This window comes from Colletotrichum acutatum (assembly GCF_030867785.1).
Source record: "Colletotrichum acutatum strain CBS 112980 chromosome Unknown BDZ83scaffold_34, whole genome shotgun sequence".
NCBI lineage: Eukaryota > Fungi > Ascomycota > Sordariomycetes > Glomerellales > Glomerellaceae > Colletotrichum > Colletotrichum acutatum.
This window is the reverse complement of record NW_026849028.1, coordinates 1-66,375: the sequence shown is the minus strand read 5'-3', so window position 1 is coordinate 66,375 and position 66,375 is coordinate 1. Positions and strand designations below refer to the sequence as shown.

Genomic DNA, 66,375 nt, shown 5'->3' with positions numbered 1-66,375 from the left:
ATACCCTCCAAGGCCCCTCCAGTCAACCTTACACCGCCAGCCCCCTCGTCCATGAACTTCCATGTGGACTTCTAGAAAAGCTCGACTCGCGTGCGAACTCGCTTAAGGCCAGGAGAGAAAAAGGTGTGTGTGAGAGAGAGAGAGAGGGGGGGGGGGGGAAAGAGGCAATGGGACGGGTTTGCAGGTTTCAATGGAACATGTACATCGAAACTGGGGCTGCCGGCACAACGACGTTGGATTACCCAGAATGCCCGCCTTGTCCCTAGGGCAGCATGACTATCAAAGTTGCTTGCGCCAAAGAGTTCCAGCCCTTGGATGATGGCGATGGGCCAGCTCTCATTTCGTTGAGGTATCATCCACCACGGGAAACTGTCAAAGATGAGTTAGGACTTTCGTTATGAAGTTACCTGTCCTGGCTGTCCACGTCTAATCCCACCAAAAGCTCGTGATCATCATCACCATCATGTCCATCCTCAGGCCCGCTACTTTCTATCATCATCACATCAGCAAACTGATGCGAATAGTACAACTAATAGCCCAAGAGTACGGTTCAAGCACCATCCCCCATCAAGTAAAACCTACCCGTCAAACTCTCGTGGCAAGAGAAGAAATAATTGTCCGAGACGCGACGACTATCCTCATGGACCCTGTTGATCAAGCCCAGTCCATCAATCTCAAGTGCAACTTCTTGCAAGCCTGAACACACCCACTTGCCCCCGCCAGTCCATCAGCGAAACCTGGCAGAGCTTGAAAGCCTGGACCAGCGCAATATGGATCTTGAGCGGTATCAGAATTTTCACTCATTATCTCGCCATACGCAGTAGTCAATGATGGGAATGAGATGAGGAGACGAGCCCATCTAGGATTGTTCGAGCTCAGACCCCATCCTCCATGAAGCGGTGAGAGGAAACAATCACCCAGTCGTGCCAGTCTACGACTCTCGTCACATCTCGTCCCAGACTACACCGTCGCTTTGCCATCTTTTTTAATTTACTGTTCCATCGCACGGGGGGGACCAGTAAGATGAACAAGAGCCAATAGTCACCACCAACACGGATTTGCTATTTCACATCCGTGCCCCCATCCCATGTAAATGTGAAGTTTGCTCGAACTGCTCCGTGCACCTTGCGAGAGCCAAGGCAACCTAGTAAGAAGATCCAATATCGAATTTCGTCGATTCGAACCACAGACAGGGCCTGAAGGATGCAGCGCTTGCTGCGTGGTGTGAGGAATAAACGGAGCTAGTGGGTGGCTTGGCTACAGTCTGCGGCAAAGCGCAAGATTAACTTTCTGCTCTTCCCGCATCGTTTAGTCAGGTACACGAGCCACGTTGCATGGCCCCCAAAGACTCGATATTGGTACCAAAAAAAGTCAACTGAACCAACAGGTCCAATAGTGAACTTTACACTTTCCAACGAGCCGGGCACCCGGGCAGGCATGCAGGCAAGCAAAGCAGGTACGGATTACGGATAAGGCATCCGTAGATAAGCTGGCTCAGCCGGGGGAAAAGCTTGTAGTCAATGGTTGTATTTGATCAATTGTGTGACGGTGGTGGTGGTTCGTCCAGGATTTGAGTCGATGTTGGGCAAGCAATATCCGCATCGAACCAAAAAAAAACCGAACGAAAAGTCCAATAGCAATATCCCACTCCCGCCGCCTGGCCCCCAACCTCTCGTATCGGTACAGGCCAGCATGACAGACGTCTTTGGCAGCTCATTACTGTGTAGAGTATACGACCATGCAATGCATCGTTGCTGACAGAACAGGCTGACGTACGTCTCCTACGACTCGTGCCTCTCCTACACAGTAGTCAGTAACACGGTGAAATCAATTTGTTCAACCACCGATAGCTTTGTCTTGGTGCCGTCCCATCGAACCAGAATAAACAAGAAGCTTCAACCCTCCTCCCGCCGGATAGAACTGCCTTGGTTCTGAAGAAAGATCAACCCACCTTACGGTCCGACACCACATCACATCACCCCGCCATGCAAAAAGAAGAAAGCAAACCCCGAATGTGACAGAACTATAGAACTAGAGTAAAACTTCGTAATCCGAAATATATTTGCCGTCAATGGTACGATTGCGGTGAGGCATGCCGTGTGTACTCGGTTAGGTGTTTTCTTACTCACCTACCTCGGTACTTGCACCCGTAATGTGACTTCTTCATCACGTCCATCATGGCCTTCAGGAACCTGACTAGGGAAACGAAATCCGGACGGTCTTACCGAACCCGCCGGGAATCGCCCACGTCAAATGTCACCCAAGGAAAAAAAGGTGCACGACTTGGACTGCCTTGGTGAGAGAGAGAGAGAACTTGGCGAAGAGAATAAAAATAAAAAGTGGACAAAAAGTGAGACCGTTACAGCCGGACCTCAGTCCGCGACCGAAAATGGGGAATGGGCCCTGTCGAACAAACAAGGACGCGACCTACCTACCAGTCAGTCCCGCGGCAGGCTGACAAGTGTGATGACTCAAAACCCACGCACGCCTTACTCACAAGTCACTGCCAGAGCCGAGGCGTGCTGGGCGGGTTCCCAAGTTCCCAAGTCCCCCCCCCCCAAAAAAATGGTGAGACCAACACCCGTGACTCCAACAAAGAAAAGAAGAAACCACAAACGTCACTTCAAATGCCGTCCGCCGTTGAAGGGGGCGGCGCACTGGAATCGTTTCGGGTACCTAGTGCCACACTGCCAGGTGGACTCTTCTTTTTCTCCATCAGTCAAAAGAGGCTGCGGCGCTAAGGCAGGTGTGTAAGTCGGGCACGGCGGGGGGGTGTTGTGTTAGCTACTATAGTAAGCTGAGTTACATCCCGCTGGCGAGACAAGACAATGCCTAAGAAAAGACTTGCACGTCTGCAGGAAGAAAAGAATGGGAATCGGGAAAAGACCTCAGAGATTCAGAAAAAGAAACAATAAAACATCCGATTGGCGAATACAACGCATGACGACGGCATCCTTTCTGGGCTGGAACACCGGTTGATGTCTTGTCTTAGAATGGAAAAAGTCGAACCCATGTCGAAGGAATGTAAAAGTCAAGCCCCCATCGATCGATGAACTAAAACATTGTTCAACCCCGAGTCAGATCACACACGCGGGAAGCGAAAGGCACTTAGGGAGGCATTGATCTCAAGATGCGGGCTAGGTGGGAAAAAGTTTTTGGCAGCGCGTAAAAGTGTTCTCTTTTTTTTGTGGTGTGTTCAGAAATGTGTGTGTACAGGTTTACTACAAAGTTGTTTTTGCGGCGAAAAGAAAAGAAAATCCATCTTCTGTTTGTTCCGATGATGAGGTGACCTGCACTCCAAGCACCCCTCCTCAACCTCCGCCTCCGCCTCCTCTCTCTCACACTGAATTGGATCCGCGACCAACAAGATAAGAGCTCAAACGAGAAGAATCCCAACTCGATGGTGAAAAAAGTAAACACATGAAGGCGACGAACCCGAAGACGGTGAACCTCTCCAAGAAGAGGTGCCCGAGCGTCGGGTCGCCGCGCACAAGAAGAAATGTTCCCATGTTCCAAAACGCGATGCTGGCTGCCGGCCTCCGAACATGCTGGAGAGATTACAACGAGCGTAGAGAAAAGTACGCTTTGGCCGCTGCCAAAAAATTGGATGGATGTTGAGTCTTGGGTTGTGTCTCTGTGTCTTCCCTCTGCTCTGTCTCCGAAAAAATCCAAACGAATAAACAATCATGCTGCTGCTGTGTGTCTGTTTGAAACAAAGTCCGCCGTTACACGCCGTTGTCCTGGTTCCGGATTGCTCTTGCCTTTGCCCTTGCGTTCTTGAACTTTTGGTGGTGATCATCAATGCTGCCCTTGAAACAACGCATCCCTTCGACGCTGACCATTTTCCGAGACCTGTGGAGGAGTCGGCCAGTCCGGCGTCGTAAATACTGATACAGTGGAAGACAATGCGTTGGCGAGAAAATGCCCAAAACCCGCTTGCACTTTTCGCATGTGGCCCTTCCCGAGGTGGACCATCTTCTGGTGGTTCATGATGGTCCTCCTGTGGAAGGGCACCCTGTGTGACCCTAGTGACCTATCCGCGTAAAACATAGCGGGGCTGGCCTGAGAAGGAAAAAAATCAAAAAAGAAGTTGTCGTCATCAAAGTCGTGTCGGGCATGATCGAGAGCGACGGTTAGTCACTGCCAATGCTGAAATTGAATGCGAAAAAAACAAGTCACTCAGACTGTTTAGTCGGAGCGCTTGCGCTTCTTCTTGCTGTTCTCATCTTCCGAGGAGAGCTCGCTGGCGCTTCCGGGGATCTCAGAGGCAACCTGGAAAAGGACCTTGCCAAGAGTGTGATAGTCTTCTGGGTGACCCATCATGCTGTGGTCAAAGGAGTGAACGGCTGAGTCGTCGAGCTCCATGACAATGGCGCCGCTGCCGTGAGTTCTAGCGTGCTGGGACAGGTTGTCACTGCGGGAGAACTTCTTGCCGCATTCGTGGCACTCGAAGGGCTTCTCGCCGGTGTGGAGGGAGCGGTAGTGGCGCTTCAGGTGCTCCTGGCGGCGGAAGCGGCGGTTGCAGAGCTCACAGACAAAGGTCTTGGAGGGGTCCTCGGTGAGGGACTGCTTGCGACCGCGGCGGTTAACGGGAGCCGGGAGAGGCGCCGAGTTGGACTCGGAGTCGGAAGAGCTGTTCGCCTCGGAAGCGGGAGCCTGACTGTTGGAACGCTGCTCGCTGCTGGCAGCCTGGGAAGCTCCAGAGGCTGTGTTCATGCTGGGCGCAGGCTCGCTCGCGTCCTTCTTGACTACCTTGCGACGCTTGACCTGGTGGCAGTCGTTGTCGGAGCAGGAAGAGGAGGGGCTGGGAAGACAGGCAGGTGCAGAGAAATCCGCCTCGTCAAAGTTGAACTCCTCGCCAATGAAGCTAGCGTGGCCGAGAGAGACGACGCTGGAGCCGGTGCAGGCACGAGGACGACGGACCTCAGCAGAGTGAGCGTCGCCGAGGTTGACAAGACCGTTGACGAAGTCGTCCTCAGACTCCAAGTCACTCAGGTCCTCGAATGCGGGAAGGCCGTGAGGGAAAGCAGGGTTGAAGTCAAAGGTCGGTTGAGAAGGGGCTGAGGTAGGGGTCTTGGCAGAAACTTCACTCCTGAGCTCATCACCGAGGGTGAAAGCGGGGAACTCGGGCGCCAAAGTCGGGTTGGAGGTGTTGGGTGCAGCAGCGACAGTGAGATTGCGAGGATCGCAAAAGTCAAGATCTTGTTCAGACGCGACAGACCTGGCGTACGGTGAGGGAGAGGGAGAAAGTGAAGGGCAAGATGCGGTGGGCAGGAGGTCGCTAGTGTTGGTGTTAAGCGAGGGGACCTGGGCTGCTTGGTTTTGGAGGTAGACTGCCAAATTGAGTTAGCCTCTGAAAAACGTCCCTCAGTAAATCCCACGAAGTGCCCCGCCAAACTTGCTTCCGGCAACCACCACCACCCAGGCTGTTGGGAATGGGGGCAAAAAAACCGCCGAGGCCCATGCAGCGCAAAAGCATATGGATCGCATGTTGAAAGCACAAAGAACGGTACACAACGAGGAAGGAAGTGAACACAGTATGAGTTGCAACTTACCAGGTGTCATCGGGGGTGACCCGCAGCTGCTCCAGTCAACGGCGTGATTCTCAGGTACTTCTAGCGTCTCCTTGAAGCCCTCCAAGCCATCAATGCCCTCCAAACCGGAGAACATGGGGTTCATCGGTGTCTGGAGGAGATCGTAGCTGGCGTTAGGGCTGCTGATGGCACTGCCGCAGGTCGACAGGGGCGGTGTTGACGGGAAGTAGAGGCTATCGTCGCAAATCTCCGTCTCGAGCATGATGGCGGGCTTGTGGGTCATGGGTTGGGGAGATGCCATCGGCGTCATGTTCGCGGGTCCGTTGCTGTACAGCGTAGGGCCCATGGGCTGCGAGCAGGACGAGTTGGGGCGCGAGTAGATGGGCGTTGAAGGCAGAGTCGGGACCATGGGGTACATGGGCATGTGCTGGGACATGGTGGGCTGCTGCGAGAAGTGACCACGGTGCCTTGAGGTGTCGAGCTTCTGTTCGGGGCGGTAGTAGAGGAAGGGAGCTTGTCCCATTGCCTGGGCGGTCATCATGGTGGCGTCCATTGTGATGCGTCTACTTGATGATCAGTTCCTAGCTTCTTGCATCTGATGTTCTCTTATTGCTCATGCGGGACGCACCAGACAAGTTTGTCGTGTTAAGCTGTGAGTGTTAGTCGGCGGGTTGTTCGATTCCGTCTTTACTGATTAATCGTATAATGCGTGGTGTAGCGTGGTGATGTTGTACACTTGATTCAAAGTCCTTTCGAACTGAGTGATGGGCAGTTGGCCTAATGACGGTGGGTTTCGGTTTCTTCTGTGTGAAGGATAGGACGACGGGTCGTTGGTGGACAATGACCGTCAGGGTGTTGATGACTCGATGAGTGAAAGTGTGGGTTGTCTTAGTTGTACATGGAACTCGTCTGGAGTGTTTCTCTGTCTCTCTTCTGCTCTCGGAAGATGTCGTTGGAAGATCGAAAAGGTGTGATGGAGAGTTGACTGGCTTGGTGTATTATGTCCTCGAAGACGGTTGATGGATAGTGAGTTGTAGTTGTGTTTAAAGGAAGGACGGGATGGTTCGAGCAGGTCGAAGTGTTTCCCAAATGTCGAGTCTCAAAAGAAGGAAGAACCGAGAGGTCATAAGAAGAAAAGATCACAGCGCACTGTAGCCGAACGGAGTGTCGATCATGAAATAGCGAGAGTGAAATGAATGTGGGTGGTGAAGGGGGATAAGTAGAAAAGAGACCAAGATCAACCGACTGGCGCAAGATAAAAGTCGTCGATAGGCCGATGGTACAGGACACTGAGTACCAAGCCAAGTGGCAGACCCGACCAGACCATCCCAGACCCTAGCGTACCTTCGAGTAGACGGACCCTCGTCCTCGAACCCCCGTCCCCTCGTCTCCTCTCTCTCTCTTCCACTCTCACTCGTCTTCCCTCTCCACGCAGGCATGTCTCACCCACACAAGTCGACCGGGGCCAGGGGTAAATGTGTACGTATCTTGTGGATCCAAGTACGTAGACGACCCAACTAGGGTGTGCAGAGATACGTACCGGAATCCCTCCTCTATCGGTACATAGCTCTCGGTCGCTGGGATGGGCTTCCGTTCCTAGCGCGTGGACTCGGAAGAGGGGGGGGAGGTCAGAAGTGTGGGTGGACCGCCACACTCGTTGGATAGTGAGTGGATTCGAGAATATGGGTGGATGGATGAGAGACGGCGGCGACGGACCAGGAACAGGAACACCAGGCGAACGAGACGGTGTCATGAGTGGGTCCTGTCTGCCTGTATGCCCTCTGCATGTCTGGCTCTGGGGCCAAGCGGAAACATCAGATGGGTGATGCAGTTGTGCAAGTGGACTTTTGGGTGCTTTGGCCCTACCGCACCGGATGATGAGTTGTGTCGTTTTGTGGGTGGCATGCTGTGTGTGGGTGGGCTGGGAAGAGAGGATGGCGCAGCCACCAGGTCAATTCTAATTCTGGATGAGCAAAACGCAGGTACGGTACGGATGTTCGTATGGACACACCGTTCAGACAACCCACGAGCTCCCCTTCTCCGTTCTCTGTTCCTCACCCCGTCTTCTGCCCAGAAAGCGACGAAACGGACGAGACGAGACGAGACGAGACGAGACGGGCCATCAAGCATCACCCGGATGTACCGACCGCACTCTGAAGGATACTTGACAGCATCCCCGTTCGTATGTGTGCTGGGATAGTCTTTTGTTACTTTTGTTGCTGCTAGAGCCGGCCTGTTTGAAGTACCCGAGGAAGAGGACCCTCTGGCTGGCTGGCTGGCTGGACGGCTGCGTATCCGTACTGTAGGTAGTTTGCTGGATGCCAACAGACGCACACATACGACATCTTGCAGGAAAACGCCAGTCTTGATGCCGTCAGGGCTCTTGCATTCCCAGTCTTTCAGATGAAAAAAAAAAAAAGCCATACTTTCTGCAGGAAATATCAACCCCAACTCATTCGGTTCATGGCCGGAATTGCGGCTGACGTCTTCCTCGAGCAATTGCCACTTGCAAGCCGAAGTAGAGAGAGAGAAAGCCCCGACCAGGCGTCATGTTGCTCTCAGACAGCTACAGCAACCAAGCCAACGATGGCAGATGGCGTTGACGGCGGCCCTGAACGGGCGTCGTGGGAGCATCTGGACCTGAGCACAGAGCAAGCACTATACATGACTATTGTATGCCGCCGTCCATGAGAGTGTCATCAGCCGTTTGTTCGTGATTAAATGCCCAGCCCATAGTCCGTTATGCCTTCAATACGGAAAGGCAAGTATCTGGTCGCACGCAGTACCGACCAGGCCGAAGTACCTACAGCCAACCAGCCACAGCGGCTTCTCAGTCGTTGTACGTAGACAGGCACCGAGCAACACCGCCAGGATAGAGTACGCTGAAGGTAGTTTTAATCGGCCTGCCACCAACAGAGTATGCAAGATGAGACAGTTTCGAGATACCTCGTTCGCCAGTAGGCACTGGGCAAAGAGTATCCGTACGTCGAGGTAACCCAGCGAAGCTGCATAAACCCGAGGACCATGTACTCATTGATAGGACGGCAATTCGAGGCATAAGTGGATAGCGTCTGTCGATAGACACATCGCCGTCCACACAACTAGCACAAATGGCTGCCTCGATTGGCACTCGCCATTTCAGCCCAGTCTGGCGCGCGTCCGACCACACTCTTAGGCACCATCATTCGCTGGATGAACCCTCTGTCGACAGTCACACATGCAGACACGCTCATGCTGCACGCCAGTCGTATCGCTCGTTGTGCTAGCACACCCGCAGCGAAGCCTGGCCGAGGCGCGCATGCAAGGTACCAGCCCAGTGAACACTAGAGGGCGATGCGCCGCTTACTGTTGATCACTTGAGAAGTTGTGTCTAGTAGCCGTAGTTGCAACAGCGGCAATGGTGATGGTGAGGGAAACCAGCATGAGCGGCAACCAGGGAAAAATGCCAGCTTGTTTGCTTTGCAAGCGAAACGCCAACTGCCGTTCGTCTCCTTGATCACGGTGGCTCTGCTGATGCCCCAGCAAGTTTCGCGGTTCGTGGGAGCATTCGTAATCCATTTTCATGCTTCAGAGCGGCTGAGCAGAGCTGTGCTTTGTCTGTAATCCCCAGACAGGCGACTATGACTGCTCCGAGATGCTCGAAACGCGGAGCACCGCGGCAATTGCTGGGCTGCCCGAGCAGCATTGACATTGACAGCTAGGATAATCAGCGGGTCGCCGTCCATCATTCATGCCAGAGCCGCAGAGACGAACGGAGCCTGTCAATTGTCATTCAGCTGAGGAGACAGTGGGCTTGAGCAGTAGTATTGCAACCGCAGCTCTGGGAAAGCCGTGTGTGGCTCATCCATCCGATGTCGTCAGGCACATAATTGCTGCGTTATTGGAGTATATTCGAGGTCCCGGCTTTCTAAGAATAAAAGCCCACAGCTATCAAAATATTAATTCGTCCGAGTATTGGATTGATTGTGAAAATGACCCTGGCGGAGGCCGCACACCCACTTATCCCCGTTGTGCGCCGCGCCTCCTCTTTCGGAGGCCACCGTCTCCTTCTGAAGTTCTGTACGGGTAAGCCCTTGGATTCCTCGAGTGGGAACCAAAGCCAACGGTATGCGAGGGGGGCCACTTGTTGGTGGCCCCACCATTCGTAGCACAACTCGATTTCTTGGAAGCGGCGAACATGTGAGTGTACTCGAATAATGTCGATGCATACGGGCGTCGTATTCAGCTGGCCAGCGCGCCAGTGAGCCCTCTCGAGGCCAGCTATGCAAGCCTCTCGTTCGTGGGTACCGTAGTTGTGCAGGAACACGAAACGCACAAAGGATGTGTGATGGAGACGTGACCGGGCCATTCAGAACGCTGAGCAGGCGCATCTTCGGCGACCCCTGCAAAAACTCTAGAGTAACAGTCTAACGATAACCTCTGCCGTGAGTTGCCATCCACCACTAGGCGTCCGTTGAGTGCCGCTTGGCATATCAGTGGTCGATTTGGGCGTCCGTCACACGTTTGCTATCACCAGTCAACGACCCCGCGTCGCGCTTTGAGGATTTGGTAGTGGCTTTACGGCATCGCGTTGGCTAGCGATGACGCAGCCGCCACTAGCAAGAGTTTCTCGCGCGCCTGGACTCTCACGGATCCATATCGCTCGCGAGTCTTGGTTTGGCGGATATGTTGACGGGCGTTGTTTCTGGTTTCGACTTGTTCCCCATTCTTTCACGCGTCTGTCTGCTGAGTCGAGCCGGCGCGGGGGGGCGCTGGATTGCTGACTGCGTCACCCGACCACGACCCCGCCAAAGCCGAGTTGAGTTGTCTCGACAGATCTAGCATGCCAATTCTGGACTGGCCGTCCCGGTTGGTCCAGCAGCTTGGTGACGGCCAAGCATCAACCCTGACACCCCTGGCATTGTTGACGGATTGGCGGGAGTCTCTTCAGACTGTACGACTCTCGGTTGCCTCGACATGCTTGAATGTTGAAGAGTGGACAGTGAAGACAGGCCGTCCAAGGTTGCGATGGCTGGTACTAAGCAAGCCTCTTGAGTGGCCCGCGGCCCGCGGCTGATGATCATGACGGGACAGGGCAGTGAGCCGATATTGATGGTGAAGCAAACCAACGAAGCCAGTGGATTCATGATGCTGTCGAGTCTTGCACGGACGGTGGGCGACAAAGTGACATCCGATCTTTCAGGTCCGAGGTTGGCAATCCTACCCTAGGAGGATGAAAAGTATGATTGAAAAGAGCGAAAAGATTGTCGCCACCACGTCGCGGCGAGGAGGTCCATGCAGCAAGCAGTCTAGTTGAGGCAGTGCTCGGCGTGCATGCCGTCAAGTAAGGTGTGTAAGGCATGGGCTATTGAAGCACCACGGAACCACGGGCACGAAAGTACCTACGCAGCATCCATGGATCCGGAGCTGAGATGGGTTCGGTAGGGCAATGTTTAAATCCATGATAGTAATGGCTGCGGGCTAAGGCACAGGGCGGACGGGATGGCCTGTTCGGATGAAGTGGAAAGAACGGTGATGCTCTCTCTATACACCCGACTTCTCTGCAGACTAGGTAAGGTACTACGCTTGAAGTATCGAGTTGTCAACTCGAGGCAGGTACGAGTGCTCAGACTCAGGCAACACGCCACGTGACTACTTGATCTGATAGGATGGGATGGGAAGGGAAGGGAAGGAGGACTCGATGTCACCGTCCGCTCAAACACCAACCTGAATGTCACAGGCAACCTAACCTGGAAGGCCTCGCACGCCGCATGGTTGGAAAAGGAAGGCACCAGACCAAGGATGTGCCTGCAGATGCAGCAGGAGGAGCAGGAGCAGTAGTACCTTACCTTAGGTAGGTGCAGACGCAGATGCAGTTGCCAGCTGCGGCCAATCTGGAGAAGGCACAGTCGAGATGGAACCAACTTGCATGCCAGCCCGAAGACTCCCAAAAACCCAAGTACCAAGTTCTTTGCTGCCCACTTGCCTTCCATCTCTCCCCAAGTTTCCATCGAGTTTTCTTTGGTGAGGCGGCAGGGGGGCCAAGAAAAGCTGCTGCCGTTGGGAATTGGGGAACGGGAGCCCCGGCGCCCCGTTGGTCAGTCAGGTCCCGTCTGCATTGGATCCATGATGCGGGAAAAAGCAAATATTCGGCTGTGAGAAGGCGCTCCCGAGTCCCCGTTCTCCCACCTACCTCATGCAGCAGCCAGCAGCTACTTCCAAGACCTACGCAGTAAGTGACAACTGTGTCATAACTCACACAATATAGATTCTTATTCTGAAAGGTGCGTCAACACCAGTCAGGATTTTCCCTTCGTTTTTGTGGGCCGAGACTCCCGTATCCGCAGTCGATGCGGGTGATGATACCATCCGCCAGGCAAGTCCTTACCTCAGCGGTCGTCTTGCAGCTTGATGCCTGCGGAAGGCCCTCGACAAGAAACGCAACAACGTCTAGATTCTGATGGCCACCCTCAGTGACAGCTTACTTTACCCAGTTCCACTCTACGCCGCCCCTCGTCCAGCAGTGCCACCATCCACCATGACATCGAACGAACTCGTCTCGCATTAGACGCATGGAGCCCGCCTTACGTACGCACTCGTTTCTGAATAAGGCATCCTACTATGTTTCTCTGCTGCGTACCTTGCCTGCTTGAATGCCCATATAGCTCTGTGGTACGTGTGCGGCGTGCTCCAGCTCTGACCACCTCCATCTCCACCAAATGTTGAAAAAAAAGTTTTTCTCACAGAGAAGAAAAATGATTGCTGTACCTTACAGGAAACGCAGATGCAAGGAACACCGCGAGATGCAGCCTGTCTGCGCACGCGAGGCACGACCAGCGCCTTCACCCATCATTCGCTCTCGTCCTCCCCTTGCACCACCCCGCTTCATCCTCACCACACCCTCACGATACTCGGGTACGGATAGATGGTCGGACGGTATACCTACACCGTGGCACCCTAAACCGATGACCAAGAACTCCCCCGCGGCCTGTCACTACTGTTCGGATCCATGTCGCACCAATTTTTGCCTTATCGATAGATACCATCCTTGACGTTCATCTTACTTGCAAGCCTGCGAGAGACGACGCCACGATGCTTCAAATGAACGTTACCTTTGTGCCGGGACACCAGGTTCAGCCTGTCAGGTTATACGTATCGGCAGTATACCCCAAATCACCTTGAACCTGATGCTCGCAGGGACAGTGCTTTAAGAGAGGCTCGGGCTTAGCCAGGCTGGTGGAAGTCTGCGGCGCACCAGTTCCAGCCTCCAGGCACTCCCGTCAGGACTCGATCCCTGAACGCTGCGATACTGCGGATATGCCACACTCTATCCTACACCTCTGGGGACAAGGTGCATACGTCAACTCCACGGCCGTCTCGTCTCGTCCAGATCACAGATCAATCCGCCCAGACCTCGCAATCTGGGATGTCAGAGGCAACCGACGGGGACGCAGTTTGCATCGGTACAATTCAGCCTATGCGAAAGCTAGGTTGTGCAGTGATGGCAAACTGGTTGGTTTTCGACATTGCGGACCAACAGTAACTAGAACCAACCGCACAGTCATCGAGCATCCCGATCCACCAAAGTGTATCGAATATCGATTTGCCGATAACCATTGGCCTAAAGCCTCCAACAGGAAGCAAACAGATTCTGCTCCCTGTCCTGCTCCCAACACCTGCCTCTTCAATCAAGCCTTCTGGTTCCTTGAGAAGTGACCGGTCACTCGGGGAGCTGCGCCGCTTCGAGTCCTGGCTATAATGTGGCACAGAGTAGGGCGTTATTTGCAACGGTCCAACCAACTCAGCCAGACGGACTGTTTTCTTTCACATGTCTCCATCCAACCGTCTGTCTCAGAGTATCCGCATCTCTTTGTCCGCCGCCAATCCCACACGTTTTAACGGCTTGATCGATCCTCTGCGTTGCTTTCTACTTTCCTGCATTGGGCGGCCGGGTTGGGAGCAGGTTGAGTTGGCCGACGCCAGAGCTATCCCCAGATGACTTGTGGCAGCCGTATCGACTCCTCCGCTAGCCATGTTGGACATGGACAATGTCCCATTGGCTAGATAAAGGGCGACGGTGATGACTTCAGTCGGCAGCTCAAGTCGCGTAACAAGTCTGGTTTCCACAATGCTATCGGCTAGACCCGCAAAGTCAGGTTCCATCTCCAGGCGACCGACTCAGCCTTGGACACGAAAGACTCTGCAGGAAGAGACCTTTCCATCGTCATCGCCATTACCTTTTCAGCTTCAGGCAACTAGCAAGTCTCGACTATGGTACGGCCTTCTTCCCACTAGTCTTCTAGCTGAGACGTTAGCTCTCTGCATAAAATTGCACCAGAGCATCTCCGGCACCAATGGTGCATTAGTTCTGTGGTTCTGTTGTTTGCTCCATGATCCATCCAGCTGCCACTGAGCGATGGGTGGACGATGCACGCACAATGGGTCAAACAGCTGCGCCGCCGCAGCACAAAGCGGGCACAAACCGGCTCGATCCCGCGGCTTGCACCATTGACGACCGACTCGACTCGATTCTGGCCTTATCATCTTGTCATTATCGCTCTGGGTGGTCCAGGTCTTTACCCATGCAGCCATGCATAGAGCCCAGGTCTCTCTCGCAGCGGAGACAGCATACATTATCAGCATATCTTCCGGTGCACATCGGTGTCGAAGCGGGCTATGCTAGGCATTATGTTGCATAACTCGTATGCACCACCGGCGTTGTGTCCCTATTTGGGCATCTTATCATGATCGGTCTCGCACACGCAGATCATCTGCAATAGGTATTTGACCGTCGCACGCGTGGTTCTCACAGCTGGGAAAGTTCCGGTGAGTTTGTGCCAGGGTTCCATGCCCGGTCGAAACCCTGGCGATTACCCAATCACCAATTTGCCTCCGTTCATGCGAGCACAAAACCACGTCAGGGCTTCCATCCAAATGGTGTCTATCGGCCCCGGCCTCGCTGCGCGCACCCATGATTCGCCGGACGGTACGTCGGAAGAAACGGTACCACGTAGTGTACTCCGTCCTCACAGCTCAGCGTATCCGTACCTTGCATATTGCAAGCTTCGAGATGCTACAGGCCACTGATTGTCCCCAAGGTGCCAAGGTACGAGGTACAGTTCTCTTTCCATACATATGCAGGAACAGACGAACCGTTGCACAATCGCATGCAGGTACACTGGGCATCGCGGCATCCCACAACTTTTCAAGCTTCCCCTCACCAAAGCAACTTGTCCCCTCATTCAGGCACTCCAGTTTAGATCTTTTCAAATATTTTTGCAATGATTTCAAGATAGAGAATGGATATGCTCATGGCGTCGGCGGTCCAACAGCCCGAAACCGCCGGTGTTGCTCAACATTGCGAATAACATCAAGGCGCTCACAAGCACTTTCCGACGGTCGTCCCACCTAATACATAATCACTTGGGGCTAGCTGGCTTCCTGAGAAGAAGGTCTCGAGAACCAGCATCGAAGGCCCGAAATCCCTCGTAATAACTTCGAGAACAAGGTATTCTCGGTCGAACCATGGGTAGTAGTGGAGTCTGGCTGCAGCATCCCAGACTACGCGGAACCGGCAGCATGACGCTTGGGACCGTTCTAAAGCCCTACGAAGAAAAGTGGCTTTCGAATTGTGGACTTAGTAGTCGAATAGGAGCCCGGCCTCTGCGACCGACATGGGATGACATGGAGAACGATTGCCTGCTAATAACCTTTCTGGACTCGAGTCCTACTGAAGTTGATGGGACCAGGGCTCAACCATATGCCTGTCGACCTTTTCTGGATCAGGCCAGCGAAGTAGCCTAGGCTTGTCAACTGGCCGGGGCTCAAGGATAGCCGACCAGGTGCTATCTCAGCGGAGGCCACGGGGAGGAGCCAAGTGCCTGGCTCAGAATCCTTTCGCCACCGTCGGGGTGGTTGGGCCGTTCCTGGCTGCTGGATCAGACATGAGCAAACACTTGACACGATCCAATACACCGGAACACATTAAGCCCAAAACAGCCCGGGTCTTCCAACAACCCCGACCCAATGTGTGGGTTCGCCATGTAGGAGTATACTTCCGACTGCAAAATTTTCCTCCATTGACCCCGTTTTACGAAGATGCCCCAACACCGTGGTCGTGTTGGTCAACGCCTGGTCTCTTGCGTTGTGTGGTGTGAGCCAGATATGTTCGTACTACAAACGTCTTCGGAACAACAACCCACACTAGAATATCAGCTAACGGTCCATGGTAGATCAGCAGCCGACCATTGTCATCCGCTGGAACTCTCCGACCGCCGCTTTCTTGAAGCTCCCCACCAAGAGCCATTAAAAGCCACGGATGGCGCAATATCGATGTCCAAGGACGGAAGTTCAGCAGATCTATTCGCTGGTTGATCGAGGAGACCCCGGCGATCTGTCGTTTGATGCTCATGAAGTTCCCAATTGTACCCGCGGGCCCTTCTTTTCTCTCTGGGAAGTTCCCTTCTCCAACACTCCAATTCACCTCCGACGACTTGGGAGCCTGGCTGGTGGACATGGTACTTTGGGCGGCCCGGGTAGGAAGCCGTGGGGTCCCGGCCCAGCCAGTGGCACCGAGACCCCCAACGGCGACCAGGCCCAAAAACGGACCTTGTTCCGGTCTAGTTGCCCCGGATTTCTGGCAAATCTACATAGCAAATGCCTGCTTCAAATTTAAGCCAAGCGGCGGGCCACACCATCTGTCCATCTGTCTCCTGCTCGGCCACCAGGGTCCTCGCCGCAACCGGGCATGAGTCTGGAAGATCGCCAAAGGGACCTCCAACGGGCCCGAGGTGCTTTGGAGCCTGGGGCCGCCGTTTAGCCTGACGGTCCTGACCCGACTACCCCAAGATGTCGATGAGCATATTCACCGCTATCGCTATCGCCAACCAGTATTGTCCAGAGATAACTGCTGAGGCTAGCGGTCCGGTCACGGACGGGGCAGGGGCTTCACTTGGCGTGGAAGATCCTCCGGGATCGAATGAATCCTTAGCGTCACTGTCAGGCAAGGTACTTACTTATCAGTCTGCCAGCTAACGGCAATAAGCAATTTTTGACAATCAGTGACGTTCTCGGCCAAGTCAAGCCCGTGGGGTACAATATTGTTCGTGCGGTCTAACAATTACTATGAACTCACTTAATATCTGCCATTCCTACAGGGAAGGTTGAGTAGTTGAATCATTCATTGGGCTGATCCAAAAACAAATTGACTTGGCTAGAGCAGCCGGAGCGCTGAATAGCCGACAAGTTTTCCCTTATTACAGACTCTCTCTGCCGTCGCACGCGTGGATACATGGCGTTGCAGACCGGGCTCAATATCCTCTCCCGGCTGAACGAAGCCCACATACTGTGCAGTAGTTCTGAGAATTCGGTTAATATTGGGAGCTGTCATCCTGAGGCTTCTCGACGGGGCACTCAAACCCGTCTCGTCAGGGGTACCCCGTCACACCGGTCAATACAAGGGGTTCCTCCGCAGTAACCAATGGGCATTCCCGCGGTCGTTAGCCCATAGGCCTCCAGGCTCCAAGACCTTCGAGAAGGTTTCAGGGCCCACACACTCCGACGCCTGAGTCCCCATCGCGAAGCATCCCGCATAGCCTTGGGTATGAGGGACTTGCCTGTTTAGGGCACCATGATTATCATGACGCATCGCCTTGTGCCATTGGAAACAATGGGAAACGGAAGGCAGATGGAAGGGGTGCCAGCATGAAGCAGAGACCCCAGGTCACGATGGAGCCGTTTCTCATGTTGCATCCTTCCATTGTTCTAGAAGGCATAGCTCCGTCACCACGTATCAGACTGCCCCCGAGGCGATGACAATGGTCATATCATCCGGTCGATCTATATTAGCCACCGACAGAATACGGCAGTCTGGCCGTGGTTTCTCGACGCCAGCCAGTCGTGGGAACTTGAGAGGCGTTTCGAACATTCATCACCAAGAGCCACGAGGGATTTCAGTATACAGAAACGTCCGTCATTGATCGGTCCATCCCCATTCATTACGATGTCGATCGAACCGTATTCAAAACAGCATTTCAACCTCGGCAGAGGATTATCGAGAGGCCATCCGCCTTTACCCTGTCAAATGGTACACGACATTGTTAATACATTGCAGCTCGGTGCGGTGGAGTCCCCGGTGTCACGTTGCTTGAATGAATAGTATTTTGGTGCCCACGAAATTGACAAGCCCGGAGCTCGCCATCGGCACGACCCATTCACGAACTCCAAGATAGCAACGTGGAAGACGACCAGGCCAGGGTCTTAACAGGCCTCCCGCTCGTCCCGCCGATAGTTCATCAGTCGTTCACAGCCAAGCGCGATAGGCTCCAATATCTGCAGCAGAAAGGCGTCCACCTTCCGTGGGGTCCACGAACGGGAGATAAACTCATTTCCTTGTCTCTAACTACCGGCGTTGCTCAACCTTCTAGAAGTGATTAGCGTGGGGAATGGGAGATTGAGCGTCCCGGATTCCAACCTCAGCTTTTGTCCTCGGTGCGGTCTCTCAGTGTCCGCACGAAGTACCGCACACTGCACAGCCATCCCAATGCTGGAAACGGACAGGAAGCCGATGCATCTATCAAGACAACGAAAAAAATGGAAGTAGTCTCGGCCAACGGCTGGCCCATCGGGATACCTGACTAAACTAGTGACAGCTCCACGGTCAGTAGACCGAGAACCTCGTACCGCCAGGATAAGAAAAACTACGGCACGAGTCGATGAACGGGTGTGAGACGGCGGCCAGCAACGTATACTGAATGCTTTGTCCACCTGAATAAGAGAGCGACATGCGGGTGGTGGCTTGACGGGGAGCTAGCTCGCAATACTACGACTTTCACGTGGCGAGAGACAGCTGCGGTTTGCAGCCTCAAGTAAGCGGTCAATGGAATTTGCTGCACCAGGAACTTGGAAATCTTCAATGTCGGGAGCCAGTAAGAAGCCGAGACGCTTCCAAGATATCAATGTTTGCCAGATGGGTGATCGGCGGCAAACAGTCGTTTCCCAACACAGCATGCGCGAATATTGTCAGAAGTTGGTGTTTTCTGCCAGACTTTGGCATTTTGGAATTTGGATACGATGGGAGCTGAGGCACGCCAGCTTATGAGCACAGAAAACAAGCTACGACCCCACCACCAAAACGACTAGAGGCAACAGACACGAGAAAAACTTGGCATCCCGTTTACCTCGGACTCGGAAACTCATTGGTTCTCTCGAGTTTTGCGAGCCTGCAGAGCCCGACTTTCGAGGTCTTTGGCAGCCCTGAAACACGCTGTCTAAATGGTAGCTTCGGGGAGGGAAACTTGGAGGGAAACTTGACCTGCATTATGCCGAGTGATGAACGGCGAAGGAGTGCGTTGGTCACAACTTCTCGAACCTGCATTGCGTCCATGTGTGGTGACTGGTAAGCAGCCTTTCTGCGTGAAAAAAGACGACCGCATGGTCACAAATGCAGGTGGTGGAATCCCTATCTGGGAGCGGGTGTTTTACACTAAGGCGAGCATGCATATGGCAGCACTCACTCGGCCTATGCTGCAACTTGCACCCGAGAAAACGAACGGCGTGTTCCTGAAGCAGAGACGTGGTAGAGGGGTGAGTGGGCTCCAGCCTTCGTCCACCTCCAAGAAACCCATTGCTTTCCAGCAAACCGGCTGTCTCTCCGGGCCTCCGGGTACACCGGTGTCCTCTTTCCGGGGATTAGGGCGGGCTTGGGCCGAGTGGTGGGTTGCATTTTGCAGCTTGATGCAGGCAAAGGGCTCGCTCAGGCACACGGCGCACAAGGCCGCATTCAATTTCTTGTCCCGATTTTACTACATCAAAAGTTGGCCACAAGTGGTCAATGAGACATCGCGTAAAGACCAACATCGACGCAACCCAACGCTTGACATAACAGTCTCTCTAGTCGAGTCTCTCCCCTCACGATGCGTGTCGTCGCCACAAGTTCATGATGATCGGGGCGCCGGGAGGCATGATGTCGCGAAGCAGGGCCAGGTACTCTCGACAAAGTATCGAGACTTGTGCGGCGCTAGAACTCTCCATCGCTGGGTCTAATACCTCGGGGGTCGCGGCTGCGTGAAAATCGCATCCACCAGTCTCGCTCGAGACCCGGTCATGATGAAGCACTCACTCATAGTCACTATGATCACTCATGACTTATTCCCCGAAATCCTATCTTGAGATACGCCTCTGGCCCTCCAATGGACCCTGAACCTGACCACGTTGATGGCTTTCTGTGCCCGACTTAAGATCAGGGTAATTGGGCTGCTAGCGGCTTGCCTGTGATGGCATCTTCCTGGGTCAAAATTACGATCTTCGGTCTCTAGTTGAAGATCCGAATGGGGCTCTGTCCAACTCGAGCGGGGGCGCCATCTTCATGCGGAAGAGGACCTTGCGTTGCAACACTACCAGAAAGCCCCCGGCTCGCGGAATAGAGGAAAGAAGAGGGACACTGGGACAGAGAGTGAGAGAGAGAGAAACGAAAGACATCACCAGTGACGACCTATGCTTGAACTGGTGCTCACCGCTGAATATCAAAATTCGGAGCCGTCACGTCTGCCGAATAATTCCGCCGATCTTCACCCGTTTGTACCTGGGGAACGTCTTCCCTTCTACCGACAACGCAGAAACGTGTCTTTCAATGTGTCCGAGGTGGCTCGGATGGGACGTGGATCGCAGCAAGACGTACGAGAGTCACCTTTGACACTTGGAAAGCGAACACTATCCATCCGTACGGTTACATGGTATAGGAACTAACTACTACGAGGCCATGAGCATCCACTATTGCTGTCGGCAGTGGCCTAGACGCAGCAGGCATTGCTTCTTGTCGGGCCTCTGCCGCCAAAGGGAAAAAAAAATCATGCTCCCATAGTCAGACAGCGGTCGTGCTTCCTGCGTCCCCCGCCCGCTCGAGCAATCAACGAACCCCGCACAATCCGGTTTGGCCCTCTGTCGCCTTCAGGCGAACGGCAGAAAGTTTGTCTACGTGGTAAGAGATTTTTTTTGGTTATCAATCAATCAATCGTCGTTGCTTTTCTCGCTAAGAGATGTCTCGCAGATGCTTTGACCTTCTCTCTATCAGGAACCATACGGCGCGGCAGGCAAAAGGAAAAGCTGGGCAGGCGGAGCGCTGGAGGATCCGCGCGGTCCACGCCAGGCGGCGCTGCGGCTGCGCTGCTTGACTCGATGAAGCGTCCGTGTCACATGCTGAAAGCTTTTGGGACGACACTGACAAGCCAGGGGATCCTCGAGGGGGTAGGTGGTGATGGATGGATCATGGAGGGGGGAGGACCTGCGGATCGAGAGAGAGAGTGAGAGAGGTGCCACTGTGTCTGTTCGCCGGTCTAAAAGGTATGGGTTCTGACGTTTGGCTCGGTGGCTTGTCAGGTTCTGTTGGCTTTGTGGCTCGAGCCCTGATGCTGACACCTACGCTACATTGCCCGGCGGCGATGTGGTACGGGCGAGAGAAGCAGACGAGTCCGGCCAAGGTCTAGGGGATATGAGATGTCATGGGCCGCTGGCTCCGCGGTCCCGCGTCGTCGAGGGGATGCGTGAGGTGCGTTTCCCCGGAGAGGCGGCGCTGTGTCAAGTGACTGGCCGACGATGCGTTCTGGATGGTGTCGAGGGCCCGTCCTGATTCAGTCTGGGTTGGGCTGCTCTAGTCCGTCTGACCACCGGGACGGCGGCGAGAAGCGAGTTCGCGGGGAGTGACTCCCGGGGGTGTGTGTGTTTGCTCGGGTCGCTTCTTCTTCGTCTTCTTCTTCCTAAGTAACCTCGTGGCAGTAACGGGTTCCTGGTTGTGGTCTATCAATCTAGACCAAAGTGGCGCCTTTTTCCCTCGCCCTCTATCGGCGGTGGCGTTTGAATGGGCTGACTCGTAGCTCCGAGACCCCTACGACCCCAACGACGGAACACACAGAGAGAAAGAGAGACTTCTTCTGCATGATGTCGCCCTATCTCTACAAAACTCACCGGACTAACGTCCGGGGAGGATGAACTAGGTTTTTAGGCCGCCTCACCTTTTTTTCGTGTCTCACACAAGAGGCTCGGGGCGGGCCATTTCCAGCACACCATCAGGAATTCTTTTCCTCTTCTCTCTGATAGGTAAGCGGGGAATTTTTCCCCTTGGGCTGGAAGACGCCGGCGCGCCGGAGGACAAAGAAGCCGTTGAGGGGGGGGGGGGCGGCCACGGGGGACTACGGCGGCTTCGGGCATGTCGGGCTTCTTTTCCGCGTCACTACGCAGTAGTAACTCGCTCCCAAGAGGGCGCCGCGTGGTTTCAGGCGGCTTGTGGGGTTATCTCTGTCTTTTCTTTTGAGGGTGTCGTGGTTGTTTGTGTGGGTGTATGTAAGCCCGTTCCTGAGCGAGTTGGGCTAAGGAGGTGTGTGTCGTTTGGTGATCGTCGAGGGGACCGGCGTGAGAGGACTATCCCGAGATGGTGTAGCAGGACCGGCGTGAGTTCCGGTTACGTTACCGTGTTTTTCAACTCAGACGCGTCTTGCGCGACAACCACGACGCCGCAAGGATTTCGCGATTGTGCAGCGTCGTCATCGGGTCATCGGTCTCGTTGAAGGTGGCCGTGGCGTTGGGTTGGCCTGTGTATTGCCACGGTGTTGGGCACAGACTCGATGAAGCCCTATCTCGTTTCTGAGGTTGATCGGGGGTTGTGGGCTCTCTGCATTTCTCGTATCTCTTGAATGTGAGTTGAGGTGGGCTGAAGGAATGGTCTGCTGGCTGCAGAAGTCAGGGGCTGTTGAGATCTCGAAAAGTTGGGCTTGCTTGTGGTGGCTGTGTAGAACTTGGTGACAACCTTCTTTCTTGAGGAGGAGAGGCTTTCGTTGATTGTAGGTCATCCCTGAGTGTAATCCTTGATCGGGAACATGTAGCACCTAGTGGTTGTGATGGCTCTGGTGGCTGTGATCTTTGCTAATCGTCATCATGTCATGTCTTTGCTAATCGTCATCATGTCATGTCTTTGCTCTAGTCTTTGTAGCGTTAGCAATATGCGAAACGGATGTAAAGCGTTCTATGCATGGGGTTCCTTCTGACTCGTGATGTGCCTTGATGTACGCGTGCCATGCTTATCTCCTCCAGTTGGAGTAGTGGGAGAAGAAGGAAAGAAGGGCGACTCAGATTGTAGTCATGTATGGTCAATGTGCCTTGGAACTCCAGAGTCCTCCATCCTTTTGATGTCGATGTTAACCTCTGGCCTCAGGCACTGAGGGAATGATACCGGTGAATTATCCTGTGTTGGTGGGACATTACTGACTTTTTTACCTTTCTTCTGGATGTATGGGTAGGAGTTATTGGCTTGTACCTCTCTTAACCTCCTTGAGACCTGTTTTACAGCATCATGGACTGCTGCTGGGCGTCATCCCATTGCTCGCCTCGTCACCCCTCGGTTTTGGAAGGCCATGTTAAACGCCCTTCTTGACGACATGATGAACTCAGAGGGTGGTTTAGGCACTTGAGAATCATTCTTCGTGCAGGGGAGTTTAAATGGAGACAGCAACTTTGAATATATATACTTTGTAATGTTACTGTACAGCAGACGAGTAAGATGAGGAAATGATGGCATGTTCGTTGATACTACCATCTCTTGTTGATATCCGCGTGCTTCTCTGAGATCGAATGTAGCTGAATCGTTCAATGAAGGTACCTTAATCTTACAAGCTTTTCTATGCCTCGTCCTATGGCGACCTTGTCTCAAGACCAAAGACATCCGGATGCTACTTATCGTGGTGTCCCACCAGAAATAGCGAAATTGTTACCAGCTCCCCTCTCCTAATCGATACGATCAGAAGAGTACTAGGTAAATAAAGCAGCTATGTTTAAGTGATCCTACTCTACATCGGGGTCTAGGATCATAATGGGTTGAATTCTGGGCATTTGGCCGGATATACATCAATATGACATTGAAAAAGCCCCTGCAATCACAGTGAGAATGTCCGCGGCGGAGGTATCTAAGTGTTTTTTTGTGGCCAACAGGCGTAACAGTGGAGCCGAGGGCTACTTGCAAGAAAACAACGGCTTCGTTACCATGAGAATGGAGCGACGGTTAGATAGGTCGCCAGGGGTATGTGTTATTCATCCTGGACACCGCGCTCGGCGACGTTGGCTATTGGAGCTCGACTGAGCCTTTACGAGTGTATGGGCTTATAATACCTTTGTACAGGCAGCTGGATGTCTCTGCGTGTCGTAGCATCTGGTTTGCTTTTGTTGGATATGTCAAGTATTGTTCATGTAGGTAAATACCAACAAATATACAGAACACTTTGTTGTTGGTAGAGGTGATCTAGCCCCCTCTATCGTTTACGATACTGACGTCGACCCTCGCTGTAAGTCACACCATACATCAATTCGGTCACACGAGAGCCGTTCATGCGATGCGCTTAAGCTATGTTACATGTTGTTGAGATGGCTTATTTGTTTTTTGCGGATTTTCCCGCCATTACGTACTTGTGAGAAAGACTGAGCATCATCGTGGTGGCATTGCGACGCCCCCCTCAGCTATGGTACATCATGTTACATACAAAATACCTCGTAGAGGCATCAGTCATATGTGCCCGCCGGCATGCAACACGGGCGCAATACGGCGTAATGAATGTACTTCCGTTGCCCTCGGCCAGCTGTGTACAATAACGAGACAGGGAAGGAGGAGAACTGCGTCATCCATGATGTTGCCATCCGAGACGTGGACAGCAGCAGTGCGTCAAGACCACAGCAAATGCGAAATGGCATGGAAACTGCGATGTCTTCAGAGTAGCATGTCGAGGACGAGAAGAGTTACTACGAAATAAAAGGTATTGAGAGCATAGATGATGGGATTGCCGATATTGTCAGGCCGGAGCAATTCACCAAAAGGAAACACATATTCGGAAGGACCCTCCCTGCCTTTTGACAACGATCCAGGTTAACCATTCTGTGGTCCTCAGCCTGGAATGATCGAGCTTTTTAGACCTTCCATCTGCTGCGTCTATAAACGTCTCAGACTCTTCTTCATGAGAATCTCTTCTGCGAAAACCACAGACCGCACCACCTGCGGAGGGCACTGGTGCGAGACGCGTTGAGCTCACACGGGTTAAATTCTACAGCCACATCATTGAGGCCGCTCGCGATCATCGCAATGGGCCAGATCGGCTCTGATACTAAGTATGCTTCCATTCCCACAAGACACCCATCAGGCACTTCCCAGCATAGGTAGAGATTCATACCGAGAAGAATACTTTCGTAACGTGGAGGGAAAAAAAGGAGGACCGCTTCTGTTTCAAGTGAATCGTATGATCCTGCTCTTAATTCTTCAGTTAATCACCACATCACAACACACAATCTAGTAGGACGCGCACCAACGATGCAGACATTTCCCTCGTCAACCCAGACGATTCTGAAACCCTGTAAGAAGCCACTTACAATTTGATGGCTATTCAGAATCCACAGAGTAGTCCGCATGAAATCACGTCCCAAATTCTTATTTCGATATTTCCCGCCCAGGCTCCTACAAACTTAATGTCAACACCATCGAGAGCGCGATGTATTACTATATAATGATGAGGCTGATCCTGCCGCCTCACATCAGAGTCACTGGCCTCGGTAAAGTTGGCATGCAGGTCCTTCCCACAGACCGCTGAGCTGCTTCTCAATCTTCATGATGTCAATCTTGTTCAGCTCATTAAGCGTCGTGATAAGTGGAGGGATGGCCACGGGGTTTCCAGTAAGGGGAGACTCCAGTCCTCAACATACACATTTACACCCTAAACAAGGGCCTATATCTCCAGATCTCTCTCCCTCTCATGGTTATGATTGATTGAATCCTACGGCGGCGGGGGCAATGAATGAGAGATGCTCTTTCCATCTTGGAGTCCTTTTGTGGGCTTTTGAAAACACCCTAAATCAGTCTGTAATATCGTTTTGTAGCGATCCACGTAGATGTGGTGGAATGGCAACGACGAGACTCTTGGCTGCTCCGGTCATCATCGCCAGTCCCGACGTCTGGAGATTCAATCGGCGAGAGGCAAAGAAAAAGCGGCATTTTGTATGTTTGTCTTATATGGATTTGGAGCCAGCTTTCCATTCAAGGTACTGTCAGTTGCGGATGTAGACGAACAGTGTCTGGACTGCGTTTTACTTATCTACTTTATGCTATGCCAGAAGTCGGCCCGGAATAGGAACTTGGATAATTCCTGTCAGCGTACGGCATGTTTATCATTTCTCGCGAAATAAATTGTAGGTGAATCGAAGCAATCATTCTGCTCATCAGTCTATGATTACGGCCCGACGTGGATTCTGCACACCAGTGATCACCAAGGGCACTCGAGAAGCATCTTGTGAAGGCTAGACAGATGACATCAAATAATCATGAGTGAAATTAGCTGGGAAAGATTGCAGAAGTTCAAAGTCACACAGTAGCATTACATCTCCGCTGTGGTAGGCTGGGTGACATCGTGCTAGCCCTGGGCCGCGAGCGAGTGTACTGAAAGACTGGATGACGCATTAGACACCCCAAGGCCTGGCGATCATCAGAGTCCCTTAAAGCATCAAGATAGACGTATAATTAAAGGGTGTTTACTGCTGCAAAGGATAGAAGTGAGGTTGTCAGACGTCGACCGTGGGCCGAAGGTGACCCGTATCCGTCCAGCCGCCCCGACAGCCGGTCCGGTTGGCGACGGGTAGGACCAGGCCCCGTGCCATCGGCATCGGCGGGGTCAAGCGGCTCCCCCCAGAGTTCTAGAGACGGCCTAGATCTTGGGATGGTCGGCGACCAACCAGGGGACGGGAAACCCCTCCATCCCAAATTCCCCAATGGATAAAATCAGATAAAGCTCTAGAGGGGCCCGAGCTATGTCATGGGGTTATTTTCTTACCATCTAGTGTACACGTGAAGAAGACGGAAACTCGACTCGTCTCGTCTCATTTCTTTACAGGAAAGGAACTGCACTTGCCAGCCTCATCTTGCTCGAACCTTATTCCTACGCTACTTTCTTCTCTACCACCTTACTGCATACCTACTCCTCCCATCTATCATCCTTTCAGTCCTCCACTGGCAAGGCTTTCCAGGTCGGTCCCCATTACCGCATCCTCCGCCGGCGGCCGAGAAAGTGCGCTAGCGAACGGCGGCATTGCATGAGGAAAACGGCACTAACGCACCTCCATCAGCCGCCCTGCGCGATCGCCCACCCAACCTTCTCCATACCTAAGCTTAACGGGGAGGAGAGCTTTCCCAAGAGCCGAATTCTGGGCAAGAGACTTTTTAGTGCCATTTTTCGCCATTTTCGCCTTTCAAACCGTCTCTCCGCCTCTTGATCACGTCACCAGACCCTTGTTCTGGCGTGAGGGACGCCATCTTCAAACCCCGTTTTACCAGTGTGTTCCTCTCTACAGTATCTTTTCGGTCTGAGGGCACGTCAACTGCCCATGTCTCGGACGTGATGGCCTCCGCCAAGGACGAAGCCGCATCGATGCCGGCAGCGGCAGCGGCTACTGCTTTCCCTCCTCCACCACCACCACCGTCGTCCGATGCTCATCCACCGCAATCCCAGTCCTCTGCGACCGCCTCGCCGAGAGGGTTAAGTAGGCGCTCCTCCTCCTACGACGGACGCTCGCCAGCGTCCCCGCGCTCCCTCTCCCGGAGGCAGAGCACCAACGAGCGCATCAACGAGATATTAGAGGTACGTCTTTTCACCTGTAGCTCCTTTCGCTTCTGCATCCTACCCCATCGCCAACAGAGGACCTGGGACTGTGGAACCCCTTTTGTGTGTGTTTAAACGTGTGTCGTCCGCGAGCATGTACATTTCGCCCATCGCTTGGCACCGACCCTTCTGGCCGCCAATCCACGGCATTTCTCTCTGAACCCTAGTGAATTCAACGTTGACCTCGCTTCTCCGTTTCCTTTCTGCCCATCCCCAATGTTCTGTTCTCCTTCATAATTCGGGATCATTCTCCCCGTCCGCCATCATACATATTTCCTACTTACACCTTCCTCTCTCTCCCAAAACAGAACGCACGAGGCCGCGCACAAGCCATGGGTGGCGGACTCTCAACAACCCGCTCCGCTCCCGCCAGCCCCCCGCGGTACTACTCCCGCGCGGACGGCTCCCACGATGAGAGCGTCGGCATCATCTCCCGTGGCCCGGACCGTAACTACCAGAGCATGAACTCGGCGCCGCAACCCTCCGCCGTCACCAGTACGGCGACGGCCCCGGAGCTGGCCGGCATGCGGCCGCGCAAGTCGGTCCAGTCGACGAGGAACTCTCTGCCGGCGCAGGCCGAGGAGGAAGGGGAGGACGAAGACTACGATGCCGTGGTTGCGCGGGAGGAACGGGAGAGAGAGGCGCAGAGGAAGGAACCCTGGTACACGATCCTGCTGTCCAGCTTTCAGAGCATTGAGCTGGAGAACAAGGGCAGTGTGGCCCGCGATCACCTGGCGCTCGGTACGTATTGCGCTCGCAGTCCCGGTCTGTCACGACGCCTCAGACCATCCGGGTCGGCCTCCCCCTCAACCTAGACGGCTCAGCCGCTTCTCCAACCCATCACGGTTCACCGCCTCTCTGCGGCTGCCAATGGGCCACATCGTATCCCTTCATGAATAACTTATCCTCCTCCATCCCCCAGGCAAACGGGGGCCAACTCCCCCGGGCGCTTTAGCTCAGTGGAACACTCAGCTGGGGTCTAGGGATTTCCACATGTCTTTCGAGACGGACCTCGACCCCTTGAGTTCGACTCCACGCTATGAGCTACTCTTTTTTTGCGATGTTTTGCACTTTCACTTATGAAGAATCATGGCAGCCGTATACAGACAGCTTCAGCTTACCGGGACTGACTAACCCTTTCCACCAAAAACAGAACGAACATTCCTAGCATGGCTCCGCACATCTCTAGCCTTCGCCTCCATAGGCATCGCCGTAACGCAGCTCTTCCGCCTCAACTCGTCCCTCTCGACGCCCGGGACCGACGACTCAAACAGCCACACCCTCCGCCAGCTGGGCAAGCCGCTTGGCGCGACGTTCCTGGGCATCAGCATCCTCATCCTGTTCCTGGGCTACCAGCGCTACTTCCGCGCGCAGCAGTGGGTGATGAAGGGCAAGTTCCCCGCGAGTCGCGGGACCATTATCATCGTGTCCATGGTTGCGTTTGCGCTGATGGCTGTGAGCTTGGTTGTGGTTGTGGTTGTGAGTCCTACGAGTAGGGAGCGGTGATGTTTATGCATTTTTACGGTTGACGGGGATTTCCATGTGTTTGGCGCCTATGTTTGTGTTGCACATGTATGAAATGAGAGCGTTCTGCATCACGGGGGCTCTTGGGATTTGAGTTGCTTTGAAACCTGCGTATCTGTATTGTATCGATTTACTTTTGATATGACGCAGCAATGAGCATATAATACCCTGATAATTTACAATCGAGGATGTTGTAATGCAATTTGTCGTTCTCTCTGGTGACATGAGAAAGAGGCCCTGGAAGCTATGAGATGGTCTACTTGTATACAATACTGCAGCGGCCGCAGAAACCGACATTGTGAGAATTTGAGCAACTCTGAACTCGTTCTCGAAAGATTAGGCGACTTATTGAGCATCCTACCTCTAAGACGAACTCGTCATTCGACCACCAGTTCTCAACCGGCATCATGCATACTTGTATTCATTCCGTGTACTCTGCCCTGCCAACCTCTGTCCGACGCGAGAACCACAAAGGGCAATTGCATCAATGACATATCGCAAGATGCAGGTATCCGGCCCGTTCGAGTACCTCATCCCATCTCATCCCATCTCGTTACCTGAAAGCTGAGAGCTGAGAGCTGGGAGTATTCCCCCCCTCTAAACCCCAACCTATCAGATGACGTCAAAAAAGCTCAGCCAGCTGCACCTCACATTGTGGAGACTCCGCACAGAACCACTTACAACAGGCGCAGACAACGACACACACACACACACGCTTTCATCTCAACTACAGCTCGCTCACCTTACTTCCCCCACAGTCCGTATACCATCACTCATCAACCTGCACACACATGAGCTTATGAGAACTCATCTCACCAAACAAGGCAATCTAACTCAGAGAGAGACGCCAGGAAAGGGGAAAAAAAAAAGGCATTGGGACCACGTGAATAAAGGGAAGGGAAAACAGCCCCTCCCCAAAATACAAACATGTCCACCTCAACAGAACCCCTCTCCCCCCCCTCCTTCGCAATAACCCAACTCACCCTCCTCGAAGCCGAACTCGCCGCAGAAGTCTCGGAATCATCCGCCCTCGTCTCCTCGCACTCCCCCACAGCCCTCCAGCGCGCAGGCCTCGCCCTGCCCAACCTCGTCGTCACCGCCCGCCGCACAGGTCTAGGCGGGCGTACCGTCCTCGAGTTGTCTTCGGATCCCGCTGTTGCGTCTTCTTCCGGTGAACTACCCGAGCATGGCCTCCGGCCGGGAGACATTGTGCTCATTTCGGAGCAGCCCGCGGGGAACGCGAAGAAGAAGGAGGTGAAGGAGCTCGAGAGCAAAGGGGCGAGGGGGGTGGTTACGAGGGTTAGGAGGGAGGTTGTTGGTGTTGCTGTTGATGAGGGGAAGGGGGAGGAGAGGGAGTTTACGGGACGGGTTTGGATTGTCAAGGTTGCTGATGATGTCACGTACCGGAGGTGAGATCTCCTGTTCTTGTTTCGTTTCCTTTTCGGTCGTCTTGTCAGTCAAGGATCACATGCTCGATAGAGATGGAGTCTGTCGGCTGCGTCACTTGATGCCAGGTTTCACGGAAGCAGGCTAGGCTCTGCGTGATTGACGACCTGTGGCAGTATCAAAATGCTGCAGCACCTAGCGGAGGAGCAGACAGGACTAACGGTAACCTACAGAATGAGCCAAACCATGGGCAAGATCGAAAAGATGACGGAATCGGAATACACGGCCTTCATGCGCGTCCTCTTCGGCCTCTCGAGTCCGTCGCCGGTACCCCCGGACCTGGCATCCGACCCGGATCTCTCAAAGATCCAATGGATCGACCCGTCCCTGAACGACTCACAAAAGGACGCCATCCGGTTCGCCCTCGCGTCCCGCGAAGTAGCCCTCATCCACGGCCCGCCAGGCGTGAGTCTTACCCCGTGGCACTCAAGATGAAAGAAAAAAAAAACGCCCATGACTGACGAAGAAGGAAAAAAGACGGGCAAAACCCATACCCTAATCGAACTAATCCTCCAGCTCATCAAGCTCAACCTCCGCATCCTCGTCTGCGGCCCCTCCAACATCTCCGTCGACAACATCGTAGAGCGCCTCGCCCCGCACAAGATCCCCATCCTCCGCCTCGGCCACCCGGCCCGCCTCCTCCCCAGCGTCCTCGCCCACTCCCTCGATGTCCTCACCCAGACCTCCGAGGCCGGCGCCATCGTGAAAGACGTCCGCGCCGAGATGGACGCCAAGCAGGCTTCCATCAAAAAGACGCGCAACGGCCGCGAGAAGCGCCAAATCTACGCCGACCTCAAGGAGCTCCGCAAGGAATTCCGCGAGCGCGAGCGCGGCTGCGTTGCAAACTTGATCCGCGAGAGCAAAGTCGTCCTGGCGACGCTGCACGGCGCGGGCGGCCACCAGCTCCGGGACCAGCAGTTCGACGTCGTTATTATTGACGAGGCGAGCCAGGCGCTCGAGGCGCAGTGCTGGGTGCCTTTATTATCGGCCAAGAAGGCCGTCTGCGCCGGCGATCATCTGCAGCTGCCGCCGACGATCAAGTCGCTCAATTCCAAGGCGAAGCCGGCGGCGGCGGCGGCAACATCAGCGGTACCCAAAGAAGACGCGGAGAAGAAGCAAATCAAGGGCATGACGCTGGAGACGACCCTGTTCGATAGGTTGCTCGCCCTACACGGGTCATCCATCAAGCGTATGCTCACCACGCAGTATCGCATGCACGAGAACATCATGAGGTTCCCGTCGGACGAGCTCTACGAAGGGAAGCTCATCGCCGCGGAGGCGGTCAAGGAGCGCTTGCTCAGAGACCTGCCGTACGAGGTCGAGGACACGGAAGACACCAACGAGCCAGTCATCTTCATCGATACGCAAGGGGGCGACTACCCCGAAAGGAGCGAGGACGACGACAAGGACGCCGTCAAGAAGGCAAAGTTCAGCTTGCATGGGGAGAGCAAGAGTAACGAGATGGAAGGGGCTCTGGTCCGGCAACACGTTCAGAAGCTGGTCGACGCGGGAGTGAAGCCAGAGGACATCGCCGTCGTGACCCCTTACAACGCTCAGGTAAGCCTGGTCAAACCCGACGAAGCCCCCCTTGATTATGGATCTTCTGTTTGGAAATCCTGGGTCCGCCGCGAAGAGCCGCAAGGCATGAAAGCTGACATCGGATGAACCGAACGCAGCTCGCCATTTTAGCGCCCCTGAAAGAACGGTTCCCGGGCATCGAGCTGGGCAGCGTGGATGGCTTTCAGGGCCGTGAAAAGGAGGCCGTCATTGTCAGCCTTGTACGGAGCAATTCCGTAGGAGAAGTAGGGTTCCTGGGCGAGAAGCGCCGACTGAACGGTAAGCTTCAAACGAGAGATGATCCCGCCGGCCACGGCCAGGCTGGGAAGATCCCAGTATGCAGCCGACCGTTAGCGCATGAATGTTAATGCGTTCTTAGTGGCGATGACGAGACCTAAACGCTCGCTGACGGTGATCGGAGATTCAGAGACAGTCAAGAGGTGAGTTGGTTTGAGAAAATTGCTTTCTTTTCCCCCTTCTTCCCTAAACCTCCCCCTTCCCTAATTGATTTTGGGGCGTGCGGCGCAGAGCACCTCTGCAGTATGCACAGATGGTGGCAGGCTTGTCCTGAGACATTTGCTGAGCCGCGTCAAACGTCCAACATCTCGGGCCTGTTTCTTCTTTTTTTGCTAACTTGGGTTGTGCCATGATCAGAGGCAGCATCTTTCTCAAACGGTGGATGGATTTCCTCGAAGAGAACGCTGATCTACGTTACCCGGATCTATCGTCACTTCAAGGGTCCTGAAAGGTCCCCAAATTTGGGATGGTTGGGGAGGTCGTGGGCTGGCGGCGGCACCGAGGGACCATCTTCCATGCAAGGCCCGCCCCTCTCCAATGTCGACCTTTATGCGATAAGAGGATTCGTGGCAAAAAAGAACAGACGATCTGGAATACCGACGAACCGGCTTTGTCGATGTGGTGGCCCGCCGTGGAGGGGTAGCTGGGATGAATCCTTATGCGATGGGATGTGCTGGTTTCCCAACGATGCCAAAATAGGAAAAGACTGCATTGTCTGACTTTTGACGCAGCGTATCGTAGAATTTTGAATCGGCCGTCAACCATGCTTGCGGCCCACCAGAGGTTCATTGGGGGAGGGTGCGTCCGTTGACGCAAGTTGATGGGCGCCAAGGCATAGGCGATTTGGGCCGTGTCGTGTCGTGTTCGCGGTCGAGGGCCAACGGACGAAAGAAGACGGGAGAGAAAGACTTTGGGTCCTTGGGAGTGGAGGGACGGGGGCACAGATGTCAGCCGTCACTGATCAGACGAAGAAAGTGGCATCCATGTATGTTTCAGGTTACTTTCCACGTCTGGCGACCTGTGCCATCCTTGTTCGCGTGGCCAGACCCGCCATATTCTCCTACCGAGGAAGAGCCTAGGAGGGGGATGCTTGAGTTGGACGTTGCCCTCTCGGTCTCGACGAGATTGTGCGCTGGAATTCGCGGTGTCTTCGGGGTTATGTACGGAGTCTGCGGACTACTCGTACGGATAAAGTATTTGAAAGCAGACCTGAGACTGCGGCTGATATTGGGTTGCCCGCACCAAAACTCAACAAATCAGTCTCGATCCTTCTTGGCACAAGATATCATCTGTAATCTGACCAGGGCTCCCTCTCCTGTATTAGGTTGAAGCCATATCCGTCGTAAAGACAAAACCAAAGTGAAAAAGCCTGTCACCCATCTTGTACTCTGCATATCTCGTTGCGTTGACTCTCGCTGCGTTATGCACTCCGCCTTGACTCCGCGCAGCGAATATATCTTGTTGGCTATCGCATCTGTTATTATCAGATTGTACCATCCCGACTGCTCAGCCAAGTTTGGGAAGCTTAGACATTCGAGGTAGAGTGTGAGCTAGGACACTGCATAGCCCAGATCACTCACAGTCGGTCGGCACATCAACTCGCTTCCAGAATAATGGTTCATCTCCATGTCTATGAGACATGGCCAATTCCGGGGCAAACCACCAATTGGATGTGTGTTCCGATGGCTGGGAGAGCGCTGGCGAGTAATGTGCTTTGCCAGCAGCTTCAGCCGTGCCATTTGCTATACTCGGCTCCTATAGATGCCGGCTGCTCGTGCTCTGGGCTGACGGGCGATCATAAGTCGGTTGTCTCGCTATATGATGCTCCGCCAAGGTCCACTGTGCAAGACGATCAAACTGTTGCTGGAGCGGGATAGCTTCTCAGGTGTTGGATCGAGGTTGGACTGAGGGGGGGGGGCCTACATTGACGTGATTGACTAGGCACGAGCACTCCGTGTGGGTGATTTGGCATGGCTTTGCTATCCGTACCGCCCACGTAACAGTAATGCATTGCATGATGTTGGTTGTCCACGAGGGAGCCGCCGCCTTTCTGGATGAAGCTATATCGTGATCGCATATAGGCACCCGAAATAGCTGACTGGCCCAGAATTTTTCCGACACTTTGTTCTGTGCGACTCTGGCAAGGTGTCATAAACCAGAACCTCAAGGGAAAAGAGTTACGGCGGGTTCGCGGTGCCTTTGGCCGTCGCCGAAAAACCCCCACGAGTCAGGGTGAACAGGCCAAAGAAGCCAGCATACTGCGTTGCGGAGAAGCTGTCCACATTGATACGAGCCGTAGAACTGTCGTCGAGCTTCGTCCAGAATTGGAATGGCCTTGATCTAGGCAGACAATAGGGGACAGCGGGGGTCCTGCTCGATGGGCAAAAGGCTTGCAAGCCATGTGGTGGTTTAGCCTCTGAATCCTGCGATGTGGGGCTGTCCCAAATGCAGTTGTATGGATACTGGCCTGTCTTTTGGACGCGAAGATGCTGCACGTCGTCGACGGGGGGGGGGGGGGGCTGGAAGACACGCCCGAGGAAGGGCTTCGCTCCTACAAGAAGGGGCTCAAAGTGATTTGTGATGGAAACTTCTTGATTCCCACGCAGTATTGGAGTATTGAGTTAGGTAGTTGTGCCGCAGCATCCAGATGTTGCTGCTGGCGTGAACCAAGAATAGGTAACGCAGGTAGGTGGCAGGTGCATGCAGGAGGACGTGGCATGTGGTTGCAGCGATCCGAGTGAGGAAAACTGCGTCGTAACCTGCGGCTCGGTGGCACATTGGATTCGTCGGAGAGGCTAGCAATCACATCTCTGCAAGTGCAGCGTTGCTTCTAAGGAGCTGAACCTAGCGCTACTACAAAAGATGAACAGTCGTCGAGCAATCGGGATTCAACCAGCTAGAATCTAGTGTGAATGGCTGTCAGGTCTGACGGCGGCGGCGCCAGTGAGAGTGACAGAGGCATCCAACCGCAAATGAGATAGTGCAAACGGCCAGGCGGACGAGACGAGTTAGTGCCGTCGATTCTTGGTGGCAGGACGCTCGAAATTCCAGCATTCCGTTTGCCGGGGCCTTCGCTCACTTCCTATTGGGGTATGGCAAGCGTTCGCTGATACCCTAGCGCGGCGTCATGATATTGGACGACTAGTTGGCGATAGAGGTCTTGGATGGCGGGATCTGGGACACCATGTCGGGTGAAGATGCTAGCTAGGCTTGGTCGAATTCCGATGGTGTTGGTCGATGGTTGACAGACTAGGAGGTTAGACGCAGCGTCGATTGTTGGTAAGAATTACCAGCACCCTCGAGCAGCATGGCTTTGACCTCGTCCACGGCTCGTCCGTCAACTTGAAAGACGACTGGGATACATCATACAAGAGCGTGGACTTGAGAGACGAGGCCTGTCGCTGGTCGATGCCTTCCCCCGTTCAGCACGGATAGAGTCGGGGTTTGGTAGCGACAAGGCCAAGAACCGGGTCGAGTGATGCGAATCTAGAGTCGTAGCGAGTGGCAGTATCCGTGTGTAGAGTAGTAGTATGTAGCCGTAGGCGGCATCATCAATCACACACCGACTCTCGACGACTGTCTTTGGCTCTTTTTATCGGTGTGTGCAGGCTTGTTGCAACCCGAGGACCAAACGAGGATGTAGGTGCTGGTAGTCTCGTATCTGGCGATGCGAGGTGAGGTTGACACACACGGACCACAAGTCACAAAAGTGACCTGCCACCTGTGACCTCAACATGGATTCATGGAATGAGCCACGGCGGGACGGGCAGCGGGAGCGAGTTCCCTTGTTGGGCCCCCATGTTGATGTGGAAAAAAAGAAAAGGAAGCAAAGACTGAAACAAGACGCCAAATGCGGCAGCTCCTCGGAGGAGAAGTCGGACCAGCAATCCGGGTGAAATGGAGCCGGCAGAGCCGGGAATTGCCTTTCCATAGACTCCATACTGCGTACTGCGTACGGAGTAGGTGCCAGGATTACCTCTCTTTCCTTCCAGGTTATCACTCTTCTCAAATCCTTACGAAGTATTTACCCACGGAAAGTTCTTACTCAGTGCCGCCTGCAGACATCATGTCAGGACCACAGATGGCGGCAGTCACGCAGACAGGAGGAGCCTTCTAAAGTAGTCTCCACCAGAGGTACTTCTCGAGCATGGTATCCGTACCTGGTACCCTAGACATCTACGAACACTTCGTACTATCCGTTGACTCCTCATCTCACAGCTGTCAGTGCAGGTGAGTCGCGCATGTGGGGGTGCTCACGGTCGTTTAACAAGCAGGTCGCGTGGATCACAATGACCTTTTAGGCATTCGGGAGGGTAAACTGTTTTGCGTTGAGGCTGAGACACTGCATATCCGTGGGAAAAGTGTGGTCCTGGAACTGGAACTGCCACTGACGAGACGAGAGAATCCAACGATTGATACGGATATCTAGCCCTCTTTTCATAGCTTTGTATGGGCACTACGAAGTGCTTACTTTTGCCAATTCATTGCTCACATACCATACCTTGTTCAGTCGGTGTAACGAGCGCCAATATTGGCCATCTTCATGCCACTTTTCACGATGATTCCACTTCAACATGCCCGCCCCCCGCTCACCACTCGTTCCCTTGATCGACGCCTGGAACATTGTTTGTTGATGGACAGAAGAGCCGACGTCGCTGGCTTGGTGCTTGCCTGGATGACCAGTATTGAACACCAGTACAATGTGCCCAAGACCTAGGTCACCCTCTACGCCTCTCGTTCTCCCACATTCCACTCATCCCTCACGTCGCTCATACACGCCCACGACGCCCAAGACGCCCTCCTCCTGCGTATGGACGACACACGATATCTCAAACGTGACAATTGGTCAAAGTCAACGTCCACCCACGTTCCTCGTCCAATCCCGACTCATTTTCAACCACACAGACCTACCACAACAACAGACACCATACGCAACTCTTGCAGCTCACGTCTAGTCCCGGCTCTGTGTCCCCTGGCAAATGGCCTGCTCTGACATGCACAACAAAAAGGTGGCTTGCCTTGGATGGGCAAGGACACCGAGTTCAGTTGGTCGAGGTGTCACCGTCTGCGCCTCTAGCGCGACGACCACCACTTCCAGTCCTCCGAGACTCAAGTCTACGACCCCCAAATGTCCAATGGCTCATCCAATGGCTCCTCCAAGAGTCCAAAAACTCCAACATGCTCTTCCAGCCAGGGGGTCCCACGTCCTTTCTCCTTCCCCACTGCTCTGGGCGCCCCAAGCACTGGCCTCAAACAAGGGCCATCCCCCGAGCCAGGGAAGCCAAGAACGACATGGAGCAGGGGGCGGCGAGCGAACGGCGACGGCGAAGGCCACGAGGGGCGCCGGGGGCACCACCAGGGAGGGCACCCTGACGAAATGAAATGGAAACCGCCATGGAATGGGACGCATCGGCTTCCATTGCGGCTTCAAGCTTGTCTTTGACCTCGGACCTTTCCTGCTGCCCCGTCCCGTCACTCTGCTGAGCAATTTGAGTCTCTGTTCGCTCTCTCTTCTTTCGAATCTACATTTCGTCTGAGAACATGATGCGATGTGCGAATTTTGTGCCATAATATACCACGAACGTTCAGTCCAGATTTGGAAAACGCGTCTGCATGAACGGTGGCCATCCGTGCCGTAGACCGTAGGCGCAGAAAACCAACGGCTGGCCTGTCCTTCTTCTCGAATCTTGCGGCTTGCAACTTGCCCCATCACTGTATCCTAGACGCGGCCAATACACACCATTGACGGCGTTCCAATGGTCCGTATCCTCCTGGTCGTGCATGCATACTTGTTTCATCGCGCTAGCATCTGCGTCTGTTCTGCATCTGCCTCTCTGGACTCTGCCTCTTCTTCCGTAGTGTACCGTGTACGGATACATGGTCCCCATCAGAGCTTCCCGCCCTTGTCTTTCCATCTCCTCCTCGAGTCCCTCCCCTTCAGGAACCCTTGCTGGTTCGTTGTAAAGTCTGATGTACCTCGCAAAGTACATTGTACACATCGTGCGCAAGAACAACTGATACAGATACATGCCATTACTTTCCCTTTTCTCCCGCCCTTTCTGTCTTGTTTGTTTCTTTTTCCTTCTGCCCTCTGCCGTGTCGTGCTTTTTGCCGTTGTAGACACGCGGAACAAGGAAAAAAGAAGCATCTTCTGAACCAACCGCATCTCTTCGCTTCTTCCCCGACCAGTCTTACAACACATCTACTATTGTCTATTACTTGCCTATCGGCTTATTATTCAAGTACGAATACCTGCCGTACCATATTCCTCACCCCTCACTCCCTGATCTACTTCAGGTACCACTACTTTGCTCTCACGTTCCTTACATCTCTACCACTATTCATCACGCATTCCTCTTTTCTCGTCTAATTCATACCCTTCACCAACCATTCTTCTCCCACGCCCTACCTTTCAGGCTAAGCGGCGCGCTATACGCTACCGCCCGTTCTAATCAACATTGCTCCTCCGGCCCGCCTCGTCAGCCTGTCGCAGACCTGCCCGGGTGCTCCTTTGATACATGACGCATGCGCTGCCAGGGTCCCCCCTTCTCAGTTGCTTAACTACTACCCCAATCCTCGATCCCCTCGTGGGTTTCCCTCCTTTTATTCGCCTCAGTTCTCGTGCCTTGATTGACCACTCGACATCCTCCTCTCCTCTCGTACGGATACTCAGCGTCACCGCGGCTGTAGAGGGCGCATTTCGCCACCTCTCCCGCCTCTCCGATTCCGACAGGCCTAGACGACAAGCCGCATTGCTGTCTATATGCACCATGAATCAGGTTCCAGCATAGATCACCACCTGGCCTAGACATCTGGGGCGTCCGATCAAGAATCCCACCCAGCCTGGACTGGCGAACCGGGCATTGACATTGGCATTGGAACTAAACAAATCGTCACGGCACGGCACCGGACGCATCCCGTTGGCAATCCTCTTGGGTCTCACCAACATTATCTCTACCCTTCCCCGTCATCTCTCTTCGGACCTCACCACACTTCATGGCTTAACAGGGGTCGACTATCAAATACAACGCTCTTCGTCCTCCGGCCTTCTTCACACTCGCTCTAGCTTAGAGCCACGCACGAAGTAATCACCAATTGCTGGAACTGCCATGGGCCTCTTCAAGTCGGCCAACCCACCCGCCGCTCCTGGCGCAGTACCTCGATCTTTGACCGGCCAGTCCATTCGGGGCAAAATATCAGGCCCGATTCCCATCCCTAGCCCAGTCGACGACGAATTTCCAATGCGCAACCCGGGTACCGGGATTGCTACGCCTCTTACCGAGGGCGACATGAAGGAGCAAATGATGCATCCGCCGCAGGCCGAACAAAGGGCTGGGTCGATTGTCTCGGTCCTTCAGCCTCAGCCCGAAGTTTCACAGGCCCCGAGAGCAGACTCGGTGATTGCACCAACGGGTTCCGCCGGTTCTGGCTCCGGTTCAGCATCATCACCAACATCCGCGACACACGCGACACAGGCCAACACGCCCCAGTCACAAAGAAGAACAAACGCATCCAGCAACTTGCGGTATTCTGCCGTGAGTGCGTCATCTGAACAGACGGGCGCAAGCAAGGATCGTCCACAGCGCAAAAAGTCAACATTGCGCGGCGCATTGGGAAAGCTCTTTGGTCGCAAAAAGAAGACGAGCTCTCAGGGTTCGACCGATTCGCAGCGCGTATCGACGTACAACGCCTCGAACCAACACAAGAGCGTAAGTTTCGGCACCGGCTACTCCCGTACCATGGCATTCTTTCTGAACTTGGAGACTGACGGGGGACGAACAGGACACTTCCGGGTTAAGCCGAGTCAAGGAAGCTGAACCAAAGCGATCGGCGTCCTTGCCGATCACCGAGTACGACAGAGCATTACGGTCTCACTCCATTGGGCCCCAAGACATTACCGCTATTGAGAGTGCGCGCAATTCAATCAACGTCGACCCATCTCTGTATCAAGGCCACAAGAGGGCGGCCACAGCCACCACAAGTCAGATCTACTCGGCTCCTTTCAGGAGTCGTGAGGGAGAGCTTGCAGGTCTTTCGCCTCGCCCTGCAAGCACTCACGTACGCGGGAGCCGCCTTTTCACAGATGACGATGACCCCGAGGAAATTGGGCGAGCCATCACTAGTGATGTTAGCCAAAAGCGCCGATCCAGGAGTCTCAGTGGAATGCAGAACCCAGAAGGACGATCCGAAGTTCGGCGCAGAAGCGACGAAATCCGATATTGGAGAGAGAGCTATGACCCAGCCTTCATCGCATCGCCGGCGTCGTCCAATATTCCAGACCATGAAAATCAGTTCACGGGCATGGCCCCTCCCATGAGCATGCCCGAGTCCCCGATCGAGCAGGGACAGGTGCACACCCCACCTCAGCCATTCTCGTTTGGGAACTTGACGCACATGAATGTCATGGCCGGCATGAAAATCACGCAGGCGGCCAGTATCGAGACGCGCATCGAGACTCTAGAGGAGAGGATGCACCGTGTGGAGGACGTGGTGACGCATCTGTGCAACTCTGTTCCTGGATTCCAGATCCACATGAGCCAGCCGCAACGTCCTGCGCCTTCGGTACCGGGTTCGAATCCATCTTCTCAGACGACAAGCACTGCCGTCAATCCGGCACTGCAGCAACTCTCGCGCCAGCAAGCCCCAGTCTCTCGGTACAGTAGCTCTGCGCACTCCAAGGAATCTCACACCTCTTTCGGCGAGACTCCTACGTATGTGGGCTCTCTTCAACTCCCTGCATCCATGAACAGGCCGACCTCGAATTCCACCATCCGTGGCGTGACGAGCTTGCCTGCACTATCTCGTGCTGAGCCGAACAGGGCACAAGAGACTTTCACAGCGGATCACTACACGATGCTCTTGGCGCTGTTGGAGACGGAAAGGGCTTCTCGGCAGGCCCTAGAGTCTCAGGTCAAGAAGTTGACGAGGCGCTTGAATATGATATCTGGGCCCAGCGGTCACGGCCGCATGTCTCTAGCAATGGAGCCTCCCCCAACGGCCAAGTCATTTGGCAGCGTGTCTGCCTTTGACCAGGATTCATCCGATGAGGAGGAAACCGCATCCAGGAATCGGCAATTCTTGGCTGAAGACTCTGGCGTTGGGACCGGTCCTGGAGACGAGGACTCGTACTCGGAGGTTTTCGCTACGCCAAGGGAGGAGCAGCATCACGGCTACGGCGCTTTCGGGGAGGAATTGCGCGACGAGGACGAAGACCCACAGCGGAAGAAGGCAGCCAGGACATTGTCGCTGAGCCAAATGACGCTGGGCAAGAAGCCGTCGTCGACAGGAGTGCGGATTTGATGCTTTATTTGCGGCACCGTTTTGCATTGTTTCCATTTCAGGTTTGTCATTATACCCCGGGAGATGTTCTCCCACTCACGAGGCGACGATGACGATTCTGTTCTCGGCAGTCGTTGAGTTGAAGGCGTCTCCTGTCTTTGCGATTCGGCACTGATACCTGCCCCGAGCCTCCGACGGGCTCAGCATTGTCATGGTAGCGAAACATTTTCCATTTTAATTTCTTACTTTTTTTCTTACCCGTACATATGACTATCCATTTCCATTCTTGACGATCTGGTTGGAGCAGTCTTTGTGGGATACATCTCATTGACGAGGATTTCTGGTTTCTTTTTGTCTTATCAAGCGTGCGAATATCTCGGTGAGAGGAATGAGGGAGAGAGAGGTCAGAGAGCCTTTCTGCTGGTGCAATTGAATTTCAGGATGATAACGCCCGGCAGAGATGGAAAAGGTGGTAAGGTAGCCACAACCTGGTCCTGCAGGTTGTGTGCGTGTACAACAAGAAGGCGTGCCCTCGATTGGACACGGATTAGTTTCAATGATGACAAGCCCCAAAGTGCTCTGCTGCTTTCGATACAAGACGCACCAGATGTGTGGTATATTACGAGTGATGCATAATTCATGTTTTGTCTGACGGACAGACATCCAGGCAGACAGACGAACAAACAACGGGCCCGAATGACAAGGCTACCCAGTCGTAATCTCCGGATTGTCATCTCGGGGAAGAGAGTCCAGAATGTTTCGAGAATATCTCCAGGGCCCCAAGGCTGGTTGAGCCCCCGCCACCCTAACCATCGGGCCAGGTGAGTGTAACGCGGATTCGGGAAGCCTGGCAGCGTTATTAGTGGCTCGTCTTGTCAACTTGGTGTCAGCTCGCCCGCACTTGGTAATGGCGTTTGTCAGTGACAGCCTGATAAGTCGCCATATCGCTCCGCTCCGCCTCCCGCCCGACGAAAGCCGCACTTCACAGGTAAAAGCTTTCCTCAGCTCGAGAAAAGTCAGGCCAGCCAGCCAGCTAGTAGAAGCTATAGCGGGCCAGCCGTGACCGACGCTATTTGAGTAATGTTCCAATTGGAATTCCTCGGGCTTTCCAGAAAACTAGATGCTAGGCAATCTTAGCTTAACCCACTCATGAGTCGCTCCATCCATAGGTCCAGCCAACTCCGCAAAAGAGTAAGATTGAATAATAGAGGATTTGTGGATAACGTAGGTAGCTTCTCCGCTGTGTTGGGGAGTAAGGACTTGTGTGGGCACCTACGTAAGCACAACTCTACCTGGATGGAGGCCGTTATCAGTGGACTAAGCTCTTTGCACAAAAATGCCAACTACGAATACGGATACAAGGAATTTGGGGGCATTTTTCTGCGAACAAACAAACGCACATACCACCCAGCCTCTCTCTCACCTCCGCCCGCAGTTTCTTGCCCCTCTTGATTACTTCAACTACACACGTAACTCCGTTCACCCAACCCCTCGTTGTTCGTGTTGCGCGATTGATAGCTATCGATTGCCACTGAACGCATCGGCTTCCTGACCTCTATCGAGAAGGACAGCGAATATCCTCGACGAGCCGAGTCTTTTGCGCTTCATACAACGAAACTCTTTCGTCGCGACGGCAAGCTCGCGCGCGTTAGACCTCTCTTTTCGCAACCACAAAACCGAATAAACAAGAAACCGCCCAACATGTCCGGCTGGGTCGATTGGTCAAAGACCACGCAATCCCGCAACTACCGCGGTTCAACCTCCTTTGCGACGTTCATGATCATCGGGCGTACGTCTCCTCTCCTCTCCCCCTCCCCCACCAGCAACTCGCGCACTGAAAGCGAGATACTCGACAACGAGAAGAAGCTAACACCTCACCAATAGCAACCTGCTTCTTCCTAGGCATCCTCTTCGCCTCCTTCCCCTACGACTTTCCCCTCCTCTGGACCTCGGCCCCCGTCCCAGAAACTTTCTTCACCCACCTCGAAACCCACCTCAAATTCATGCACCAGTCCCCCCCGCTCATCGGCCGCCTCCTCAACATCATCGTCTTCACCGGCTTCCTCGGCTTCTTCATCAAGCTCTTCCGCCCCTCGGAAGCAAACGTCCTCTTTGACGGCGCCTCCCTCGTCCTCTACCTCATCGGCGTCGGCGTCTACATCACAAACATTGTCAAGGGGCTGAGGTCCGTCAGCGCGGGCATCTGGGATGATCCCAACTTCACGGGCGAAGTGAAAGACGGTCCCGTCACGGGGGAGATTATTCTGGGCAAGGAGGATAGCTTAAAGGTGCTGGCGGCGAGCAATACCATTTTGGCGCTCGTGTTGGTTGGCGTGTTGGTGTTGCAGGCTGGGCAGTGGTATGCTGAGCGCAAGGACCGCGAGGACTTTGCGAAGCTGGAGAAGGAGGAGAAGGGGGCCAAGGGATCTGCGAGCAAGAAGAAGCAGTGAATACTGGGCGGGTGAGGACTCTTCTGGGTGTTTGCGCAGGTGGCGTGTTCCGCAGAGATGGTAGTGTTGAGGGGCTACGGCATATCGTGATATTCGCATGCCCCCTTCGACTTGAAATGCGTTGATGGTAGTTGCGGTGACATTTGTCGATCGCATCGGTTCAAATAAGGATCACTGTATGAGGCGCACCATCAGTGAACAGGCAGATTGTGCCTCATTCAAAATATATCATATCTCAACGCCATCCTTTTTGAACTTTGACATTCGGGCTCTATTTAGACCCTAACCTCTCGATAAGGTAACAACGACAAGCAAAGAAATCCTGCTCCCTCAACTAGCAGTCCCACCGCATCTCTACTACAGATAAATGCGTCTACCTTTTTTTACTCCTTATCCCACTCACAGACAAGCCTTTACTCGAGCTTGAGCTGCTCAAACTGCTTAATCGTGTCCTCAAAACTCCTGGCTTCAGACTCGAGGTCCACGAGCTTCTGCTTGTCCAGCTTCTGAACGGCCTCGGCGACCTTCTCCTTGTAGATGGGGTCGTTGAGAACCTTGTGCTGCTTGTCAATGTTGGCGCGCGCCTTGTCAAGCCTCTTCTTGGCCTTCTCAACCTCGGCGTCGAGGTCGACGCGGCCCTTGACGTGCAGGTACACAGAGGCGGACGATGCGACGGGGAACGCGACGCAGCCGGCGGGACGGGCGGCATCGGAGGCGATGATGTCGATGCCCGTGACGCCCTTGCCGCTGAGAGTCTTGATTGAGGCAACCTGATCGTTGATTGTCTGGTGAGAGGTGGCATCGTGAGACTGGATGATAACTGAGGACCGCGTTAGTGAGTGGGATCTACATCGCAGTATTCGCAGAGGCGACTTACTCTTGCTCTCCTCCTTCTGAGCGTACTCGCTCATGAGGGATCTCGCACCACGCGAGCATCCCAGAACAAGCTCGTACGCGGCCTCAGACTTGGGGTCGTCAAACTTGGCGTCGTAGACGGGGTAGCTGGCAAGCATGATGGACTTGGTCTTGTCTTCCGGGCGGCGAGGCAGACGCTGCCACAACTCCTCCGTGAGGAAGGGCGTGAATGGGTGGATCATGGTCAGCGCACCCTCCAACGCGGTGTACAGGGTCTGGACGGCGCTGGCGGCCTCCTCAGGGGTGCCATCCCTGATGATGGACTTGCTGTTCTCAATGTAGACATCGCAGAGGAAGTTGAGAATGTACTGGTACACAATACCAGTGGCCTGCTGGAAATCTCTAGCCGCCAGAGCGGTGTTGATCTCCTTCGCGGCGTTGTTGAGCTTGTGAAGGATCCACTTCTCGGCGAGAGTGATACCAATGGTAGCCTCCTTGGCGGGAACGAAGTCCGCAGGCAGGTTACCCAGGACATACTTGGACGCCTGCCAGATCTTGTTGCAGAACTTTCTCCAACCAGTCATGACCTTGACGTCAAAGTTGACATCACCGCTCGTCGATGTGAGCGCAGCCATGGTGAAGCGAAGACTGTCAGCACCGTTGCGAGGCAGACCATCAGGGAAGGCCTGCTTCTGGTACTTCTCGGCCTTGGCAACTTCGCTGGGGTGGAGGTTACCAGTGCGAAGCTTAGCGTGGAGGTCCTCGAGCTTGATACCTGCGATGGCGTCCAGGGGGTCAATGACGTTACCCAAAGACTTGCTCATCTTGCGGCCCTCGGAGTCACGGACGAGGCTGTGGCAGTACACCTCAGTGAATGGAACCTGGCCAGTAAGCTTGATACCAAGCATGACCATTCTGGCGATCCAGAAGAACAGAATATCCCAACCAGTCTCGAGGACAGAGGTAGGGTACAGCTCCTGCAGGTCTTGGGTCTTGTTGGGCCAGCCCAGGGTTGAGAAGGGCCACAGACCAGAAGAGAACCAGGTGTCGAGCACGTCCTCATCTTGCTCAAGAGTGAAGTTCTTGCCGGGAAGAGCAGCCTTGGCCTTGGCCTCGGCCTCCTCGCGAGTCTTGCCAGCGAACCACCGCTTGTTGTCGAGGGAATCAGACTTCTCGCCCTCAACCTTGGCCAGGTACACAGGGCAACGGTGACCCCACCAAAGCTGACGGGAGATACACCAGTCATTGATGTTGGCCATCCAGGCGTAGAAGCTGCGCTCGGAGGACTCGGGCTTGATCTTGATTCTGCCGTCCTTGACAGCGGCAACGGCATCGTCAGCCATGCTGCGCATGCTCATGTACCACTGGGGCTTCAGCAGAGGCTCAATGACGTCCTTGGAACGCTCGCAAAGAGGGATAGTCATGGCGTTGTCCTTCTTGTCAACGTAGAGACCGAGCTGCTTGAGCTCCTCCTGGATGGCATAACGCACGCTGAAGAGGTTAGTTTGCATGACGGTATACGAGATCTACATGGTCACTTACTCGAATCTCTTCTGACCCTGGTACTTGCCACCATTCTCGTTGATGTTTCCATCATCGGTAAGAATGTTGATGAACTCGAGGCCATGCTTCTGTCCCAGGTTGAAATCGTTGGGGTCGTGGGCCGGGGTGAGCTTGACGGCACCGGTACCGAACTCCTTGTCGACGTAGGTATCCGCAACGATGGGCATCAGACGGCCTGGAATGATGGGGTGGATGGCCTTCTTTCCAACAAGGTGGGTGTATCTAGGATCATCCGGGTGAACAGCGATACCTGAATCACCCAGCATGGTCTCAATACGGGTGGTGGCAACCTCAAGATATTCATCGGCGCCCTCAATCTGGTACTTGAAATGAATCAGAACACCAAACTCAATCTTCTTCTCGTAGCCGGGAACCTCCAGCAGTGTCCTTCCAGTCAGCTCCTTGTTGATAACCTCGAGGTTGGAAAGGGCGGTAGTGAGCCTGGAAGACCAGTTGACAAGTCTGTTGGCGCGGTAGATGGTACCCTCCTCGAACAGTCTGACAAAGGTCTCGGCAACGGCGGCGGACAGATTCGCGTCCATGGTGAAGGCTTCACGGCTCCAGTCGAAACTTCCTCCCATCTTTCGGAGAGCAGCGTTGATCTTGTCGTGGTATTCGCCCTTCCAAGTCCAGACCTTGTCGACAAAGTCCTCACGGCCGAGGTCGTGACGGGTCTTTCCTTCTCTTCTCCAGAGCATATTCTCGACAACGCTCTGTGTCGAGATACCGGCGTGATCGCAACCGGGGATCCAGAGCGTCGTCTTGCCCAACATGCGGTTCCATCGAATCATGATATCTTGAAGGGAGTCGCCGAGGGCGTGGCCCAAATGCAGGGCACCGGTAACGTTGGGAGGAGGGTGAGCGATGACGAACTTGCCCGCGGGTTTGACCTTGCCCTCGGCAGTGAATTCGGGCTCTGTTGAGGTAAAGTTAGCTTACGCAAAGCCTCCCGTGAGAAAGGGGTGCGCCCAGTATCACTTACTGAAGAAGCCTTCCTTCTCCCACCAGTCATACCAGGCACTCTCGACAGCTTCAGGGTGATACGCCTTAAAATGGGGGTCCTCGAGGGGCTTGAGGCGCTTCTTCTCTCCCTTGGGGGTATCTTCAACGTATTCAGGGATAGCCTCTTCCTCCTTCTTCTCGGCCTTGGCCTTCTTCTCCTTGTTCTTGGACGCAGCGGGGGCTGCGGCGGCCTTTGCGGCCTTCTCGGCCAACTTCGCTTTGAATTTGGCGTCCTTCTCGGCCTTCTTGCGCTCCTTCTCCAATTCCTTCTCGGTCTTCACCTTGGGAGGTGCGCCAGCGGTTGCACCAGCATCTTGGCCGGCGGCATGGGTGGCGGACGTCGAGGCAACCTGAGCCTTGGTTTCGTTTGAGACGGCAGGAGGAACCTCCTCCTTGAGGCCCTCAGTAGCGCCGACTGGAAAGGAGACACATGGGTCAGCTCAATGTCTGGAGGCATCACAATGGCAATTGGGCCGGGAGGCATCGTGAGAATGTGGGGGGTGGGCTGGGGAAGGAGGGGCTTGCGCACTGGGGTTTCCGCGTCCGCTGTCGGTGGCCATGGTGGCACGTGTCTGTAGGAAAGGTCGAAGACGGGGAGGACGTGGACGTAGACTGAGTGATGGAGGGCGCACGCGGAGTGCTCGAAGAAATATTGAGTTGGACGTGGTGGATATGTTTGCGAAGAAGCCCGGGGAGGTGGGCTTCGACTGATGGTACAAATACAAAAAAAATCTCCAAAGGTTTCCGAGGAGGGGCAAGCAACTATGACTCGGCGGTCTGATTGCAGCACTTCGCGGATTTGAGTCACAGGATTGGGTGTTCGAGGAGGAGGGCCTTGGAGGGGTCATGCAGCTAAAATTCGGGTGCGAGCCACACGCGCAGGGAACCTGAGGTGCCCAGGTCCCATTTTCCAGCCACAGGCAAGGGGGGGTTTATCGATGACTTGCCTTATCGATAACAGGTATCCGTTCTTCAAAGTCGATAAGGTAGATACCAAAGTTCCATTGGGATGAGTCGCACGCCGCTTCTGCCCCTGGCGTATTTTCCTGCCGACGCATTGAACCTGGGAAGCTCAAGCTCCAGCCACACCAATCAAGGTCGTTGGATAATTCATCATACATTCATTCACTTCCTACCTTCCAAAGCTGGAGCAGTTGCGGGAACCTGACTCACACAAGACCTCCATTCGATTCAATGGGTTTGTAAGAAAGGAAGGAGTCTCATCAGCAACTGCGTGTGTGATTATCAATTCAGTCGCGGACGAAGAAGAAGCATACCGAGAGCTCAGCCCAGCTGGGACGTGGTGATCGTGACGCGATGTATATCCAGAGAGCCATCTCCCGGTTTACTCAATGTGCCAGACAACAATTGGCTAGACGAGGATATAAAACTGCATGCTTTTCAGTCCACGGGAATGAAGAGAGCTGGCAGGTGAGCCTGCCGGAAAAAAAAACATATGTTCCTTGCATTAAGGTCTCATATCTCATTAATACTGACCGTGTGAATAGGGTACCCTCGTTCAGAGAGTGACCAAGACCGTCAGGTCTTTACAGAAAGCAGGCCTCGAGAAAAATGACGGCGCGGTTGTAGTACTTGCTTCCAGGCCCTATGCGTCATGGCTGCTAGATGAAAAGTTCATGGCCGCATTGCTGCGACCCTTTGGGGATTCGAAATCATCCGGCGATGTGGGTCGCGAATTCAACGCTCTTACCGGTGTAGTTGATGGGCTTCACCCCCTCCGTGCATTCGGTGACATCCCACACGGATTCTCATTCTACTACGGGCCGAAGGATATGATCATGCCGAGGCTGTGGCTGGGGAAGAGCCCTAACGTGCAATCTGCTCCTCGTAGCAACGACAAGCTGAACGCTGCCATTACGTTTTCCTACGGGTCGAAGCCTGGCAGTTACGTATGCACACTTCCCTTGGCGAACACGATCTTTCAGAATGGCCTCCAGTCGACTCTCATCGCTAGCCGCTGGAAAGTCAACCTTAAGGGGGGTTTGGACCTGGTCGAGCGCGAAGAGCGACGGGCTCAGGAAGTCAACATCTACAACAGAGGGAGCGATCACACCAACTCGATTCAGGCACCCCTGGTCCCCATCACAGCTCCGAGGAAGATCGTATCAGGCCTGGGCAACATCATCAGGCAGGTCGACGTAAATGGCAAAGAGACGCCTGCTTCTGCGGAGCTCGAGACGGCTGTCCAAGCGCTCTTTGACAGGCGGACGGCAGAGGGCCACGAGTTCCCTCCGGGCCCCGTGGGTGTCTGGGGAGTCGTTTGTCCCCCTGGCGATGACCAAGCGGGGACCATTGAATTCCTGAATAAGTTGTCCGAGACAGCTTCAAAGGTACGGAACGCTGGAGACGAGTGGTCCATAGTCCTGAATACGAAGGAATATATGAGGTGGCTCATCAAGAGGGGTGCCAGGGTCTACAAGATTCGTAAGTTGAACACCCAGCCCAACAACGTGTAAGCTCATCTAACCAGTGAATGAAGAGAGCGGCGGCGGCGGCTGGGGGAAGAAGGCAGGCCTCCTTTCGCTCGATCCCGAAGTCAAGTATTCCGCTTCCTCCGAGGAAGAGGATCTCGACAGCTTCATCCGTTCCTTTGAGAACCGGAACGACGGCGGCGGCGACGCCGAGCAGGGCGTCATCGCTCCGGGCTCGTACATTCAATACTTTGTCGCTCCGCCCTTCACCGCCGCCAAAGTGAATACGGTAACGGAGGGTGAATCTCAGTTCACCGACTCCTTTGGAATGACGGACGACGCGCGGTTGGAGGCATCGCCGGTTCCAGCTTCGCGAGACTGGAAACAAATTCGGCACCAGTTTGGTGCGGTGACAACCCACGGGCTCTTCCTTGAGTGCAGGTCGCTGCGTCCTCTCGTCCGGGAGACGAAGCTGGACGTGCCCGGAGCGTGGATCGGACATTTGGGACTCCCTGACCAACAACGTTCGAAGTTCAGAAGGCTTAGCCTGCACACGGAGAAAGGCTTGGGGGGCTCAAGCTAAGATGTAAAATCTATGAATGTAAGACTTAGGGGGAAAAATTATTGTAATTGTCTTTATTGGTAATGAGCTCGGTCATGTATTTTCTCTCATCGTCGCTGCAAAGCTTGGGCCGGTCATCCGGTGTCGTGGTGTAGGTAATTGGGAGGGTTTTGCCGAAAAAGAACTGACGCAATTCTGTAACTTGCAGCTCAGATCGCCGCAAGTGGATATATGTCCTCTTTCTCTCATACATCTCATTCACTTTCATTAACCAGAGGTAGTTCAAGCATTTATACAGATATCTTAGACGACATAATCCTCAATACCCTGCTTTCTCAATCATGGCCGCAACCAACGGAACGCCCTCAAAGATTGGAGTCATCTCCATTGGCGACATGGGCGTCGGCATCGCCAAGCTCCTCATCGCCAAAGGCTTCCAAGTCGCAACGAACTGCAAAGGCCGCAGGTAAAGTCACCCAACCCTCCGCCTGCATGAGTTATTCATATGATGTTCAAATGACCTAATATTCTGGCAGCGTGGACACCCTCCAACGCGCCCGCGACGCAAAAGTAGAGCTCCTAGACACAGACGAAGCCCTAGCATCCCAGTGCGCCGTAATCCTCTCCGTCGTGCCCCCGCGCGACGCAGAAGCCACTGCAGACCGCATCATCGACGCCCTCGCCGGTACCCCTTCGCGCGAGACACCGCTGTACTTCATCGACATGAACGCCGTCGCTCCCTCCACCTGTAAATCCATCGCCGCCTCCTTCGCCCGCACCCGCACCCCCGCACGCTTCGTCGACGCCTGCATCATCGGCGCCCCGCCCAGGCCCAAATCCGCCCCCAACGCCGGCACCAATGTCTCTGCCTCGGCCCCACCGCCCGGTACCGGCGGCGAGGACGAGAAGGACGACCCGGATGCGTGGTACGTCCCGGGCATGCCCATGTCCGGCCCCGACAAGCTCTCCGACCTCTCCCTCCCCGGTTCCGCTTCCCCAGACGGCGCATCCTTTGGCGCCCGCCTAAGCTCGACCCTAGGCGGCAACCACATCTCGGACTCCATCGGCGCCGCCTCGGGCCTGAAAATGTGCTTCGCCTCCCTCTCAAAGGGCTTCACCGCCATCGCCACCCAGGCCTTCACCTCGGCCCACAGGATGGGCGTGCTCCCCCACCTGCGCGACGAGCTCGCCGCCCGGCTCCCTGCGCACCTGCAGTCCGCAGAAAAGGGCGTCGTGACGATGCCGCCCAAGGCGTACCGCTGGGTCCGCGAGATGGAGGAGATTAGCAAGACGCACACAGAGGAGGGCGGGTTCGGGCCCGAGTTGTTTGTCGGCGCGGCGAGCGTGTACAAGTCCGTGGCGGAAGATTCGCCGCTGGGAGGGGAGAAGATTGGCAAGAGGAAGAGGGGCACGACGGTGGAGGATGTGGCTGCTGCTTTGACGGAGGGGTTTGAGAGGAAGAAGAAGAAGACGGACTGAAGACTTATGAATTCTCCTCATAACTACAATTTGGACGGAATGTAGATGTTAGGAAAAGAGCCAAAAGTAGAGTTGAAGACTTAAATAGTGTCTCAGTTACATTCAACGCTGCACTAGATTTTGTAGTTTTCCAAAGATCGCTCTCGACGCCGTTCGTACCATGAACCATATGCTGCCTACCCAAACCTCCTAGCGCTTCTTATACCCAGTACTATTACACCATGATCCATTATGCGCCGGCCAAGATACTCTTACACGATATAACATCATCGCACGTTCGTCACAGAATTCCGTTGCCCTTATTCCAAAACAGATATTACAACACTGACAGTGTCAAGTCGCCCGACAGCTTCGCCTTGATGTGCACCTCGACGTCCAGATTGAGCCTGAGGTCGACAATAAAGCCTCGTTCGCCTTCGTGTAATATTTCTCGCGGGTTCTTCTCGCGCTGCGGTCGCGGCGTGGAGAAGTCAGGACCGTCGGGAGGGAGCTCGCCCCCGTCCTCGGGCATCTCAGTTATCGGAGCTCTCAGGGATAGATTCATACCCGACGGTCGCCGACGACACGCAGGAGGCCGCCGGATCGGCGGGAACGCTGACGACGACGATGATGACGAGCTACTCGTGGTGTCCGTGTCAGATGCCAGCGCAGACGCGCTGTTCTCGCCGAGGCGCGGCACTCTTCTAGGAGCAGCCCGTCGGTTGGAATGGCCTGAGCGGAGTGGTACTGGGTCGACTAGTTGCTCATCTTCCGAAGGCATCGCTGTCGATGGTGCTGGCGCAGGCCGAGAGACAGCTGGGCGTCTTCTGGCAGGTCTCGACGCCGACTGTCCCGAGCCTGACTGATTAGGCCTTGTGTTGGCAGCGCTCTCTTCGACGTCGTCAGTCTCCCTGTCACGTTCAGAGCCGTCTGACGCAGGTCTCCTACTTGAGTCTGATCCCTGTGGCCGCGGCGGTCTCCTTCGTTGCTTGGGTGGTTGAGACTTTGGTCGAAGCCGTGATTGTTCCTGGGAGTGGTTTGGTGTAAGTGAGGTGTTGTTGTTGTGTGAAGATGGCGCAGGGCCCTCCGTGTACTGGGCTGATTCCATCCCGTGTAAGTAATGAAAAGTCTGCCCAGTAGACCCGGTTGATGGATGACGACGGAGTAAAAGCTGGTTAAGAGTTGGCTTGATTGACCCAGGATATGCTGAACAGGACGATGGTGGTTGCGTGTGTTCCGCTGATCCCAAAAGTCAAGATGTAAGAGCTTCGAGGGTTGAAACAAACCCTCGTGTCACGCTCTGCAGGTGGTTTGTCTCTTTATGTGTCGATCGTTGTTCTCACGATTCAGTCGTACAGCGAAGGGCGCAAGACGGGCCTTCGTGCTCGGGAGAGGTGATATAAGTCTGTCCTATCACTAACAGCCGTCATATTGTTGCGCTTGCCCTATCGTCGGTCCGTTTAGGGTCGCCAAGTCGATGGTAGTAATCGGTGTCTCCGTTGGATTAAAGTGTGGTCGTGTCCGTGTTCACGGTTCACCGTCGACTCTCCATTCCGGTTGCAACGATTTCCAAGGTTTGAGGTGACGGTGGGAAGAGAGAGGCAAGGTAGACGCCGGCAGAGAGTTGGAGTCTTGTGGTGGGAAACTTGGGGGAGAGGCGCAGACTGGGGGCCGGGGAGAATGAGTGGGCAGTCAGTGCCAGAGCTTCTTCCTGCGACGTGCAAACGCGGGCGCGGGCGAGGTGCATGCACCCTGACGTTGCAGACCGGGACGTGCACTCAGCGGGGGGCCTGGGGCGACATGGGCGATTTTTCTTGGTTTTTGGAGGACCGTTGCCAAGTTGCATGTCACACTCTCACATGCATGGAGGGTCCCCCGGCGATCGCAAACTTGATTTCTTAGGGGGGCTGCGCAAGGCGGCTCACTCGTGGTCCTCCCCAGATAGGCATGTCCCTTGTTTTGACGACTGCGATTTACGGGCACTGCAGTTTACATACAGACAGCCAGTCCAGCCAGTCCAGCCTGTCTCACCCACACCGAGACATGCCCTGCCCTTTGCCGCATACCTTAGTTGAAGATGAGCCCAGTTGGACAACCAGGCCCTGGTACCCTACCTAGGAACAGCCGCTACCATCGACAACTCGTCCTTGTTGAGTTGCTCCAGTCTCCGGGGGGGCCCAAAGCGGCGAAAACGGGGATCCGCAAACCTACCGAGTAACATCGGCAGGAATATTTCAGGAAATCTTTGGTGGACCACTCGGGCAAGTGGGCACAGAAACCACGGAGGCAATGCCGAAGAAAAGGGTTCAAGACTCCAAAATCCTTGATTGGTGCCCTGGTTCACTCGAGTCCCTGATTTTGGACCATGCGCGGACTGTAATCCGGATTCAGAACAGGCTCTTCAACAAGCTGATGGTGTTATTGTTGACTTCTATAGTTAAGGGTCCACAATGCTTTTGGTGGAGGCGCACAATGGAGGTTTTTTGATAACTGGCTTTCCACGTGTCTCAACCAGACTTCTCCTCTCTCGCACCTTGGTCTGGTGACTGGTCCGAGACATTCCGTGCAGCATAAACCAAGGTCAGACTAAGCTGTACCAGGGTTTACTCGATCATATCGATATCGTCGTTCGCGGCGGGTACCGCGGCAGCGGCAGCGCCACCGTTCGGCTGAGGCGCAGCCTCTCCGGAGTTGCCTCCGCCAAAGTAGTCAGCCATCTCGGCATCCAATTCCTCCTGTGTCTTCCGAGTACGACCGTCTCTACCCGAGCGGCCACCTCTTCCGCCTTCCTGGTCTCTGCCGCCATCTCTACCACCATCTCTGCCACCGTCTCTACCGCCCTCTCTGCGAGCTCCGGGTCTGCGTCCTCCGCCACCGCCACCGTTTCCGCGCCGGCGGGGCATAGGGCTTCGCGAACGGTTTCCGCGGTTTCCTGGGACGTATCTGTCAATGCCTCTCTCAGCAGCCTCGTCGACGTCGTATCGTCGTCCAGGAGACATGGATCTTGACCGGCCACCGGGAGCAGAGATTCGCTCTGCAAGTGGACGGCCCGGCATCACCGCCGAGTCAAAGGGGTTGCGAGATCGACCGCCAGCTCCACCACCCATGATTGACAGTTTGATCGGTTGGCCTGAGATGTTAGTCTTGAGCTGCCACTGACAAAGGGAGTAAAAAAAAGGCACTTACCGTTAGCATTGGCACCGTCAAACTGCTTAATCGCGTCCAAAGCATCCTCGCGGGACTCCATCGTAACGAAGGCAATGCCCTCCGAGCGACCAGCGCGGTCATACTTGAGGTCCAACTTCGCGACAGGGCCGATTCTGTTAAATAATTCCTGTACAAACTTTAGCCGTGACCACGTTATTCGTCACCTTCAGGGGGCCGTACTTCCAAGTCTTCAGGAGTCAGCTCATAGTGGATGTTCTCGACGCGGATTTTCGAGCTGCTCGAATCCCTGTGACAATCGGTTAGTGTATGCTCGTATCAATTACTGCGCCGAACTTGCCTTTGCTCAGGCTCATCGCGTCTTCGTCGAGGGGCCGGCGCACGGCGGATGTCTGCTCCGCTTTAGCTCATGTCGTAGGTGTAGTATAGAACCTTCGGTCGTACCGTGCTCTTCAAATCGATCGTGAACCCATTCGCTGTTCGCAGGGTTAGCCCACTGCCGGTTTGGGGGTGGGAATTTACTTGGACTTACCTATCGAGGTTTCTAGGCTCGTCACGGAAGGACTGTATCGCAGGATGGCGACACCTGTTAGCTTGGCCCTTGCAATCGACAGGTACCGCTCCCGGCCTTCAACGAGACGGTCGGTATGGAACCGAAAGCTGCGCGATAGTCGTGGTCGACCGGGATGAGGAGGGAGGAGGGTCATTCAACCTGGACAATCAGCCTGGAGATCCACCAGGTGACGGGTTGTGTATGGTACCGTACCTTTCTAACGCCGTCGCGAGGGTATTCCTGACGTTCGCGTTCGCGTCTTCGGGGTGCACCTCTACCGTTTCCACGGTTGTTGCGAGGGCCGTCGCTCTTCTGCAATTGCTTGAGTTAGGTCCGAGGTTGCGTATGGTGCAAGGCTGCGAGCTTCCTTACCTTCTCGCCGAGGATCTCGTCGAGGCTGCGGTCCAGCTTGTCCGCCATGTTGATTTGTTGGGTGAAATTAGGTCCAGAAAAGGATTGATGCAACCCAAGATGTCGGATTGGGCGGTCAAAGTCTTGCCTCGGTATTGTGGGAGGTGAACTTTAGTGCAGGGTGTAAACGGACAACAATGCTGATCGCGACTCAAGTGACCGAGTGCGGTAGGCACAGCTGGTAAAGGCAGGCACGGCTGACTGCGGATTGAATGGAGCATCCGACCGCCAAAGGGGTGTGGCGCACCACGGTGCGGCAGGGACAAAAGTGGGTATGTGGCTGGAGGACTTTACTGGAACTTTGCTTGATTGGGTTAGCACCAATTGACTTCGAGATGCAGAACAGGAAATGTGAGAATAGCTCCCCATGTTTTGGCGCCTGGTGGGCTCCCCACTACAGGTCTCAGGGGTCCGAGTAATCCATTCCATTCGACCCACTTCAGATTCCCAGTGGCTTCCCATCCACCGTTATCCACTCATTCAGTGGAGTGAACCCGCAAGTCTACTGTGTAAGCACCAAATAGCGCTGCTGGTCGCAAGCTTTATAGGCGCTGTCTCGCTTGTCTCGCCTGTATCATCCGTGCCGTCAGCGCCCTGCATCCCCTCATGTGAGGCAGGAGGATCTCTCGGCCCGGAATTAGTCCTCGAGGGAGATGAAGCTAAGCCCCTTTTGTCGTCTGAAGTGTAACTTTACTGTAGAGCTGTCCTCCCGATGCGCCTCCCTTGAGTTGACCAGCCCGCCAGAAGTAGGAATCTCGTATCTGGCCAATTTCTTCACTCCCTCGGCGAGAGACACACGAGAAGGAGCGCTCAGTGTCATCTTTCATATCTAGTGTATGGCACCCCCAGTTTCCTGCGACAAAGGAAAGAAAACCGACCTGCTCTTCCAAGGACCCAATACCCGCGATAACTAAAGCTCGCTTGCAGCTTCGCGAAAGCCAAGCCAAGTCGACAAACCATCGAACGACCACCTCTGATCCCTCCACAACCTTTATGATTTTCGCATAGTCTTTCTACTCATCAGATTGCCCACCATGGCCCGCCCCATGGGGTCAGTTCGCTTGAAGAAGGCGAACCCGGTGACCCTCGTCCTCGGCGCCGTCCTCTGCATCTTTATCGTCGTCTTCCTCGTCGGACCCTCCAAGTCAACAAAGGCAGAGCCGGCCGGTACCGCCTCCCACCATCTATCACCTCCTACCGCCCCCTACCGAAAGAAGGCCAAGGGTGACACGAGACCGCCGCCCGTCGTTCGCTACAACCTCAACAATGTCACCATCACGACCGATCCCATCGGCAACCGCGAATCCGTCCTCATTCTGACGCCGATGGCGCGTTTCTATCAGGAATACTGGGACAACCTCTTGAACCTCAACTACCCCCACGACCTTATCTCCCTCGGTTTCATCCTGCCCAAGACCAAGGAAGGAAACGCGGCGACGGCAGAGCTGCAAGAGCAAATCACAAAGACCCAAGGCTCAGAGAAGAACCGCTTCAAGAGTATCGTCATCATGCGCCAGGACTTTGAGCCGGCCATCGTATCCCAGGACGAGGGCGAGCGGCACAAGATGGAGAACCAAAAGGGCAGGCGCGCCGTCATGTCAAAGGCTCGCAACTCGCTGCTCTTCACGACCCTGGGCCCCCAGACGTCGTGGGTGCTCTGGCTCGACGCCGACATTGTCGAGACGCCGCCGACTCTGATCCAGGACCTGGCAGCGCACGACAAGCCCGTCATCGTCCCCAATTGCTTCCAGCGCTACATGAACACGGAGACCAAGAAGATGGAGGAGCGGCCCTACGACTTCAACAGCTGGCAGGACAGCGAGATTGCGCAGAAGATGGCCGAGACGATGGGCCCCGACGATATCCTGCTCGAGGGATATAAGGACATGCCGACATACCGCGCGCTGATGGCATACTTGGGCACCGACGAGAAGGACAAGTCGGTGGAGATCCCCCTGGACGGCGTCGGCGGCACTGCCTTGCTCGTCAAGGCAGATGTCCACCGCGACGGAGCCATGTTCCCGCCTTTCTCCTTTTATCACCTCATTGAGACTGAAGGTTTCGCCAAGATGGCGAAGCGCCTAGGCTGGCAACCGTTCGGACTCCCGAATTACAGAGTAAGTAGACCTCGTCAAGATGTCATTGATCTACACAACCGCTCACACTACTTCAGGTTTATCATTACAATGAGTAAGGGCTAGGCATCGGGATGGATGTGATCTGGGAAACAAAGAGAGCAAAAAAAAGGAAGAGTACATCACGCCTTCCATCTACGGGTGTTCAATGGAAAACAGAAAGTTGAAACATCCCCCACCCACCTCTCAGTCGCCAACAGCATCGGCGGCGGTATTACGAATTTTACGCGCAGAACAACCCGTTGGAAAGAGACCCTACATGACCCTTTATCCCTATGTGCAGATTACCTCCTTTCTTTCGTATCTTGCCAAACAAAATTGCGTTCCAATTTCTTCGGGAGGAAAAATGGCGGCGAGGATAGGGCAACAGGCGTTCTTTGTAGTACATTTCACACAGCAAACTACATAAACAAATCCGGGAGTCTGGTGGAACATTGGGGGATTAGCTGCTTGAAGGGGGTGGGAGAAGGCTTTACTGCTTACAAGTGGCTTCTTGAGGGTGTAAGATAAAATCAACGAAGCGCCGCGAGGAATCGAGAGGGGGGTGTAGTGACGGACCGTGGGTTGAGCAAGATATCTGCGGCATTAGAGAGAGAGCACCGATTTCATGTTTTCAAGGGCTCTAGTGTGATAGAACAAATGACATTTTTATCTCAAAGTGAGCTTCTTGCTGCAATTTTACAATCTGTCATTGAGTGATGATGATAACCCTCTGGATGCTCCCTACCAAACGAGCCTTCCGTCCCTTTCCGTCCCATCCCGTTCCATGTACACTTTATATATATGATGGTGTCAAGTTATCTTATTCAAAAACATAAGCCGCTGCTGAAATCCAACCCAAATTCACTCCCTTTAGAAGACTGGACGACCTTGGTCAACCAACCAGCCAGGCAGGGCGACTTTCTCCCAAGTCACACCCTGCCGCCTCCAAGAATAAGATGACGGAAGGAGCCGTCACCCAGCAAATCACCTTCTTCCTACGCCCCTTTAAAGCCCCTCATACCGCCCCTCGTCATCGCGGCACCAAAACTCGACGAGCGCGCGTGTGCCCATTACGTCCCCGCCGCGCAGCAGCGCCGCGACGTCGACGTTGAGCGGCGAGTCCGTCTCCGGGTACGCCAGCAACGTGCGCACGGCGCGCACGCTCTCGAGGATACTGTAGGCCGGCGTCCAGGCGTCCTTGAGCAGGTCGAGGCAGATCTCGCCCGTCTGCAGCGCAATGTTGGCGTGCACCACGGGCGTCGCGAAGCGTATCGTCGGTGGGCGGATGGGGTAGTCTGTCGGGATCTGGATGTGTAGGAGCCAGCGGCCCTCTGTTTTTATTCGCAAAGGGTTAGCTTTACTTCCCGAAGATGCGAAGAAGGGGTGATCTTGCAAGGAAATAAGAGAGAGAGGAGAGAGAGAGAGAGAGAGGGAGAACATACCATCATACCCGTTCCCAATCCCGCGCCCGTTAACAACAGCCTCCCACGTCAACAGATCGTCGTCGTCGACGGGCCCCAACCTCTCGATACCCCTCTCCTCCTTCTTCTCCGACCGCCACACGTCGAGCTCCTTGATGAGCCTCTTGATCGCGCCCCGCCCGTCCGACGTGGACTTTGACTTTGACTTCTTGCCGCCTCGGTCTCGCTCTCCTCCTCCTGGCGCCGCGCCCGAGGGATTCGTCTGGGAATCGGGCAAGTTCTGAATGCGCCACGACATCTTGGAACAGGTGGAATCTGTATCTGCTGCTTGCAATCCGGTTTGCTCGCGCAATGGATGGATGGATGGAGGGGGATAGGACCTATGATTCGACCGATGATGGCCTCTGGAACTTATGAGTCGCAAGTAAAGGGGGTGGAAGACGGTCAATTGGTATGTAATCGAGTATGCGTTTTTCTGTTTGAAGACGATGGTCGAGTAAGATCTCGGAGCAGGCTGGCTGTATGGATACGGGTAGCTGTTGATAACCTTTTTGGATGGGGGAAGCTTTGGGGCAATCCCCAAGCCGATGGGCTGGCTGGGTTTAACTTAGCTACCTACCTTAGCAGTAGCCGAGCCTCCAGCTTCCCCAGGGTGCCAATGGGACGTACCTTGTGACGCGACAGGATAAGTGGGTCCCGTGGGTTCAGCCGAGGTTTCCCAGGCCGGCCGGCTCTCAACTCCAGGTTCAGTCCGGCATCTAGCCAACACCGTCCGCATCGTCCGTAGACCGGCGAAGTTACGTTCCATTTTGTTCCTTCTCGTGTCATTTCGGCCGTGTCACTGAAGCCTTCACAATGTAAATCCCTAACCCTAGTGTCATTGATGTGCATCCAAGAGGGAAGATTCAGAGTGACTCTCAGAAATATGTTCATTAATATTTGTCTACGTCGCGATTTGTGCCATTTTCCATCGTCTAGAGGGCTGAAACAGCCGGCCGGCCAAAGAACTATGAGAGACACTGCAAATGTGCCTCGACTTGTCTGCCTCGCCAAGTTTTCGCCTTCCTAAATTCGCATTTCATCCCCGATATGTCCAGAGAACGGAAACAAAACCATTGAACTACATGTTTCCGGCCCCCACAGTTGTCACCAAGACATATGGCCGCGAACCTGCTATGCTCATGCAACTTGCTGCTCATGCTATCATCACAAAGAACGCCGAATCCGTGTCCCAAAAAGCCGAGTCGTCGAGGTTTCCATCTCTGCGCGTTGCGTAAAGCATTGGTGACGACCCGGTGATGCTTTTCTTTTGCTGGCCAGGCTGCGTCGGCAATGTGGTTGCAGACGCGAATCCTGTCCTAGCGAAGAAAGACATGATTCCGCCAGAAGGATCTGGTCGGAGAGAAAGTGTAAAGAGTTGTACAATAATTCCATATACATGCGTCATGAAGTCACATTTGTTGTATGCGCTGAAAGCCGACTGTATCGTGGCCAGTCACCCTGACTCGTTGGCGTGCGTCTCCCATAGGGGTCTAGGATGAGACCTCCTCTTTGCTGGGCTTCCAGAATCGCATCATTCGGCTGAGTCGTTTCGATTTGCTGGACTTGTGCTTCTTGTCACCCTCGCCATCGTATGAGACCTCCATTGAAAGCTTGCTGCGCTCCCCATGAGAACTGCTGATAAGTCTACTCAAACTGGCAAGGCTGGATCGCCGCCGCCCGAAGGCTGCTGAAGATACTGAGACCGGGCGCTGTTGGTCGGGTCGTATGGGCTCCTGTCGCAATTGAGAGCTGGTGGGAAAAGAGCTGTCCCTTGTCATGGTCGAGTGACTGGAGGTTAATGACGGTATATCTACGGAAAGCCTGACTTCTGGGCCCGGCTCCCCGAGAAGTAGAGATTGGAAGTTGTTCTCCTCGTTGACTGAAGATGGTGCCGTAGAAATCCGCTGAGCGTCGTATGACATGGGCGAACGGGGTGATGGGAAGGATGAGGCGTGGCTCATTGAATAGGGGCTGACGGGAACGTGCGAAGGAGTCGGCAGGTGGAGGGGACTGACGTCGACAGGGGCCAAGTCCTTGCTGGCAAGAATTCTACGGGGAGACGGTGTTGCGGAACCAGTAGACTCTGCTTTTTCGTTGAAGATGGAACCGGTACGAAACTCGGGGATCTGGGCAACGGGCTCTTCAACAATGACGTCCTCTTGCAGGGGAATGGGCGCCGTCTCCGCGCTCATCTTGGCTTCTACTTTCGGTGCGTCCGTGTCAGTGACCTGATCACGGCTGACGCTGCCATCAGGGCCGCTGGTGGGAATATCGTTGAGAATGGGCTGCTGGACTTTGTTGGTAGCGGGCGGTGTCGCCTCGTCGCCAGAGGATTCCGCGCTGTCGTTGAACTCGCCTCTGTTGGCACGACTGCTAGTGTACAGTGATGCGCACTTGCCAGGGTGCTCGTCATCTTCTTCATCCTCCTCGAACACGTCGGCCATTGTCGAGCTGCTGCCAAAACGATGTATGCCAAATCGGCCCACATCGAATGGTACCATCTCAGGGGCGCTTTCAGCGCGGCGGTGGTAGTGCATTCCTGGTCCGCTGAAGCCCTTCATACCCTGTGCGCTGTGTAGCTGGCGCTTGGTAGAGGCTGCGGCTTTTTGGGCGGCGTCCCATTCAGGGTTATTCGCAAGAGGCGTGTTGAAAGGACCCAGTGCGGCATCCAGATCAATCATGGGGAAAGATGCGTCGTCTTGGGTCGAAGCAGGGCGCGGCTTCCACTCTTGTAAGCTCTGAGGTTGGCTAGAGGTGTCTGTCACCATGAGTGTAGGTGTAACCGGTTCGGCATTCACTTCCGGTTCCACCAAGAGTGTGAGGGGTTCATCCTTCTGCTCGATTGTCTCAAACTGACGGGCAGAATCGCCCGTGAGATCCAGGTCTTTGCACTTCTTGTTCCGCGGTTTGCTCTTTCGTGCTAGAATTGATCCTGCCCAGTTCTTGACCTTCTTCTTCTTCTTGGACTTCTTGCCGTCTGCGCCCTGGCCGGCGGGGTCCGAAAATTCTGAGAAGCCTCCCAATTCCGGGTTGGGCTCCGAGGTAGATGAGGAAGATGAGCTGGTTGGCTTGGATCCAGAATCTGAGGAACTGGAGCTCACGGGTCTTGTGCGGAGTGGTGCCGCAGTCGCGTTGAAAGGGTCCAATCCGAAGAATGACCACCTTTTGGGAGTCTTGGTTGGACTCGGCATTGGGGGGTCGACAGAGCCTGCTTCAGGCACGTTGATTAGGGTAGGTATGGAGTTTCTCCTCCTTGGCGATGCCCCGACTGATTGAATGCTCTGGGATCGTTCCAAAACTGCCCCGGCAGTGCTGGGCCTGGACTCGTTGTTCTGGCGAGAAGGAGTAAGCACCAGAGGAATTATAGGTTCAGTCTCCACATGTGTAGTTGTCGTCGGGATGGAAATGATGGACGAAATGCTTCCAGATACCGAGTGCCCTCCGGGTCGAGCTGTAACTGTGCTGGAAGTATCGCTCGACACCATTGATAGCGGGCGTGGAATGAACTCGAGGGTATCAGAGAACCCAACACGAGCACGCGTGACTGGCCTGGCTGCGGGTGAAGCCCTGCCACTTGATGAACCCGAATCCGCAGTGACTGGCCTGGTAAGCTCTCTGGGCACTCTGAGGGCTGGTTCAGATTCAACGCCCTTCAGAGTCTTCTCGACCAGACCTGCATTGTGATGATCTAAACGTCGGTCAAATTCAGCTGGGCTTGTAGGAGCACTATTGCCCCTAAGATTACCAGGCGCTGAAGGCTGGACAATGAGAGATAGGTCGTGGCTTGAGAGCGCAGCCGAGCGTCTGTGTTTATGGCCGCGGCCGCCAGGAGGCTTCGGGGGCAACGGGAAGTTTGGAGACGCAAAACCACTCTCGGATCGCGTTGGGCTTGTGCCAGTTACGGTGATGGAATCTCCAGAGCGAATGCTTCCTCCTACAAATTCGCTCCCTCCTCTCCTATGTCCGACTCCAGTTGGTCTTGCAGGTGATGCCGCTAGTCTCGGGGACACAGGCGGAGGGGATAGAGGCGGGCTAAGCAGAAGGGATGTATCTGGGGACAACGAAGCACCGGGATTGAAGGTGAAATTGGGAAGCGCGGGTGATCTTGACGGCCGATCTGCTGCTTCTGGATTTAAGTTGAAGGTCGACCGGTCTTGAATTTCGATGGCGGACAGCGGACGTCGCCCAGTCGCTCTCGAGAAAGATGAGGGTGCAGAGGCCGACGAGGGCCTTGCCGGGAAGACGAATGGTGGATTTGGTAGTGGAGGCATCGTGCGTGGAGAGTGTGGTCCGGAGAGTGATGATGTTGAGGAAGTAGAATTATCCAGCATTACTGGAAGAGAAATCGCTTGCATCGAGGGCTCGTCCAAAACCTGTGTACTTGTGGCTATCATCATTCTCTCAGGTCCGACAGTGGTTGCCATGCTTGACTGAGCCGCGCTGCGGCTACAGATTTGATCAGCAACTAAAAGCGGGACATAAAGAGGACGCAAATGCAAAATGGTCGTCGTTGATTGAGAATGGAGGATCGTTTGGAGGACGACGCGTCAGGGGCGTTTTGCGAGGTGATGGAGGATTTGGTGATTAATTCTGCAAGATGGCAGATTTAGCGAGTTGATTCTTCTTTTCGTTTTTGATATGGCGAAAGAGAATTGGAAGAATCGATGGGCGAGTAAACACCTTTCGGAAGAAGTCGAATGCGGCGCGGTGACGATGGGAATTGGGCGAAGTTGGCGTTCACGATTGCGTACGTGACAGAAGCGGTCGACCAGGTAAGACAAATGCTATTTATCGAATATGAAAATTGAAGGTGTTGTTAAGGAGCGGACGGCACAAGACCAGAAGCAAATCTGCAAGATCTACAACTAGAATTGAACCACGAAACAGAAGTCAAGAAACGACGACGGCCTCGAAGGGTTTTGGGGGGAAGAGAGTTGATGGGAAGAAGGAGGGGGTTGCGACGCGGAAGACTAAAGAGAGGATGGGATGGATGGGTGGATTTAGGATTAGAATTGGGGACACACACACACACACACACACACACACAACAGCGAAGAAGCGACGAGTCGGGTCCAGCGGTCGGGGTGTGTTGGCGATGGGAGAAAAGGGGGGGTGAGAAGACAGGGATGGAGAGGGTGTGTGGGAGGGAAAACCTCAGTTGGGTTTGGACTGGCTCGGGGAGAGGGGGGGCCAGTCTGCAGAGGAGGAAGGAAGCCCAGGGGGAAAAGAGGGAGAAGGAGCAGCAGGAACGACTACGACCAGGGGGCGTGCGATTGTGATTCCAACCTGGAAGTCACACTCAGGGCCCGGACAAGCAAGGCAGGGACGACCAGGGGCTGCTCAGGTTGATGGGGCAGCAGCCGTAGCGCACTCGCATTCATCACGCAGAGAGAGGCAAAGACAAGTACGAATGTCCGCGCCTGATTTACTATGCAAAGTAAGGTACCTCTCCTATGTACGCATACAGAACGGGGCAGACAGACAGCCAAGAGGCACCTCGCGTCACAGGATTTGACAGAGCACACCTCACTCAGCTTTGAACACAGGGAGACAAGGACCAGTCATTGGGAGGTAGGTAGGACTCTTGGTAAACAGAACATATTATGTATAGGCAAGCACTGCAAGGTAAGTATTCTCTATTGTTCAGGAAAGACATGAATCCAGAGAGTCGTGTCGAAGCAAAGTTGTCTATGTGAGGCGGTTGGAGCTGAACAAAGTGATCGAGTACTCTTCATTCGCTGTTTAGGATAGTTGTTAAAACCCGTACGCGCCCACATTCGGTTTCCTACCTACTACTTTGTTGAGGCGCAACGCGCCGTACGTATACCTTTACACACAGAACAAGGCCATGCATGCTCCACAGTTCCAAACGTATCATCAGTAGTTCATCAGGAGTAGCTGGGAGATTCAGATCCCATCAGTGAAGCCCCTGATTCCCTACTCACATAGACGCTTCCAGATGGCATTGGCAGCCTCCGTATTCCGTACCTGTCTTGATTGTGTCTGTAACCAACCTAACGTGCAGCAGTATCGCTGTGCTGCCCTGCAGTCTGCATGAAGTACTGCATTCACGCACACACGTTGCCGCAACTAGACGGGCCCTGACAGGTTGGTGTTTTGCCCTGCAGCTATTTCTGCACTGAGTTGGATGCGCCTGCCAGCCTGCCTCTCGCAAACCGCCCACCTCACTCAAAGCCACTCAGTTCCTGAGCAACCTGACCGGGTGGCCCAGGTCCAGGTCGTTGAGCAGGGCACGGATCGGATTCTCTAGCGTATGGTGCTTCCAGCAGTTGTACGGAGTGTGGTGAATAGCCCTACTAGTACCGAGTAATCGTCGCTGAGGTGAGTTGACGGTGAGATGTTGGCTGCCACACCTCTTCCTCCCCTCCTCCATGCTAGCGAGCTCTAATACCCGTACCAGTTCGCACTAAGACTCGGCCGTCGTTAGGCGACCACAGCCCAGGCCCATCTTCTTCTGTTTCCTGACCTTAGCGGCGGGCCAGTAGGTCGTTGGCTTGTTTGGCTGGGTCGGCTTAACGAGGTTGCCAGGCAGAAGCTGGCACGAGAGGACTAGACAGAGCGTAGTAGAGTCTAGAGGACCCGCGAAGCTGCACCTCAGCCGTCAATGGCAACGCAACGTCTTCACCGCTTCGTGTGGCCTCAAACACACGTTCGCTATTGCTTTCCTTTGTCTTCCATGCGCGTACGCCTTCTACTGGTAAGGTAAGCTCATGGTTTGGGTGAAGGGAATCTGACTTTTATCGAAATGGTTTGACGATAGTTCTGAGACTGGAATAGTGGATCTGGGCTTGCAATGAGTCGGCTTGCTGCAAGTCAAAAGAGAACCTAGAAACAGAAGTGGACTGAAGGCAGGGAATAGAGGCGCTGAGAGTTCAGTGCGCTCTGTGTCGTGCATTGTGTAAGGGACGGAGACCACGGTACCCTTGGGCTGTTGTGTACTTGATCGCGGTGCAATAGTGAATTTCCTGTTAGCCACCGCCACTGAGACTGAACTTGGTTTCCTGCCCTGCTATTACGGAGTGTTCGTACCTGA

At 54.4% G+C, this 66,375-nt stretch overlaps 14 protein-coding genes across 14 annotated transcripts; 7 read left to right on the top strand and 7 right to left on the bottom strand.

Annotated features, from left to right (window-relative positions):
• Window positions 1-4,188: 4,188 nt before the first annotated feature.
• On the bottom strand, window positions 4,189-6,087 carry BDZ83DRAFT_751014 (uncharacterized protein; the record flags this gene model as incomplete). The annotated part of the gene is made up of 2 exons (XM_060513993.1): window positions 4,189-5,333; window positions 5,556-6,087. 2 exons carry the CDS (start codon window positions 6,085-6,087, stop codon window positions 4,189-4,191), a joined length of 1,677 nt encoding a protein of 558 aa, XP_060366232.1.
• A 20,905-nt stretch (window positions 6,088-26,992) lies between these two features.
• On the top strand, window positions 26,993-28,651 carry BDZ83DRAFT_533381 (uncharacterized protein; the record flags this gene model as incomplete). Its single annotated transcript, XM_060503337.1, has 3 exons — window positions 26,993-27,166; window positions 27,496-27,928; window positions 28,341-28,651. Coding segments are annotated over 3 exons (918 nt in total), but the record flags the coding sequence as incomplete, so codon positions are not given.
• A 987-nt stretch (window positions 28,652-29,638) lies between these two features.
• Window positions 29,639-32,459, top strand: BDZ83DRAFT_718599 (P-loop containing nucleoside triphosphate hydrolase protein; the record flags this gene model as incomplete). The annotated part of the gene is made up of 6 exons (XM_060512094.1): window positions 29,639-30,120; window positions 30,331-30,562; window positions 30,635-31,714; window positions 31,834-31,993; window positions 32,094-32,154; window positions 32,369-32,459. The coding sequence occupies 6 exons, from the start codon at window positions 29,639-29,641 to the stop codon at window positions 32,457-32,459; spliced, it is 2,106 nt and encodes a 701-aa protein (XP_060366230.1).
• A 1,094-nt stretch (window positions 32,460-33,553) lies between these two features.
• Window positions 33,554-34,291, bottom strand: BDZ83DRAFT_265700 (uncharacterized protein). Its single transcript, XM_060502023.1, has 2 exons — window positions 33,935-34,291; window positions 33,554-33,888 (listed from the first exon to the last, which is right to left on the bottom strand). Exons 1-2 carry the CDS (start codon window positions 34,161-34,163, stop codon window positions 33,767-33,769), a joined length of 351 nt encoding a protein of 116 aa, XP_060366229.1. The 5' UTR covers window positions 34,164-34,291; the 3' UTR covers window positions 33,554-33,766.
• Window positions 34,292-39,120: 4,829 nt separating this feature from the next.
• On the top strand, window positions 39,121-41,311 carry BDZ83DRAFT_751009 (uncharacterized protein; the record flags this gene model as incomplete). The annotated part of the gene is made up of 2 exons (XM_060513992.1): window positions 39,121-39,720; window positions 39,794-41,311. The coding sequence occupies 2 exons, from the start codon at window positions 39,121-39,123 to the stop codon at window positions 41,309-41,311; spliced, it is 2,118 nt and encodes a 705-aa protein (XP_060366228.1).
• A 1,556-nt stretch (window positions 41,312-42,867) lies between these two features.
• BDZ83DRAFT_265302 (ER membrane protein SH3) lies at window positions 42,868-43,947 on the top strand. Its single transcript, XM_060502022.1, has 2 exons — window positions 42,868-43,079; window positions 43,175-43,947. The coding sequence occupies exons 1-2, from the start codon at window positions 42,992-42,994 to the stop codon at window positions 43,738-43,740; spliced, it is 654 nt and encodes a 217-aa protein (XP_060366227.1). The 5' UTR covers window positions 42,868-42,991; the 3' UTR covers window positions 43,741-43,947.
• A 37-nt stretch (window positions 43,948-43,984) lies between these two features.
• BDZ83DRAFT_616572 (valyl-tRNA synthetase) lies at window positions 43,985-48,190 on the bottom strand. Its single transcript, XM_060507985.1, has 5 exons — window positions 47,690-48,190; window positions 47,141-47,575; window positions 46,138-47,074; window positions 44,618-46,086; window positions 43,985-44,560 (listed from the first exon to the last, which is right to left on the bottom strand). The coding sequence occupies exons 1-5, from the start codon at window positions 48,006-48,008 to the stop codon at window positions 44,154-44,156; spliced, it is 3,567 nt and encodes a 1,188-aa protein (XP_060366226.1). The 5' UTR covers window positions 48,009-48,190; the 3' UTR covers window positions 43,985-44,153.
• Window positions 48,191-50,410, top strand: BDZ83DRAFT_616571 (uncharacterized protein). Its single transcript, XM_060507984.1, has 3 exons — window positions 48,191-48,591; window positions 48,669-49,605; window positions 49,661-50,410. Exons 1-3 carry the CDS (start codon window positions 48,478-48,480, stop codon window positions 50,173-50,175), a joined length of 1,566 nt encoding a protein of 521 aa, XP_060366225.1. The 5' UTR covers window positions 48,191-48,477; the 3' UTR covers window positions 50,176-50,410.
• Window positions 50,411-51,719, top strand: BDZ83DRAFT_696871 (6-phosphogluconate dehydrogenase). Its single transcript, XM_060511374.1, has 2 exons — window positions 50,411-50,620; window positions 50,691-51,719. The coding sequence occupies exons 1-2, from the start codon at window positions 50,496-50,498 to the stop codon at window positions 51,631-51,633; spliced, it is 1,068 nt and encodes a 355-aa protein (XP_060366224.1). The 5' UTR covers window positions 50,411-50,495; the 3' UTR covers window positions 51,634-51,719.
• Window positions 51,720-51,949: 230 nt separating this feature from the next.
• Window positions 51,950-52,393, bottom strand: BDZ83DRAFT_751004 (uncharacterized protein; the record flags this gene model as incomplete). The annotated part of the gene is made up of 1 exon (XM_060513991.1): window positions 51,950-52,393. The coding sequence occupies one exon, from the start codon at window positions 52,391-52,393 to the stop codon at window positions 51,950-51,952; it is 444 nt and encodes a 147-aa protein (XP_060366223.1).
• Window positions 52,394-53,836: 1,443 nt separating this feature from the next.
• Window positions 53,837-55,929, bottom strand: BDZ83DRAFT_265101 (uncharacterized protein). Its single transcript, XM_060502021.1, has 8 exons — window positions 55,703-55,929; window positions 55,544-55,642; window positions 55,310-55,341; window positions 55,222-55,253; window positions 55,118-55,169; window positions 55,000-55,066; window positions 54,799-54,946; window positions 53,837-54,742 (listed from the first exon to the last, which is right to left on the bottom strand). The coding sequence occupies exons 1-8, from the start codon at window positions 55,748-55,750 to the stop codon at window positions 54,216-54,218; spliced, it is 1,005 nt and encodes a 334-aa protein (XP_060366222.1). The 5' UTR covers window positions 55,751-55,929; the 3' UTR covers window positions 53,837-54,215.
• An 846-nt stretch (window positions 55,930-56,775) lies between these two features.
• Window positions 56,776-57,935, top strand: BDZ83DRAFT_574969 (Anp1-domain-containing protein; the record flags this gene model as incomplete). Its single annotated transcript, XM_060504760.1, has 2 exons — window positions 56,776-57,858; window positions 57,915-57,935. The coding sequence occupies 2 exons, from the start codon at window positions 56,776-56,778 to the stop codon at window positions 57,933-57,935; spliced, it is 1,104 nt and encodes a 367-aa protein (XP_060366221.1).
• A 928-nt stretch (window positions 57,936-58,863) lies between these two features.
• BDZ83DRAFT_574943 (ubiquitin-conjugating enzyme) lies at window positions 58,864-59,577 on the bottom strand (the record flags this gene model as incomplete). The annotated part of the gene is made up of 2 exons (XM_060504755.1): window positions 58,864-59,189; window positions 59,301-59,577. 2 exons carry the CDS (start codon window positions 59,575-59,577, stop codon window positions 58,864-58,866), a joined length of 603 nt encoding a protein of 200 aa, XP_060366220.1.
• A 1,258-nt stretch (window positions 59,578-60,835) lies between these two features.
• BDZ83DRAFT_561075 (uncharacterized protein) lies at window positions 60,836-63,745 on the bottom strand (the record flags this gene model as incomplete). The annotated part of the gene is made up of 1 exon (XM_060503560.1): window positions 60,836-63,745. A coding segment is annotated over one exon (2,910 nt), but the record flags the coding sequence as incomplete, so codon positions are not given.
• Window positions 63,746-66,375: the final 2,630 nt, after the last annotated feature.

What these genes read in the sequence shown, in the direction of transcription:
- BDZ83DRAFT_265101 (XM_060502021.1), bottom strand. Translation starts at nt 55,750, where the DNA reads ATGGCGGACAAGCTGGACCGCAGCCTCGACGAGATCCTCGGCGAGAAG. An exon ending in CTCGCGACGGCGTTAGAAAG is followed by an intron (nt 55,342 to 55,543) that starts GTACGGTACCAT and finishes CCTGCGATACAG; the next exon opens with TCCTTCCGTGACGAGCCTAG. An exon ending in CGATCGATTTGAAGAGCACG is followed by an intron (nt 55,170 to 55,221) that starts GTACGACCGAAG and finishes AAAGCGGAGCAG; the next exon opens with ACATCCGCCGTGCGCCGGCC.
- BDZ83DRAFT_616571 (XM_060507984.1), top strand. Translation starts at nt 48,478, where the DNA reads ATGTATATCCAGAGAGCCATCTCCCGGTTTACTCAATGTGCCAGACAA. An exon ending in GGAATGAAGAGAGCTGGCAG is followed by an intron (nt 48,592 to 48,668) that starts GTGAGCCTGCCG and finishes CCGTGTGAATAG; the next exon opens with GGTACCCTCGTTCAGAGAGT. An exon ending in TGCCAGGGTCTACAAGATTC is followed by an intron (nt 49,606 to 49,660) that starts GTAAGTTGAACA and finishes CAGTGAATGAAG; the next exon opens with AGAGCGGCGGCGGCGGCTGG.
- BDZ83DRAFT_696871 (XM_060511374.1), top strand. Translation starts at nt 50,496, where the DNA reads ATGGCCGCAACCAACGGAACGCCCTCAAAGATTGGAGTCATCTCCATT. An exon ending in ACGAACTGCAAAGGCCGCAG is followed by an intron (nt 50,621 to 50,690) that starts GTAAAGTCACCC and finishes ATATTCTGGCAG; the next exon opens with CGTGGACACCCTCCAACGCG.
- BDZ83DRAFT_265700 (XM_060502023.1), bottom strand. Translation starts at nt 34,163, where the DNA reads ATGACACCTTGCCAGAGTCGCACAGAACAAAGTGTCGGAAAAATTCTG. An exon ending in GCCTAGTCAATCACGTCAAT is followed by an intron (nt 33,889 to 33,934) that starts GTAGGCCCCCCC and finishes ACACCTGAGAAG; the next exon opens with CTATCCCGCTCCAGCAACAG.
- BDZ83DRAFT_265302 (XM_060502022.1), top strand. Translation starts at nt 42,992, where the DNA reads ATGTCCGGCTGGGTCGATTGGTCAAAGACCACGCAATCCCGCAACTAC. An exon ending in GACGTTCATGATCATCGGGC is followed by an intron (nt 43,080 to 43,174) that starts GTACGTCTCCTC and finishes CCTCACCAATAG; the next exon opens with CAACCTGCTTCTTCCTAGGC.
- BDZ83DRAFT_616572 (XM_060507985.1), bottom strand. Translation starts at nt 48,008, where the DNA reads ATGACCCCTCCAAGGCCCTCCTCCTCGAACACCCAATCCTGTGACTCA. An exon ending in CAGCGGACGCGGAAACCCCA is followed by an intron (nt 47,576 to 47,689) that starts GTGCGCAAGCCC and finishes TCTCCTTTCCAG; the next exon opens with TCGGCGCTACTGAGGGCCTC. An exon ending in CAGGGTCAGAAGAGATTCGA is followed by an intron (nt 46,087 to 46,137) that starts GTAAGTGACCAT and finishes TAACCTCTTCAG; the next exon opens with CGTGCGTTATGCCATCCAGG.